This window comes from Pinus tabuliformis, chromosome 6 (assembly GCF_031772625.1).
Source record: "Pinus tabuliformis cultivar Carrire ecotype Pingquan chromosome 6, CPIR1, whole genome shotgun sequence".
Classification (NCBI taxonomy): Eukaryota; Viridiplantae; Streptophyta; class Pinopsida; order Pinales; family Pinaceae; genus Pinus; species Pinus tabuliformis.
The window spans coordinates 1,063,519,687-1,063,591,775 of record NC_142292.1 but is presented as its reverse complement, the minus strand read 5'-3'; positions in this window follow the sequence as shown (position 1 = coordinate 1,063,591,775).

Here is a 72,089-nt window from a genome sequence, read left to right as displayed (position 1 = left end):
AGGCATTAGTTGGAATTTTATTTATGAAAATAATGGAAGATAGGAGAAAAGGAAGGTGAAAGATCACAGGTTACATGTGAGGGGGAAATTTAAGGAAAATAGAGAAAACTAAAGAAAATAGAGGTCTCATTAATAAAAAGTCTTATCAGGACCAGTTCACAACTTTTGTCAATTTAAGTTGTTAGTTCAGTTTTGGATCTCTCCCTTTATTCTCTCTCTCTCATACTCTTGCACATTTAGAGCATTCTTGGAGCACTCTAGCATTGGAGAAAGGAAGTTAAATGAAGGACAAGGAAGCAAAGGGAAGCAAATATCAAGCAAGGAAGAGTTAGATTAAGCAACTATAGTGGGATAACTTGTAGGTATCGAGTTGCATGTATGATTACCTTGCTAGTTTTGGCATGCATGGTACATGCATGTGTGTATTTGGTTCTCTTGCTTTCATTGGCATGGATTTTTCCAGGTGTGACAATGGTTTCAACCTTTCCTTACCATGTCCGAATAGCCATGGTGTGATGGGGTTATTTCATTTGGTTGAGTTGGATTTCCATGTGGTTTTGGAATCAGGTGAGGTGGTATCGGGAAAATTCCCAAGGGCCTAGGAATATATTGATCGGTAATGGCAGTATACACAGTAAAGCATGAGGGTGGAGACGAGAAAATTCCTCAAGGTATTGGTGAAGAATTCCAAAGGCATCCAAGCTTGTTTAGGGCTTAGTGATCCCTTGACCAGTTTTAGTGGGCTTGCTGTAAATCCTGGTAGTGTATGTTCTTTGTTTGGGCGTAGGAATCCCTTGATTGGTAATGGAGAGATACACAACAAAGCCTGGTTGTATAGATGAGGGTTTCAGGCCTAAAAATCCCTTGATTGGTAGTGGCAAGATATGTGTTAAATCTTAAGGAAGCACTGGTTGTGTTTATTGTGAGTCTGACATTCATGTTTGGAATATGGCATGGGGATGATTGGCTAAAAGAAAGATTTGGTTCAAGCCAATCTATGGTTGGGTGATACGTGGAAGTCCTTGACTTGGTTAGCTTTTTCATATGTTAATAAGAGCTCTTTTTCCCTCTTGTATTTCATGAGTGTTTATACTTATTATTATGTGGATTTGATGGTTGTTCTATCATTGTTATTATTATGTTTATATGTTGGTTATAAGCATGGTTTTATGGAAAATTTTAGTTATGTCTCTCATCAAGTTTTGATTAGTAAATAAATATTTAATGAATTCATGGCATAATAGATGATAATGCAGCTATTGAGAGAAGGCACCAAACCTTCCTAATGATTCTCAGATCAATATGATACCCCTATGTTCAAATATGTAATTATGACCTGTAGATTACATGTTCATGATGTGTTTAACAAAAATTTTGTCATGGTTAGGATGGGTCAGGTTAAGTCCTTGATCAAGTTTTGGATTAAAGGATTTTTATTTTTGTAATTTATCATTTTTTAGAGTTTCATCAAGTTCTGGGTAGAGGTCTGAATCCTGTCCCTGAAAATTGGCTCAAATCTCGAGGTTGTTGGCACAAAATTGAGAAAGTTAGTCTACAGGCACTGGGAAGAAGGCTCATGGGAGCGACTAGAGGGTTACAATCACTAGCTCGCCTTGGCATGGGAGTGACTAAGATTACAAATCATTGAAAAGTCAAGTTAACTAAGGGGTTGGGAACCTTGAGTGGTTGGTTAGCTCCTGGGGGTTCTATAGTCCCTAAGGGTGGTCAATAAAGGTTTGGGTTGATGATTCCACTTCCTTAACTATACCTAGGAGGTTGAGTCATATCATAGTAATGCTTCATCACATATTTACCCTAGTGGACCGGTTAAACTTGGTAAGTGTGGGAGGAGGGTTCTTACAAAGTGGTATCAAAGTGGGTTATGTTCTCTTTGGGTGATATCTAATACCACAGAGTGGTATTAGAGCATGGTTCAACATTTGTAATGGTTTGGTGGAATGTGGGTGTCATGCATGCATGAAGGTTGTATATGTGTTTGTTATGCATGAATGATGGTATTCATTGTTACAATTGTGTTTATATGTAGAAGTTGATGTTGTTGTTGTTGAGATGTGTTTGTTATCAATGCATGTCAGTTGTATATGAATTTGTTATTCATGTCAATGTCTATATGTTGTTATGCATGCATTTAGTGGCTATGATTAGCATGTATCAAGTCGTTGTTAAAATTGTGACATCATGCATGGTAACTGAATTATGATTAAGATGACGTCGATATATTGTTATGATTATGATTATAGTGTATCGTGTTAATTTGGTTGATCTTGCAGATGTGATATCTTCCCCTAGACCATATTGAGGTATGTTGGTTGTGTTTGTGTTTGGTTATCTGACACTGTATACTTGTAGGAAGAAGAGGATCAAAGATGACTAGAAAAATGGTGGATTATAGTTCATGAAACTCTCCCTACAGATCAGATGAGAAACATGGTGATGATTACTCCCCTCACATAGCAGAAACTTTAAGAAGTTTGAAGGTGGAAATAAGAATTTGCAAAGAATATAATAACAGAATCATTTAGTCACAAGAGGGACTTGCCAAGGCACAAGAGAAACAAGAATAGGTTAATGCAGTTATCCTTCAGATTTTATAATATTTGTAGAGGCAGGTAGTGCTTAGGATCATTCATGGATAGGAGGATGATACTAATGGAGCCTATGGCAGTAGATCTCATAATAGGAACAAGTTGGATAGGGATGATACTGTCAGGGATGGAATATTCTTCGCTACACCTGATAGGAGGATGCAGATGCATGGTTGCTTGGAATGAAGAAGTTCTTTGAGTTGCATGATTGCACAAAAACCATGAAGGCCATGATAGATAGTTTTAGCCTTAAAGGGAAAGCAGACATCTAGTGGGAAGATGTTAAGAGGGTTAGAGACATCAGGACATGGGAGTTGAGTTGGCATGAATTCAAGATACTTTTCAAGAAGTACTTGTCACAGAGGTACTATGATAGTAAATCCAAGGAGTTCTCTGAGTTGAAGATGTGATCAATGACAAATGAGGAGTACATGACTAAGTTCCTAGATTTATTGAGGTATGTACAGTATCTTAAGGATGAGAAAGCCAAAGTTCAAATATTTTTTAGTGTATTACCATTAGCATTTAAGGATCATATTGAGTATGATGAGCCTTAATCACTGGAAGAAGTCATTGGGAATTTGAAACATTGTTATGAGAAAGCAAGGTGTAAGACTAAGTCTAAGCGGGGTTGGAAAGGGAATGAAAATAATAAAGGTAAATACCCACCAAAGTGAAAAGTACCTCAAGATATAGGTGAGAAAGAGAATGGTGTTCCTTACAAGAAGTTTAATGTAGTTGGAAAGGGACATGGGTCATAGCTTGGAGGGAAACAGAATAAAGGTGATGGTAAGGGACAGTTACAATGTTGGATATGTGGCAAGGAGCATCTCGAGAAGGATTTTCCATCATATCAAGGTGGTAGGCCTCAAATATATAGTGCACAGGGAGCATAGATAGTTGGGGATGTTGGACAGAGCATTCCTCGGATCTATGCGACATTGGATAACAAGTAGACAAATCATTAGGAATCTATTATCGAGATGGACAGTAAGTTTTGGGATCAAGTTGTTTCTATTTTGATTGAACATAGATCTATTTATAGTTATGTTAATCCTAACCTGGCGGATAATTGTGGTTTGAGAAAATAAGTACATGCAAAGTCTTGGTTAGTGTAGTTGGGTAGAGGTACTAAGAAAAGATTTCATCATTGGGTAAGAGCTTGTGCACTTGAGTTGAATGGTATGCCTACGTCAATGCATCTAAATGTGCTTCCATTGGGATCATACATATGCTTCTGGGTATGGATTGGTTGTACCTTCACAGGACCAAAGTAGATTGTTACGAAAAGGCCACTGAGTGCCTAGATGACAATGGAGAACAAAGAATATTACAAGGTAAGAAGAAGGCAACATCAATTAGGATGGTTACAACTATGCAGGAAAATCGTAGATGTAGGAAAGGGTGTGTATTATTTGCATTGCATATTTCCAATGATAAAGGTAAGTATGTTGAGGATGTGTAAGTCTTGAAGAGGTACCTGATCTTGCAGCAATTTTAGGACGCATTTCTAGAAGATATTTTAGAGTTTCCACCACACAGGGAAGTGGAATTTTCTATTGAGTTGGTACTAGGGGTGACACCAACATCAAAGACACTATAAAAGATGAGCACTCCATAGTTAGAGGAATTGAAGTTGCAGTTGAAATAAATTCTTGACAATGGATACATTAGGCAAAGTGTAACAATGTGGGGTGCAATGGTATTGTTTGTGAAGAAGAAGGATGGTACTCTTAGATTTTTCATTGATGATAGGAAGTTGAACAAGGTAACCATAAAGAACAAGCATCCATTTCTGAGGATTGATGACTTATTTGACTAGTTGAAGGGAACATCAGTGTTCTCAAATATTGATTTGAGATCAGGATATCATTGGGTACACATTAAAGAAGATGATATCTACAAGACTGCTTTTTGGACCAGTTATGGGAATTATGATTTTGTCGTAGTTATTTTTGGTTTGACTAATGCTCCAACTACTTTCATTTTCTTGATGAATAGTGTGTTGCATCCTTATATGGATAAAAATTTTATTGTATTCATTGATGATATATTGATATATTCTAAGAATGAGGAAGAGCATGTTGAACACTTAGCAACAATATTGAGTTTGTTAAGAGAGAATAAATGTATGCCAAGATTAGTAAATGTAGTTTCTTTTAGACAGAGGTACTGTTATGAAACCAGCTCAAGAAAAGATAGAAAAGATAGATCAACGCCTTAGAATTCAGCCTCTTCGAGGGGGCAACCTCCTTTACATTACATAAATGAACAATTCTTGGATGATTCAAATGACAAAACCTCCTTTCTATATATAGGAGTCTAAGGAGTCACAATATAATCCAGCCGACCTAACAATAATAATATAAAGCCACAAAAATAACAATAGAGGGATTCTATGGGGCACAGAAATAATGATATGGGGGTAATAGGGGCACAACAATATAAATAAGGGGTATAACTACAATAGTAATGGGGTAATCACTAGTATTATAGGGACCCAACATGCCCCTCTCCTTCAAAAAAGTGTTTTCCTCAACGCTTGAGTAGTTCTGGATACTTCTGCATAAAATTCTCATCCTCCCATGTGTAATCTTCAGCGGATAAGTTCTTCCACTTGATAAGATACTCTGAAATTGATCGATTTCGTAGCTGTCGAGTTCTTGTTTCTGTGACTACTTCTGGTTCCAATATAACTTTTCCTTCCTCGTCAAGTTCTGGCAATATTGTTTGAATTGGGAGCTTGTCGCCTATAACCTTCTTTAAACATGAAACATGGAAAACTGGGTGCAATCGAGAAACTGCAGGAAGCTCCAATTTGTATGCCATAGTACCAATCTTTTGCAACACCTTGTACGGACCATAATACTTTGGTGATAATTTATTATCCTTCTTAGCTTGCTTTAGGGACATTTGCTTATATGGTTGTAGCCGTAGGAATACCCAATCACCTACATCAAAACTTCTTTCACTGCGATGTTGATCTGCCTGTTGTTTCATTCTATTTTGTGCCAACACGAGGTTATCCTTTAAGAGTTGGAGGACTTGTTGTTGATGTTCGATGTGATGTTCCATTGCCTGAACCTTAGAATTTTCTCTTAAATATGATGTGATGGATGGTGGTTGATACCCATAAAGTTCCATAAATGGGGTCATTTTTGTTGCTGTATGGAAGGAAGTGTTATACCACCATTCAGCCAGAGGCAACCATTTGACCCATTGTGTCTGTTTATCAGATACAAAGCAACGAATATATCCTTCCAAACATTTGTTTACTATCTCAGTTTGCCCATCAGATTGAGGATGATAAGATGAGCTATGAGCTAACTGAGTACCAAGACAAAAAATAATTCTGTCCAAAAATTTCCAGTGAAAATGGGATCTCTGTCACTTACAATAATCTTTGGGTTTCCATGTAGTTTTTGAATTGTTTCCATAAATGTAGTAGAAACTGTACTGGCTTTAAATGGATGTGATAATGCACAAAAGTGTGCATACTTGGTAAGTCTGTCAACTACCACCATGATGACACTCTTTCCCTCAAACTTGGGTAAACCTGTGATAAAATCCATTGAAACCTCCTCCCAACGTTGGCTTGGAATGGATAAAGGTTGTAATAGACCCGGTGTCTTAATTGTTTCAACTTTATTTTGTTGGAAAACCAAACATTTCGCCACAAACTTTTGAATATCTGATTTAAGGCCATCCCAAAAAAATTCCTTCTTAACCCTGTGGTAAGTTTTTAAAAATCCTGAGCACCCTCCTAAGGGAGAAGTGTGCAATTCCATAAGAATCTTTTGTTTTAGCTGGGAATTCTTACAGAGGTATAAGCGATCTTTGTACCATAACGAATCATTTTGCCAGCTAAATGTATCAGAAGTACTGGAATCTTGTTGTAGCTTTTGAATAAGTGCCCACACTTCTTCGTCATTCTTCCATTCCTCCTTTGCTTCGTTTATTCAATCTGGTTGGATAATAGAAATGGAACACAACAATGCTTACACATCCTCATCCTTTCTTGAGAGTGCATCTGCCACCACATTTTGCTTCCCTTTTTTGTAGATGATTTCAAAGTCATAACCCAACATCTTTGTGACCCACTTTTGTTGCTCTTCAGAGGATAATCTTTGTTCTAAAAAGTATTTAAGGCTATCATGATCCGTTTTTACCTTGAAGTGCCTTCCCATTAGGTAGGGTCGCCATTTCTTAAGTGCATGGAGTATTGCCAACATTTCCTTCTCATAAATAGCTTTGCTTAAAAACCTTCCCTTGATTGGACGACTTTCAAAAGCAATGGGTCTTTCATCTTGCATTAGAACAGTACCAATTCCATTTCCTGAAGCATCACATTCCACAATAAAGGTTTTTGTGAAGTCCGGTGTAGCTAAGACTGGTGCTTGGCACATTGCCTCTTTAAGATGTTCAAAGGCCTTTGTTGCTTCCGGAGTCCATGAAAATGAATCTTTCTTCAATAATGTTGTTAGAGGTGTTGCTATTCTCCCATAATTCTTAACAAACTTGTGATAATACCCTGTCAACCCAAGAAATCCTCGCAGATGCTTTATGGATGTGGGGATTTTCCATTCCTTAATGGCTTTAATTTTGCTAGGGTCTACCTTAACTCCTTCATGAGATACAATATGACCCAAATATTCCACCTCCTGGACTCCAAAGAAACATTTGGATCTTTTTGCATATAATTGTTTCTCCTCCAATAGTTGTAGCACCCTGTCAACATGTTCAACATGTCCTTCCAAGACTTGCTGTAGATTAGTATATCATCAAAAAATACTAACACAAATTTTCTAAGGAATGGTTTGAAAATTGAATTCATCAAACCTTGAAATGTTGAAGGTGCATTGGTAAGGCCAAAAGGCATGACCAAAAATTCATAATGACCCTCATGAGTTCTAAATGCCATTTTCAGAATGTCTTCAATCTTCATTCTGATTTGATGATATCCCGAACGAAGATCCAACTTGGTGAAGTAAATTGATCCATGCAATTCATCCAGTAATTCATCAATGACAGGAATGGGGAACTTATCTTTAATAGTGAGCTTGTTGAGCTCCCTATAATCCGGACACATGCGCCATGATCCATCCTTCTTGTGCACCAATACTACTGGAGCTGAGAAAGAACTTTGACTCAGTTGAATTATACCAGCCTCTAGCATTTCTGCAACCATACGTTCAATTTCACTTTTTTGGACATAGGGATATCTGTACGGCCTGATGTTTGGAGGAACACTTCCTGGAATCAGATGAATAGCATGATCATGATCACGCATAGGTGGGAGACCTTTGGGAGTCTCAAATACCTTGGAATGATTGTCCAAGACTTTTTGGAGATTTGGAGAAATAGATGATTCCATTGTGGAAACATCTAGTGAACATAATTGTGCAATTACACCTCTTTGCTCCTTTTTTAGAAGCTTAGTCATGCCATTAGAGCTGATTATCTTTCCGGGTTTCCCTGAAATACCCCTTAATTCAACTTCCTTTCCTTCTGTAGAAAATTTGATGAAAAGTTCTTGAAAATTAAAAGCTATTGTACCCAAGGATTGTAGCCATTGGACTCCTAGTACAACATCAACACCTCCCATTGGAATGGAAAGCATTGGGCTAGTCAATACATATTCTCCCATGGATAGCTTGATATTATGGCACTTTCCAGAGCAATTTATTGTTCCTCCATTTGCAATCATCACTTGACACTCTGGTGTTGGATATAGGAAGCAATTCAATTCTTTTGCTACCCTACAATGAATAAAATTGTGGGTGCTTCCTGAATCAATCAACACTATTACCTTTTTCTTCTTGATTTTTCCTTCTATCTTGATGGTTTGAGGAGTGGTAATTCCCGCCAATGCATTACAAGATATGGTTGGATTTATTTGTTCTTCATCTAGGCTTTGTTCCTGGAGTATATCCTCTTCTTTTGACCTTTCTTGCTCCTTTTCTTCTTCCTCTTCACAATCTATGTAGAATAATTTCTTCTCAGCACACTTATGACCTTTTGTATATTTGCTATCACAACTGTAACAAAGCCCTTTTGCTCTTTTTTCTTCCAATTGTTGTGGTGTCAACCTTGTAGGTTGTGGAAGACTAGGGGCAACAACACTTCCGTCTTTATAGTTGTGAGTGGTATGCTTCCTAGTTGCCATAATTTTGCTTTCCATTTTTCTTGCTAACCTGAATGCCTTCTCTAATGAATCAGGTTCCCAAAGGTGAACATCATGTTGGATATTATCCTTTAAAGACCCTATGAACACATCAATACTATGCTCCTCTGGAATATCTTTTACCCTTATGTTCAATTTTTGGAACTCCTCAATGTGCTCCATTATTGAACCCTTTTGTTTGAGACTTATCAATTGGCTAAAAAAAGTGTTGCTTTTTGTATCCTCATAATGTGCTATCAATTCTTCCATAAAAATTGCCCAAGTGATAAATTGTTTACGAGAACAAAGCCATTGATACCATACAAACTGATTTGGTTCCAAATATACAGTTGCCATACGTACCTTTTGTGCGTTTTGCACATTATTGAGATCGAAGAATTGCTCCATCTGTAATATCCATGTGGCGGGATCCTTGCCATCAAACTTCTGCATATCGATTTTTGGAACATGGTGAGTCTTTGATCCAACATTAGAGTATATGGAATCATGATTAACATTTCTTTTGTTCTCATCATGAGTTTCCTTTAGTGCCCTTTCACCCTTAGTGACCATTTCTTGTAGCAACTTATTCATATTTATCTTCAATTCTTCCATCTTATCATCCATGCCATCAATTTTAGCGTCCATGCCATTCACCTTAGCTTCCATGCCATCCATCTTAGCTTCTAAACCTTTCTTTAAACCATCCATCTTATCTTCTACATCTTTCCTTAAACCATCCATTTTAGATTCTGTTGCTTTTTGTGCAAGTGACACTCGTTGCACTTGTTCTTGTAATTTTGATATATCATATAGCATTTCTTCTTCTTCTTCATGAGTCATGCTAGAGCTTTCAGGTTCCTTACTAGGTGTTTGCATTTTCTTTCCTCAGGGCATCAGTTACCAATAATAATGCTCTATTATGCCCTTTGAATTCCTTCAAAATAAATTTTCAAACCAAGCTTAAGCAAAAATTTAAGAAAATCTACACACCTTTTTTCACTTTGTAGGAGCTCGATATTGCCTCTGATGTATCTCTATACTTTTCAATCATATAGTTCTGAATTTATGACTTGCAGTAGCCCTCTGTGTCCTCTTTCCAATGCCACAAGTTTGACCCAAATTGGATTCTCCAAGGAAGAGTTATGCAAAATCTCCCACAGTGACTTGATTATAGACCAGTTCAGTAGAACGAACTTGTACGACGTGCCACGAGTCACTGTTTCGATATTTGGATTTAAAAAATGCCTACAAGAAACTACAGTCCTTCCTCTTTCTATACCTTCTTACGAAATTTCAATCCGATCCCCAGAGAGAAAGTTATGACGATTTTCCCCCGGTCACCTGTTTTGAATGTAATTCAGGAGTCTGCAAAAAGACCAACTTCCTCAGATCATATCTCCGCAAATATCATGCGAAAAGCTCTAAAATTCGGACCCAAGGTTCAACGCGATTTCTTCTCAAATGGGTTTTTTTTGTGACTTCTGAAACGTCACAGAAAAAAGTTATAGCGAAAATTCCCCGATGACCTGTTTGGAGCAGCGAAACCCTAGAATCCAAGGCTCTGATACCAAATGTTATGAAACCAGCTCAAGAAAAGATAGAAAAGATAGATCAACGCCTTATAATTCAGCCTCTTCGAGGGGGAAACCACCTTTACATTACATAAGTGAACAATTCTTGGATGATTCAAATGACAAAACCTCCTTTCTATATATAGGAGTCTAAGGAGTCACAATATAATCCAGCTGACCTAACAATAATAACATAAAGCCACAAAATAACAATAGAGGGATTCTATGGGGCACAGAAATAACAATATGGGGGTAATAGGGGCACAACAATATAAATAAGGGGTATAACTACAATAGTAATGGGGTAATCACTAGTATTATAGGGACCCAACAGGTACATTACATGGGACATATGGTTTCCAAGTAAGGCATAAGAGTGGATCCTGAAAAGATAAGAGCCATCATGGAATGGGAAACTTCTAGGAATATGGATGAGGTCACATCATTCACAGGGTTAGAAAGTTACTACATGAGGTTCATCATGAACTTCTCACGGATTTACCATCCTATTATATCAGAGGAAAGGAAATAAATTTAAATGGACAAAAGAATGTGTAGAAGGTTTTGAGCAGTTGAAGTAGTTGTTGAAAAATGTTCCAGTTCTTAAGTTTGCATAACTAGATAAAGATTTTGTAGTGTGTATAGATGGTTTCAAGAGATGACTTGGTAGAGTCTTGATGCATGAGGGACAAATGGTATGTTATGAATCAATGAAACTAAATGAGCATGGGTAGAACTATGTGACACATGACCTGGAGTTGGCAGCAATCATTCATGCATTGAAGATGTGGAGGCACTATCTTCTTGGTAGGAGGTTTGTTTTGATGAGTGATCACAGTGGGCTAACGTACTTGTTTGGCCAACCTAATCTGAATGTCAAGAAAGCTAGATGGTTGGCCACGATCATTGATTTTGACTTTGAGATCAGGTATATTAAAGGAAAAGAGAATAGGGTTGTATTGGCTCTTAGGAGAAGAGTACAGGCAAATCACATAGCAGTTATGAGTTCATATGGGATGGATTTACAAGATTAGATCTTATGGATAGGACAATAGGATGACAGATATAGGGAGCTTAGGCACAGGTTACAATAACAAGGTACAGGTGACCAGGATGTGGACTAACATCCCACAACAAATGGTTTGGTGAGATTTATGGACATGATCTATGTGTCAGACAATGGTGAAATCAAGAAGATTATCTTGAGGGAATTTCATGTTAAGCCATATTTACGTCATCAATGATATCATAAGACATTGGAAATGGTGAATAAGATCTACTATTGGATGAATATGAAGAAGGAAGTAGTAGAGCTTGTGGCTAGATGTTTGTATTATCAATAGGTAAAAGAAGAGTACAACCATCTAGGTGGTCTACTACACCTGATTATGATTCTAGAGTAGAAATGGGAGGTCATTTCCATGGATTTCATTATAGGTTTTCTGAGGGCATCTAGACAACATGATTCTATTATGGTTATGGTTGACAGGTTGATAAAGGTAGCACACTTCATTCCAGTGAAGTCTACTTATTTAGCTAGAGATGTAGCACAGGTCTTCATCAAAGGGATAGTGAGGTTGCATGGTATTTCGAAGAAGATTGTATCAGATAAAGATGCCAAGTTCACTTATAGGTTTTGGAATAAATTATTTGTAGGTTTGGGCATAGAGTTGGCCTTTAGTACAACTTATCATCCACGGATAGATGAAAAAACATAGAGACTCAATAGGATTCTGGAGGACATGTTGATAATGTATGTTATACATCAGTAACGAAAGTGGTAAGAGTATCTTCCATTGGTAGGGTTTTCTTATAACAATGGGTATCAGGAGTCATTGAGGATGAGTCGGTTTGAGGCACTTTATGGACGAAGTTGTAATACTCCCATTAGTTGGAGTGATCAAGTGAAAATAGTGTTGATAGGACCGGATATGTTGGCAAATATGGAACAACAAATGTAGGTTAACAAGTAAAATCTAAAGGAAACACAGGATAGAAAGAAACTTTATGCAGATCAACATAGGGAATATAAGGAGTTTCAAGTTGGGGAACATGTGTACTTTCACATCAAGCCCAAGAAGAGATCTTTGAGGATTGGGTCATGTGTGAAGTTGGCACCTTGGTATTGCAGGATATTTGAGATCCTTAAGAGTAGATTGGACCAGTGGCCTACATACTTGGACTACCTCTAACAATGAAATTCCATGATGTTTTCCATGTTTCATTACTTAAATTATATGTAAAGGATGTTAAAATGTTGTTAATTGGTATGTATTGCAGGTGGATCCAGAAGGATAATTCTAACTGGAACCTAAGTGTGGTTTGCAACATAAACAACTCATGGTCCAGAATTAAGCAATCAAGTAAGTTAAAATGAAAGGCAAGCACTTTAGGACTGATGAAGCTACATGGGAGATGGTTGATCAGATGTAGGCTATGTATCCTTCATTATTTGTTGGTGAAGGTAAATGATTTTTGGTATATGTACATATTTATGTAAGGTTTTTATTGTAAATACCACAACGAGTTGTGTTATAAAGCTCCAATAAGCGGTATGGGTGTCATGTTGTCATGTTGGTTTTCGTTTTAGCAGGTTGATCATTGTGAATAGTACATTTACCTAGGTTATAAAGCTCCATTAGTAGTATGTTTTTACTTTCAATGGCTTTGCTGGTTCTAGGTTTCATAGAATAGAAAGGACGGTGTTCCCCTAAGGGGGAGGGGTTGGTAACAACCCCGAGTTAAAAGTTCATGTAATAAAGTTAATAGAGGAAAAAAAAAGACAGATGTCATGATACACGTATTCCAAGCTGAATGTTGGGGAAAACATCCTAGTGGGTGCTCATTTGGATTATTATGGCTAAGGGAAATTGGCAAAGGCAATAGTAAAGGATTTGAAAAGGAAAAGAGGCATTAATTAGCATTTTATTTATGAAAATAATGGAAAATAGGAGAAAAGGAAGGTGAAAGGTCACAAATTGCATGTGAGGAGGAAATTGAAGGAAAATAAAGAAAATTGAAGAAAATAGAGACTTAATTATTAAAAGGGCTTTTGAGGACCAGTTCGCATATTTTTTCAGTTTAAGCTTTTTGTCGTTAACTTTTGGAGCTCTCTCTCTATTCTCTCTTTCATACTCTTGGACACTTAGAGCATTCTTGGATCACTCTAGCATTGGAGAAAGGAAGTCAAATGAAGGAAAAGGAAGCAAAGGGAAGAAAATATCAAGCAAGGAAGAGTTAGATCAAATGACTATAGTAGGATTATGTGTAGGTATCAAGTTGCATGTATGATTTCCTTACTAGTTTTTGCATGCATGGTATATGCATGTATGTATTTGGTTCTCTTGCTTTCATTGGCATGGATTTTTCCAAGTGTGACAGTGGTTTCAGACTTGCCTTGCCATTTTCAGATAAACATGGTGTGATGGGGTTCTTTCATTTTGTTGAGTTGGATTCTAGATGGTTTTGGAATCAGGTGAGGCGGTATCGGGAAAATTCCCAAGGGCCTAGGAATCTCTTGATTAGTAATGGTAGGATACACAGTAAAGCATGAGGTGGAGACAGGAAAATTCCTCAAGATATTGGTGAAGAATTCCAGAGGCATCCAAGCTTGTTTAGGGCCTAGTGATCCCTTGACTGGTATTGGCGGGATTGCAGTAAAGCTTGGTAGTGTATGTTATTTTTTTGGGCCTAAGATTCCCTTGACCAGTAATGGCAAGATACACAGTAAATCATGGTTGTATAGATGAGGCTTTTGGGCCTAGAAAACCCTTAATTGGTAATGGTGGGATATGAAGTAAAGCCTGAGGAAGAACTGGTTCTATTTGTTGTGAGTCGCACATTAATTCTTGGAATATGTCATGTGGGTGATTGGATGAAAGAAAGATTTGTTTCAGCCCAATATATGGTTGGGTCATATGTGGAATTCCCTAACTTGGTTGGATTTTGAATATGTTAATAAGAGATTGTTTCCCTGCTTGTATTTCATTAGTATTTATACTTGTTATCATGTGGCTTTGATGGTTGTTCTATCATTGTTATTATTTTGGTTATATGTTGGCTATAAGCATGGTTTTATGGTAGACTTTAGTTATGGATCTCATCATGTTTTGATTAGTAAAAAAAGAATGTATGATCTAATATATGATAATGCAACTATTGAGAGGAGGCATTAGACCTTCCTAATGATTCTCCTATAAGTATGAAACCCCTATCTTCAGATATGTAATTATGACTTGTAGATTACATATTCATGATGTGTTTGATAATTTTTTTGTCATGGTTAGGATGGGTCAGGTCAAGTCCTTGATAAAGTTTTAGATTAAAGGATTTATTTTTGTGTCATTTATCATTTCTAAAAGTTTCATCGAGTTCTGAGTAGAGGTATGGATCCTAGCATTGAAAAGTGGCTCAAATCTCGGGGTCACTAGCACAAAACTAAGTAATTTAGTCTATAGTCACTAGGAAGCAAGCTCACAGGAGTGATTGGAGGGTTATAGTCATTGGATTTCCTTGTCATGGGAGTGTATGAGAGTCTAGATCATTAAAAGGTCAAGCTAACTCAAGGGTTGGACACTTGCAGTGGTTGGTTAGCTCCTAGGGGTTCTGTAGTCCCTGAGGGTGGTGATTACATTTTTGGTTGGACAATTCCACTTCCTTAACTGTACCTAGGAGGTTGATTCATATCATAGTAATGCTTTGTCACATATTTACCCTAGTGAACTGGTTAACATGGGTAAGTGTGGGAGGAGGGTTGTTATAGAGAATGGAATTTTAGAATGCACGTTGAGCATGCACACTAAGGATGGAAGTTGAGGGTGCAAGTTGAGGATGCACACTAAGGATTCACATGGATGATGGACGTGATGGATATATGTGGGAGATGGAAATTTAGGATGCACATCGAAGATGCCAACAAAATAGGTTTTTAGACACCTATATGAATAATAAACTTTATAATATAAAATTTATATATAAAAAAATTATGTTTTAACTTTTATATAATAAGCTTTATAATCAACATTCAATCTATGAAGAGTGTAGTTTTAACAATTTTTACTATGTGGGACATTTGGTGTAAAATGCAAGCCATAAACATACAAATTCATGCAGAGATTCTGTGATAATATTTGATTGAATCATTTATTTACACTTGTGCACAATTTGTAAGTCTCTTAGTCAAAATTGTAAACTAATGACTTAAGTTCTTGAAATGTTCTTTGAAGAACAAAGTGAAATGTACAAAAATTGGCTTAGAAAAATACCCTCCAAATATTATACCAATGTCATTAATTGAAAATAAGCTTATGGGGTTGTAGATATATGTATTTGTGACAAAAACCTCTTTCACATTCCTCAAATCTTGTGTCTGTTTCTTGCAATTCATTCAACAAAATGACATTTTTTAAGTTTTTAACCAACTCAAAAAAATGCTTGCCATACCCTCATTATCCTTTCTTTCTAAGTGATTTCAATTGAAAATGTTGTGTTGTACTATTTTCCACCTCACTATACGCCTGATTTTTCAATTTGGGCTAAAAAGGAGCTTGTTGAGCAAAAACACCTAAGGGTTGTCATGTATTCATGAGATATCCCCTTAGTTTAATAAAAATGCAAGCCAACCCCTACTATGAAATGATTATAGTAAATGTATTTTGGAATGGGATAGGTACACATATTGGGAAATAACATTCATCTGTTGGATTTTTATAATCTTCCCTCATCTTCTCACAATGGATGTATGAAAAGTGCACTTTTAACAATTTTTACTACAATGGGCATTTGGTTTAAAATGAAAGCCATAAACATACAAATGCACACAGAGATTTTATAATAATATTTGAGTGAATGATTTATTTATACTTGTGCACAATTTGTAATTCTTTTGGTCTAAATTCAAAACTAATGACTTAAGTTCTTGAATTGTTCTATCAAGAACATAGTGCAAATTTACAAAACTAGCCTTATAAAAATGCCCGACGAAGACTGTAAAAATGTCATTAGTTGGAAATAATCCGATGGGGATGAATACATATGAATTTGTGACAAAAATCTCTTTCACATTCCTCATATTATGTGTTAGTTTCTTGCAGTTGATTTCCCAAATATGACAATTTCTTAGATTTTAAACCAATTCTAAACAACTCAAAAAAAATGTCCGTCATACCCTCACTCTTCCTTATTTCTAAGTGATTTCATTTGAAAATGGTGTATTCTACTATTTTCCACCTCACTCTACACATTGTTTGAATGAATCATTTAATTTCATTTGTCAACATTTAAACTTCAAAAAGGACATGTTACAAAACAAAAAGTGGACTGACTTTGTTATCTAGATGGAGAACAAGATATCAATAGTTGACTTTTAATAAATTAGTTGGATATTGTTTTGTTTATATGTCAATTTTCATTTTTTGCAACACAGAGTAGAGGAAACATACCCTTTTTACCATACTTAGCCAATGAAAAATGTTGTACAATCTAATTGTAAAATTGGTTTGAAGATGGTTGGAACAAGATAGGATAAATGGCATCCTCCTAGGGTAAATGGTGGAACGTTTCCCAACATATCCATGGAATGGTTAAAAAATAAAAAATATTTAATTGTATTAATGTTACATATGAGTAAAAAAATACTCTCCAGGTTGAATCATTCAATTTTCCCTTCAAATGAAGGTTGGGCATGCTTTTTTTTGCAGCAAGCCAAAATTACCTCGTCTCACTAAAATGCATGCCTCGACTTCATTTATTGGCCAATCTGATTGATTCAAATTGTATACTGTTTATTTAATTAGTTTACACACTTTTGAAGTGTTATATGTTTATGCTGACCCTTAAATAATTTTGCTTTAGATTTCATACAACATTCCATGTTTTGCTTCAACTTGCATTGTGTGAAAGTTGTGTATAGGTTTTTCTTCAACTTGTTGATGGGCAGAACAATTGTCCTTTTAATTTAGAGCAATAGTTCCAACTCTTCAAATTAATTGTCAATCCGGGTAGGTTTTGCTATTGCAAGGCTTTTACACAAAATATATTCAAGGGAAAATGATGGCTAGTGCTAATGAATTTCAACCTCAATCTTTGTAATCACACTCTCAACAACTCAACCCTCTGGCTCTTACACTCTCAAACCTTGTTCACACTCTCATGAAAATTCTAAAACAAATATTCAAATGAAATGAACACACCATCAAATTGTAACAAGAATTAAATAACTTTCACACTAACTATTGGGCGAAACGATTGTTCCTCTAAATAAGAGAAATGGGTCCACTCTTGAATTAATCATCAACCTGGGTAGGCTTAACTTTAAAGGCTATCACGCAAAATCTATGCAAGGAAATGATAACTAGCATAATGAATCTCAAACCAAGGTCATTGCGAAACTCACTCTTAGCAAACATTCAAGTTGTTACACTCTTCAATAAAATAAAAAAAGTGTCACTTGATAACAGAATAAATCACTCTGTTACACAACCACTCTCATCCATAAACAACACTCTTGCAACCTTTGATCACCCAATCAAATGTTGAACACACACATTCAAATAAAGTGAAATCCAATCTATAATAGGAAAGTAAATAACTCGTTGCTACACTAAGAGGGACCAGTCCATGACTTGCTATCACACCATTCAAAAAAACTCTTCTGTAATCAATGACTAAGAAATAAAATTAACAGTAACAACAATCACATAAATGAGAAGAATTAATTCAAATAATTATTGTATTCTATCTAACCAATGATCGTTGCTAAGAAGGAGAGCCCTTCCTCATCAGTAGGGTTTGGTGCATTAAAAGATGCGCAAACTACTCAGAGAAAGATATGGTGCCACAAGGTTGAGATTTTCATTAATAAAACATCAGAATTACAGAGCTTGGTGCTTTCCCCTTCCTTCCAATCCTATCTAGCTAAGTTCCTTCGCTGCCACCATAGGCAGAATGCCCTCTAGAAAATCTTAACTAAATGATTTGTATGCTCCATGAATATATCCTAGTAGTTGAAATGACTTTGAATTGGTGCGCTCTAGATTCGATCCATGTGAGAAAAAGACAACATTTAAAAGGATAAAAATTCATGTATCGACAACATTTCTAGGAGACTTTGTCCAAATTAATAAAGGAAAATAAGAAGTGTAATCTTGTGACAACAATTTCAAGAGACCACTTAAACCTGAAACAACCCATATTATTAGTTTTTATAATAAAAATCACCTAAGACAGTAGTTCCAATGCCAAATTATAAGCATAATTAGACTAAGAAGGTGAAATTTAGAAAAGGACATACTTAGATAAATAATGGTTGTTACAATGGTAAAATGCGGTCGTGTTGAGTCCAATCCTTCCTCGACCACTCCTCTTAATGCAATTCACATATTGAGGAACTCTAGAGAGGGCTTGTATAAAATTTTGATGACAATATGGATGTTCTTCGCTGAGCTCCTGTCGACACATATTCCACCTTAGCGTACTCCCTTATATTTCATTAGCTCTTATCCTGTGAATATTCCTAAGGCATCTCTGTAAAACAGAACCCTCATATTCCATTACCATTGCTTTGATGGTTGGAAATTTTAATATATGATTGTTTGCCCTAGCAACAACATCAGTAGAGCCAGGCTCATTTCTGATGCACAACATTCCTTGTCCCTCATTGGTTGTTACCGTGTCATATGCAACTTTCCATCTTACTTGATTGAGAAAAAGATACAAAAGCCTTCAATTGAACATCCCCACATAAGGTTTCAAATTGAAAGATCTATCTCCAAAAAATGCAAGGTCATGCAAATATAATTCACACAACAAATGTTGTTATGAGAAATTATCACTCTCAAAATTTTCCAAGAAATCTTGAACTTTACTTGTATTATATGGCCATTTCTCCTTAAGGGCTATCTATACAATGATAAAACATTTTTCCTGCAGATATAAAGGATAAGAAAGAGAAGGAAGTATGAAACTTAGTAAATCATCAATAAGCTCATACATAAATTCCTTATCTTATTGTAGTAGTTGCACCTCTTTTTTAAATTATGTCACTTGTATTATTGTCTGCTTCCTCTCTCTTTGAACCCTCACAAAATCTTAAATTATTAACCTTTTAGCGCATTCCTTCTTAAGATTATTGACCCTCTCCTCATATTGTTTCAGAAAAATAACTTCATCTTTAGTGAAAACTACTAACTTCTTCCAATTTTCTACTTCCCTAAGCAAAGATGTTGTTCTCGATATTTCCTCATATTTTAGTTGGGTTGTTTTTTATGTTGTTACAACCTTAGACTCAACAATCTCTTCTTTATCGCCTTTCTCCTCCTGTTGTGTTATCTCGACTGTTGGTTTTTTTGTAACAACAACATCATTGATAGGTTCTTATGGAGCAACAGTGAAATTAATTTTAGTATGCTTTGTTTCAACTGTCATTTCTTGTGTAAAAAAAACATCATAAACAGGTCGATTTGGAGAAACAAATCGTTTTTCTTCTCCCTGCTCTACTTCGACTATTGGTTCTTGTGTAACAACAATGTCATCAGTAGGTTGAAGTTATTCATTTTTTCCTCCCACTTGAACTCCTACTGAGACAATAATTGATTCTACAACTCCAACTTCCTTAAAAATTTGTTGACACCCCTCACATACTTTCATGGTTGTTTCTGTGGATGATGTTATTCCTACTACTTCTAATAAAGTATCTAACCCATGTTTCTTCTTAAATTGCAATTGTTCCTTAACCATAACAAGTTATTTTCTTAATTCTTCATTTTCTTTTTTCAATTTTTCAATTTGATGGACAAGGGGGTCAAATCTCAGTCTTACCTCATAGAGGGCTAGCCTCTTGTTCTTTCATATATTTTTCTGCTAGTGGTTCTCCTTCCTTATGTTTTGCATCAGATTATTCCTTAAATCTTGGTGTATTAGCAGAGGCTTTAGGCATGGAAGCACCTTCCTCTACAGGCTCTTCTTATTTTCTCTTATATTGTTATTTCTCAGGCTCCCCTCGTTCATGTGTAACAATACATTTTTTAGGTGCTAGAGCAGTCTCTTGTGTAATACCCACTCACACCCATTTCTTAAGGTTCCTTCCACCAATCAACCTCTCTATTCTTCTCTTAATTACCTTCACATGTCCTAAGGCATCCTTGATTTTCTTAGAAACATGTCTTTCTTTATTTGTTGGCTTAGGTGCTATTTTCTTAGTAGTTTCTTCATATGGTTTTTCTTCTTCTATAGGAAACCCATGATATTTATTTTATGATGATCCATTGGAAAACTCCATAAGATCCTCCATTTGTGCCCCTTCTCCTTTTGAAGATGTACCAACAAATTTTTTTATAGAGCTCCATCTCCTAGGGTTTCGAAAACCAGGTATAGAAAATACATCCTCCCTACTTTTCCAAGGGGTTGCAGTTGTTCTACTCCCAGGGGTGTAAAAAACTTACTTCTAGGAGGTGTGGATGCTTTACTTGCATGTTTTGTTTCAACACTCTCCTGATGCTCCTGTTAACACCCAGGTTGTTCCCTATGACTCCCAAGGGAATACGGCCGGGGTAACCACTAACCAATCTTTGGATCACTGTTTCTAGCCAAATTGTGATCAGAGAGGGCTCTCTCTTTATGATTTGTCTCTGTTATGATGGTGTTTTAGGCTAGCTATTAAGTTTAATCTTGTTTCAATTGTTTGGTTGGAAAAGTTTCAGTCAAACGTGTGTGCTCTCCTCAGCATATTATATAACATTGGGCAATGGAGTCAGTGGTCCTTTGGTTTGGTGTGCTATGTTGATACATTAATGAAAGCTGCAGAGCAAGGTGATTGTCCGGGGAACAAAGCTTTGAAATTGAGTTTGTGTGTAACATGTCCAGGATAAGAAAGGCAATTAAGGATCTTTCTATAAACTGGTATGAAAGGAGAAACAATTGTTACCTGGAAGCATTTAAGAATTTCTAGATAACATTCACAGCATGGAATTAAATGTAACATGAGCATTTAAGAATTCATGTCTGTTTTAATCCTGAAGAAAACATTTACAGCAACATAAGATTGAGCACAGGGTGTTAAGAAACATGTCCTGAACTATTCTTTTTCTTTATTGCTAGATATGACGAAAATATGAAAACGAAATAACATAGGGAAACGAAACAGAGTTTAAAGAAGACATATCATTCCACCAGACAACGCAAGGTTTCTGCAACAGCTCTTAGATTATCAACAAGACACCAGAGTTCCAGGAAATCACTGAGCTGAAATTGCTCTTTGTATTAAACTTTTCTGAAAATACAGAGTATACATGCCTCAGAGTAAAATTTACCAACCCCTTATGCGTTACTAAGGGGGGTATATATACAAATTTACATTTGAAAATATCTGAATGAAGAGTAAATGCTCCATAAATGTCCTACCAACTGCTGGAGTGCAGCAGCTGAAAGAGTAAATGTTGTAATAACTTTTTAGTCCCTTAGCTGTCAAAAATGGTCAGAGACTGTTGACTTGGTGGCAATTGGAGTCGGTTGGAGACGTGCTGTTCAAAATGTGGCTAGCTGTCATCGTTAGTGATGAATCACTTTTTGGATGCTTTTCAAACATTAACTCTTTTACACTTGTCTTCTGGTGACCTAAGCTGGCAGTGGCCGAATGTCTTGAAACTACCGTGGCAGAATTTGGAGCATGGCCTGCCACCAGTCCTCCTTAGGCATTTGATGCCTCCAAATTTTAATTAGAGTCTCATCAAGCTCTGTATATCTGGAAAAACTAGGAGGAGTTTCAAATAAATGATTTACCTCATTTTCAATAAAAAATGAGCCTTCGAGCTTAGTGTACAAGCTCTGTCCTGTTGGAGGAACTGTTTCCTCAGAAGTACTGCTGGATGCAGTGATTTGATTTTCAATGTAAGTGGCCATCCTGTTTGTAAATTGATCTCTGCTGATCAATTTTCCTGTGCTGCTCAACAGGCTAGGCAGTCCTCTTGCTTGTAGCATTCCCATTCTGAGTTTATAATCTTCAACTTCAGTCTGTATCTCATAACTTTTTCTTTCTACCGTCTGTACATAACCTCTGAGAGTTAGGACCTTTTTAGCCATGAGGATGGCCTCTGTTCTGTTGGTGATTCCAACGGCTGCCAGCTCCTCTTTGTCTTGCCTGTTCAAAAATTCTATCAATTGGCTAGCTTGCTCAGGTCTGTTTCCTAACACTGTCTTGGCCCTCTGGACATCTGTCTGGGCTTGTACAATTAAATCCATATGCTCATGGATTGTTTTAATGGATTTCCACTGTTTGATAATGGCTTGGGTAATTTTATTCCACAAGATTCTTTTGATTTCTGCCATAGTATTTTCCAGATTGAGCTCCTTCTCCAGGGCCTTTATTTTATCTTTTTGAGCCTTAATCTGTCTGCCCTGTTCTGCTACCGTTATCTTTGATTGATCATATTTGGCATCTATCTCTGCCAGTTTTTCTTTTGCTTTCTTTATTTCATCCGCCTGTAGCTCCATTGCCTTAACAGCTTTGGTCAATTCTTCTACACTGGGGTGGGCATCTGGAGCTGCTGTTGTACCTGCTGCTTCTGTTGTGGGGGCCACTGCTGCCCCAGAAGTTGTTGCTGTTGTGGAATCTGTTGGAGGAGCTTGGAGTGTAGATTCTCCCTGTTTGTCTTGTAATGCTCCTTCCAGCTCTTTCTCTAGTTCTTGGATCCTTTGATCTTGCTGTAATAAGAGGTCAAGTTGTTCATTAACTTGCTTTTCTTTTTGCAATTCAGCTGTCTGAGGGTGTTCTGTAGGTAACAGCTTCAACCTCTTCTTCATGGCATTTAGATCATCATCCTTTTTCTTCATGAGGGCTTTTACCCCGGTTGGATCACTAGGGTCATGCCCTAGATCAACAATAATCTCCTCAAGAGATTTTATCCTATTGTCCTTGGCCTTAGAGGACATCCTCTCAAAATCTAGTTGAGTGTTTGTGTTCTTCAAAGATTCTTTTAGCTCATGAGCTAATGTGGCCTTCTCTACCAAAGTGGCATAGAACATCTCCCCAGTCTACTTGTGGAGTTCAATTTGGTCCATAGGATGTATGTCTTTGGCCAGGACCTCCACCCTTGTTTTGATGAAATCTGCAGTTGTCATTGGCTGCGGCCCCTTGGGTTTGAAATGGCTGAATATTATTTTTTCTTCTTTGAAGTCGTAGACCGACATCAACCTTTCCTGCTGGGCTGGAGTGGCATCTATAAACTGTTTGTAAACCTCAGCCCTCAATAACTCATTTGCTGCCTTGATTTGTTTGAAGGAAGCCTTAGCACCTTTAAGCTTCTGGCTTTGCTGAGAAGAGGATGACACCTCCAAACCAAGCTGTAAATTCTGCTCCTGCTGAAAGGAGCTTGTCCCTGTATGTTGGCTGCCCTCCCTGTCCTTTGCTGTGTTGTTCAAGACATCTTCAGTAATGTCTTCCACCTCTGGGGAATCTGCCCTTTGCCTTTTGGCTTCTGGCTGGTGGGAGGATCCACTGAGGGGAGTGGACTCTTCTCTTTGCCTTTTAGTACCCCTCTCTTCATGTGCTGGGGTCTGCAAAACTAAGGTAGTTAATGGCTCAGTTTGAGGTGGCGGTGTTTGCATTAGGGGGGTTTATGGCAGCCCAGTTTGTGGCAGAACAGTTTGTCCTTGTTGCTGCTCTGTTTGTTGTTCTGTTTGCTGATCTTTTTGCTGTGACTGTTGCTCTGACTGTTCCTTTTTTGCTTCATCCTCTGCATCCATTTTTCCTTTTCCTTTATCTAAGCCTGGTGCTGCTGTAGAGAGTGTCTGCGGCGCTGTCCTGGTAACTGAGGTCCCTTCTCCCACTGATTGAGGCAGTCTGAAAGGTACCTGGAGCACATAGTCCAGGTCAATAGTCTTCTCAAGTTCTTTCATATTTTTAAGCATACTTTCTTCTTCAGTTAAGCTCTCAACTAGAGTGTCCAGCTGCCATTCTTGTAAGTTGGCATACTTTTCTATGTGTGGGTAGTGGCAGTGTTTAATCCCTAGGAGTCTGTACTTAGTTCTCCTAGCAGTGATGAAACCTTGAGGGTCATAAGGGACCCATCGAAAACTGTATGACAATTTATATTTGTCCTTGAGGATCAGGTCTGCAGATTCCCATCCTTCCTTCTTGTTCATGATGAAAGGGCCCAACTCATTTTTGAAGTTAAGGTGTGCCTTTTTCTTGGAGCTGTGGAAATGGGTAAGGTCTGACTGAATCAATTGCCTGTAATACTCCAAGGCAAATAATCTCATAGGAACATACTTGGGTAGCCTGTATGGACAGAGCTCACAGCCATATACTCTGAACACAGTATGGTGTTCATATAGGTACCAATCACCTATTTTGTACTTCTTAGATAGCTGCAAAGCTTTCTTGATCTCATTAGATATTCTAGGTGGAGGGGACTTCATAAGCATGCAGGAGACTGGGTACACAAACTGGTCAACAAATTCACAGTAGGTATAGGGTGAATTTGTGATTTTATGATAGACTGAGGTCCAGAAGATGACAGATCTCCTCTCTCCTTTATTATCCAGCCTTCTGATGTAGCATGGGAAAGCTTCAGAATGATAAAACATGAACATGTGGTAGATGTAAGCTGAGTATCTGAAGACCCCCTGTCTGTCCATTTTGCTCAATTGATCATGAATCCTATTGGCTATGAACTTAGCAAAGTTATACTTTCGGGCAGGGGGTTGACGTGGGCTGTAAGCAGACAGCAATACGAGCATGGCTTGATCCACATGCTCACTGTTTTGGTAACCTAACACATAGGCTATCATGTCCAGTAGCAGCCTGCCTGAGTCATTGAAATGTTCATGCAGATAAGGGGGTGGCCCTGTAGGCTGGCACTCAGTTCTCATGTAGTTCCTGGTGACCTTTTGCAGCTCCTCACTGGTCATCTTGTCACCAGCTTCCAGCAAATACCTCATGGAGAATGGGATTAGCAACTCCGTTTGATCAAACTGTAACATCTTGTTGATGGACTCAGCATTTATATAAAAAAGGATCCTCCCTGATGGAGTATTGACAGCTCTGTGCTCCAGATCATAGTTTTGAGCACATAAGTGAATGATTTCAGGGAAAACATTCACAGCTGGGAGACAGTAATAGGGCAGGTTTGACTCCCATATTCCATCTGTACCAAGTCCATCCTTATGGTCTTCCCTCAGTGTAGTGAAGGTCTTCAAAATGTCCCTGTCTCCCTCAAAGTCATCAATGAGACAATCCTTGTCAATAAATGGCAAGGCCTCCAGTTCCTTATTGGTTTGATTTAGTGGAGTAACACTGAGGGAAGAGGATGCAGAGGCTGCCATGATATAATCTGTATGTGTGCAGGGAGAGGTAATAGTTTGATAAGTCTTTAAAGACTTAAGCAGTAGGTAAACTGTACACAATGTGATGTCCTCTTCTAGTGTAAAATTGTAAGCAAGTTGGTAAATTGCTGCAAATTCTCAGGGATGTGGATTGCCTAAGGGGACGTTGCAGAGACAGTGATAATTCTTTAGGAAGAGTGCAGGTGGCCTGTACTTGGCAAAAGGGAACAATGCCGAGTACCTCGGGGGCAATTTTGCAGTTTTAACCCGCGAACTGATTGCTCCAATGTCAAATTGTGGCTTAGGGATGGGGCAGGTTGCTTGGGTTTGGTTTAGGTGATCAGGTGGAGCTGAATTAAGTGAATTTACCAGTCTTTAATGGTGAATTCTACAGAGAATTGGAATTCATGGGCAAAGTGGAAGGAAATGGCAAAATACCTGGAAAATCGACTTGGAAGCTCGCGGGCCGGGTTGTGGAGACTTAGTGCCGTCGAATTCTGAACTTTGAATGGTCGAATTGTCGAATTTGATGGCTGAGTGAGAGGTTTCGCAGCAGCTATTGGCAACGACTAGTTTCTCTTTCGCATGAAAATGAGCGAAAACAACTCATTTAGTCGTTTAAATCGTTAAATTTGGCAAAAGTGTGCATTTGGCGCTTTTCCGCCGATGACGTCAGCATGACGTCATGGCGGGGCCCAGATACGGAGGTGACGTGGCGGCTGAGGTGTTTGCCAGGGTGGCAGGACACGGTGGCGGGCGGGTACAGTGGCGGGTCCGCGTGGAGGGCCACGGGACGCTGGGGCGGGCACTGGCGAGGTGACGTCAGGGTGACGTGCAAATGACGTGGGAGGAGAGTGGTATTAGGGGTGGCGGTAAGCGGGTTCCCCGCACCACCTTTGGGCAAAAGCGGTAACGGGGAGGGGGGCTCCGAACAACCCCACCGCTTGCCACGCGTCCCCTGTACGGGATGGCCAAAACCACTTTCCCCGGACGCTAAAGGTCGGCAGGTCGGGGAGTGAAAATGACCGCCCACCTTTAGATCCGGGCGACGGAGATCTGACGGCTGGCGGGCCTTCCGACTGGTCGAGCATGTTTGGGGGGGGGTCCCGCCAGCGCAATAAAATATTCAATTCAGTGACTGGGCGGAGGACTATAGGAAAGTGGGTTTTTTCGCAGTTTTTGGGTTTTTTGGGCTTTTTCAAGGGTTTATATAGGAAAACGGGGTTTTTGTGCGTTTTCAGCAGAGAGACGGTGAGGGTTGAGGGACAGGATTTCTGCTCATAACCAGAGGTGAGAGCACATCCAAGACAAGGTTGACCACAGTCCCAGGTGGACTGAAGTCCCCTTAGACCATTTACTTGGCTATAATGCCAAAAGGAGAATATGTAGATAATGCTGGGATTTATACACCATGGTGTTTAATACTAGTAGGGGAAAAGGTAATATAGGGGATTTACATAGTAGAATTAGAGTTAATATGGATGAGAGGGTGAGTGGAGGGGGAAACCATTTTAGTTTATGTGAAACAAACTTGGTTTTGAGAGTAGATCAAAATGAAAAGATTTTTAGACAAGAAATGTGGCTTTTAAAGATTAAGAACCACCATGAAAACTTAGTCATTTTCATGAATCTTAGCTTATGGGGAATGTTAGAGATGAAATTGGAAGGGAATGAGGGAAATTAGTCATGCTTCCAGCTGCAAATCGATGAAGAAGAACACCTTTGTCAATTAATTGACTTTGCTTTGATACCCACAGTTACCATCTCTGCAATGGTAGGTATAACTTTCTGCAACCCCAACTACTTACCCAGCTACTTGCCTAGCATTTTTATTTCTTCTTGGAGGGTGCACTTGGACTTGCAGACCCTTACTTGCCTTTTCTTTTCTTTGGCTTTTTCTTTAGCTTTTTCTATCTACTTCTAGCCTTATTTCTTCCAAGGTCCCAGATTAAGCTGTTGAGAGCCCTTTCTTCTCTACCTGAACTAGTTGTCTGCCAAGATTAAGCAGTTTGGATAGACTTCTTTCTCTATTCTATAACTCAAAATTGAAACATGGCATGATCCAGGTTAAACTGTTGGATCATCCACCAAAATTGAAATAAGGTGATCAACATTTGAAACACTTTACACACCTCTTGTTCTCTAGGAAATATGGGATCTTTGTGATATCAAAGCAGAGCATATTTGGACTTTCCCTTGCCAATCATGAAATATGAATCCTATTGGTATAGGTATCCAACAGTGGCTCCACATGGGGATGGTTTTTCTTTTGAAAGACCAAGAACAGCAGGTCAGATTGCCTTGTTCTTTGACTGCCCATCTCAATCTTGAAATTCGCTGCTTTGATGTGTCAAAACTGTGTGCTTCCTTTTTGAAAGACCTCTGATCCTATTTGCCTTTTGCTGTTTGGTGAATCACTTAGGAAACTGCATTTTTACAATCTAAATAGAAATAATATGTACATCTGCATATATACAAGGGAACCTGATGTTGCAATCATGGGAAATAGTCAAAATAATGCTTCAGCATCCTGCCATTGACAGGACCTTCATCCAAGTCAGTTTCAGTCAGACTTTTGAGGAAGTAAGTGTTGTTACCTTGCACTGCTTGGACAGTAAATGGTCCTCTCCAAAGGGAATCAAATTTCCCATGTTTTCCTTTTTCTTCTCTCCTTGCATCCCATTTAAGGACTTTATCACCAATGCTGAAATCCTCTGCCTTAGTTCTTCTATCAAAGGCCCTTTTTAATTTTTCTTGTAATATCTGCACTCTGCTGAAAACTTGTTCTCTTGTTTGCTGTAAACAGATTATCTGATTGATCCTCCTTTGCATATCATTTGGCTCTGCTTGACTCTCTTGCAGAAGCTTCATAACAGGCACTCCTAGTGATGATGGAAACTTGGCTTCTAGTCCATAGACCAACTCATATGGGCTGGTCCCAATTGATCTTTTTGTTGTTAGTCTATCTGCCCATAAAGCATTGACTAGTTTCTTATGCCAGTTCTTTTTGTTCTCTTCCAGCACCTTCTTTATGATATTTATTAAGCTTTTGTTTGATGATTCAGCGAGGCCATTTCCTTGGGGATAGTATGCAGTAGAATGGCCCAAAGTGATGTGAAATTTATGGCAGAAGTTCACCATTTTTTTGGATCTGAAAGCAGCAGCATTGTCTGTTATTATTTTGTCTGGACAGCCAAATCTAGCCAGTATGTTGTTTTCCAAAAACTGAATGATTACTGAGTCATTTGCTTGTCTGCATGGGGCAGCTTCAATCCATTTGGTGAAGTAGTCTGTGGCTGTTAAAATCCATCTGTGTTGGCCTGAAGATGAAGGATGAATTTCCCCAATGAAATCCAAGCCCCATTGTTGGAAAGGTCTCTCTGTTGCAATGGGTCTTAAGGGAAGTGGCAGCAACTGTCTTTTGCCCTCAAAGAGTTGGCATTTGTGGCATGAGGCTGTGAATTTCTTCACATCAGAGAACATGGTGGGCCAGTAATAACCAGCCCTCAGTATCTTGTCCACAGTGGACTTCCAGTACAAATGTCCACCACAGTCTCCTGCATGGAAGTCTTGCATGATATTGTTAGTTTCATTCTCCATTAGACAGTGCAGCAATATCCCTTCATGGTTTTTCCAAAGTAAACTTCCGTCCATCACACAAAATCTAGATGTTTTCATTTTTAGGAACCTACACTTAGTTCTGGACAGTCCTGGGGGAGCACACAGGTTTTGTAACACATAACAGATATCAGAGTACCAAGGAGATTGTTCAAAGGCTACATTGATCTTTGGAGTCGCCAGCTCTGTTTCACTGTCCAGTTGATTGATATCTAAGGCTTGGAAATTTGCTTCTGTCATTAATTTGGCCAAACCTTGCCCTTTTATTAGCTTTGTAGGTTTTATTTCAATATCAAATTCTAGTATGTTTGCAATCCATTTTCCTCTTCTGCCCTCTAAGTTTTCTTGGGTGAGAATGTCTTTGACAATAGGACTTGGTACATAAGCCACAACATGAGAATAAAGGATGTAAATCCTGAAGTCTTTAATGGCTTTGACCAAAGCATAAGCTTGTTTCTCCATAATTTGATACTTTAGAGGGGCATCTCTAAGAGTTCTGCTGAAGAAGGCAATAGGCTTCTCATTCCCTTGGTCATCTTTCTGTAATAAAACAGCAGCAATAGTATGCTGGGAGGCAAAAGAGAAAATGATAAAGTCTCTGTCAAACTGAGGATTGGTTAACACTGGGGTTTGAGTCAAGGCCAATTTTATACTTTCAAAGGCTTGTTTTGCTTCAACAGTCCATTTTACCTTTGAATCTTTCTTTAGCATATTGTTTAATAATCTGATTAGTTCTGCTAAGTTTGGGATAAACCTTCTTAAAAAGTTAATTTTTCCTAAGAATCCCTGCAACTCCTTGACATTCCTTGGGTGAGGCATTTGTAGGATAGCTTGTATCCTGTCTGGATCAATTCTTATGCCATCTTTTGAAATGATGTGCCCTAAGAGTTTCCCTTCTTCCAAGCCAAATAATGACTTCTTGGGATTTAGAGAAATACCATATTTCCTGCATGTTAGGAAAATCTGTCTCAAATGTTTCAGATGTTCTTGGTCGGATTTTGAAAAGGGTGTAAGATCATCTAAGTAAATGACTAGGAAGTCATGAATCTCTTTTGCAAAAGCAATGTCCATTGCTCTTTGAAAAGTTGCCCCTGCGTTTTTCAATCCAAAGGGCATTTTTACATACTTGAAAGTTCCCCATGGGGTTGTAAATGCAGTTTTGTCTTGATCATCAGGGTGTACTAGGATTTGATTAAAGCCTGAGAATCCATCAAGCAATGACATCCTTGAAGCCCCCACCACTCTTTGGAGAATGTGATCCATTTTGGGTAAAGGGTAGTTATCTTTGAGTGATACTTGATTTAGATTCCTTAAGTCTACACAAAGTCTAATCTCACCAGTCTTTTTTCTTGTAGGGACTAAGTTGGAAATCCATTCAGAGAATCTGATTGGTGCTATGATGCCAGCTTTGAACATTTTTTGCAATTCCTTTTCAATGGAAGGAAGGAGTACAGGATTGATCCTTCTCAATTTCTGTTTGAATGGTTTTTGATTAGGCTTGAGGGGAATGGTATGCTGGATGACAGAAGTATCATAGGACTTTAGATCCTCATAACCCCATGCAAAAACATCTTGGAATTCTTTAAAGAGGTCAATGTATTTGGGTTTTTGATCAGGGGGCAAAGAAGCAGATAGCTTTATTATTTTGGGCTTGTGACTAGTACCAATATTGCATTCTTCAATCGCTGCATCTAATGGCTGCATCTTTGGTTTCCTGGGGACGTCATTTGAATCAAAAATGTCCTCTAGTGGGGTAAGGCCTGCTGGAAGGAAGATGTCTTTGAGTTGTATGATTTCAGCTTCAGCGTTGCTCACCTCTTCACAGTCGATTTGGTGAATTTGCTGAATGTTTTGATTATTGAAAATGGTTGGATTCAGCAATTGTTTTGCTGTTCTAGGTGATATTGGCTGAGCAGTCTGTTGGAACTGTATTTGTGATTGACTTGCTTCATCAAGTATTTGTGATTGACTTACTGATTCAGTGTCAATATTTAATCCTGCAAACTCTTGTTGTGAGGTTAGAAAATTGTTTATTTGTATATCATTCTCAAATACTTGCCATTCTTTGACATTGTTTGGAATAGAGGGTCTGTATCTGACCTCGGCTGTGAAACAGTTATTGGGTTCTAGTGGGAATTTGAAGGTGCTGGCAAATGTTGCCAAACTGTGTGCGTGGAGATTGTGGCCCCTTGAAATTTTTGTGATAAAGAACTCAGAGAAAGTCTCCAATATTTCAATTACAGCAGACCTGTAAGATCTCAACCTTTTGTCATTGGTGACAAAACTTCCTTTCACTTGTTGAATTACTAGATCAGAATCTCCCATGATGGAAAGCCTAGGAGCTTGTAATGACTTTGCTAGTTTGAGACCTAGTAACAGAGCTTCATATTCTGCCATGTTATTAGTGCATCTAAAATTTAATCTATAAGCCCTGCCTTCTGCATGGTCTTTCTCTTTGTTATGTATCCAAACTCCAGCTCCTGCCCCTAACTTATTGACTGAGCCATCAAATTCTAAGATCCACAGGATATCTTGCTGAAAAGGAGGTTTAACAATTTGTTCATGGGATGGCCATGTAAGCAGGAGTTGGGGTTTCTTTTCCCGCTTGTTTTCTAGGACAGTTTCATCACTTGTTGGACAATCTTTGACAACTAGAGGAGGGATAATGTCTATTGTTGGACTGATTGATGTTTTATGGGTGCTACTTGCTTGATTAATGTTTTGTTCTTGCAAGAGTTTCTTAGTTCCAATATCATTGTTTGAGAGACTTGCACTGTCATTGAAGAGAATGAAGGAGTCTATGTCTGAATGGACAGCATATATTGGAAAATTTTGAGGCTTTTCTTCACTGCTGACCATGTACTTCATGAGTGTCTCCCTGTAAAGTCTTTTTGGTTGCCCAAAGACAGAGATGGTGGCATATGACATATCTAATTGCAGGGAGCCTTGGAGTTTGGCCCCCCATGATCTTGATAACAACATCCCATATTTAGGTGGGATATCAGCGACTACAACATCCATTAGAATGGTTTTATTAGGGTATTGAACCAGGGATACACATAAATCTTTTATTAGGCCTAAACATTTGACTTGGCTAGAATCAAAGGAAAACAGGTCTTTGTATGGTCTTGTTATATCCAAGTTCAATCTTTCCATGACTGCTTTTGGCATAAGGTTGTGAGAGGCGCCTGAGTCGAACATTGCATTATGCAGTATTTTATCATGAACATGCAAGCTGACATAAAAAGGTAATATCCCTGTGACCATTGTTTTTCCATCTACCTCTGGGCCAAACAGTAATTCCGGAGTGTCATCTAGCACATTTACATCATCTTTACTATTAGTGAATTGAAGAGATTTCTTGATCTGTTGCTTATAGATGTCATGCTTGGCTAGCTCTGAGAGGGGAATTGCTATCTTTAGCTTGCCAATCTCTGTGCTTAGGTCAAAAGGTTTATCATCTTGGGTTTTGGAGTTGTGGATAGCAGCCCTTTCTTTGCTCATTAGATCTTCTTGTTGGTTTTCATCTTGACTTTGAGACCTGCCCCTTTTGCTCATGTCTGGAGGGGTGATATCTAAGTCAGGGTGAGAGGACGAGGTTGCCATAGGCCGTTGTAGTGGTGACAAAAGTGTGGTGACCTCTTCAACCACCACTTCTTCTGTAGGCAAGTTTGTTTTGTCATTAGGTTCTGTGACTATGGTTCCTTTAGACTGCTGTTTATCTTTTATCTTTTCAGGCTGATTTACATTTACAGTCCTACTCCTTAGCTTGTACTGTTTGTGAACTTCATAGACAACACTATCATATCCTTGTTTAAAATCAAAGGATTCTCCTGATTTAGTTTGGAATATTTTGATTTCATCATCCTCATGGTCCTCTTGTGTTAAGAAGACCTGGCTTTTACCATCTAGACCCATTAGATTAATCTCAGGGTCTTCATTAGGTTCAGTTGATGTTGAAGTTTCTGCATAATTTTCTTGGAAAGGGGGTCTAATGTCTTGGTCAGCACTTGTTCTAGCAATGTTTTGGTTTTGGGTTCTCCTAAAATTCGGATTTCTAGGAGGGTTGTTTTGTGGTGCTTCCCATGATGACTTTCTTTCAACTGATTCTACTCTTTCACCCAATCTCTTCATGCTATTTAGTATTGCATCCAGCTTTTGATCAAAGCCCGAAGTTTCTTCTTTGAAGGCAGTCCTTTTCTCCAATTTTGCCCTGTTTCTTTTGGCAATTAGGTTAGCTTCCACTGTGACAGCAACCCTTTGAGCTTCTTCAAGGGTTGGAGGATTTCTTTCCTTCAACTGATAGGCCATATCAGGGTCAAAACCATCAGGGAATTTATACAGGGCTAAATCAGGAGGAGGCCTTAAGTTCTGTGGAATAGCATTATATACATTGTTAAACCTAGCACAATATTCCAAAACTGTCTCCTGGGGACCTCTCTTAATAGTGTCATATTCACCAAGTACGTGGAGAGGATCTTTCTTCTTCTCCCATCTCTCAGTAAAAGCTTCGTAAAGCTGATCTGGTGTTGTAATGGAGTTTGCATTGAGGGATCTGAACCAAGTTCTAACATCACCAGTTAAACTTTGAACAAAAATTCTCACTCTGACAGTGTCATCATCTATTTCATAGGTCTCAAAGTGGTCTTGCATCTTCTTGGCATGCTGGATAGCTGTTAGAGAGCCATTTGAGTCAAAATATGAGATTTTACTTTGATAATCTTGAGGTAAGGCCACAGCATTAGCTGGTATCTGCAGAGGTGCATACCTGTTAGCCATATTTATGAGGTTTAGAGGGTTAATAGGAACAAATGGGACAGCAGGGATTACTGGTGTAACAGGGTTAATGGGATGGGTAACTAATGGGAGAGTGGTTGAAAGAGTATGTGCAGTGGGTGAAAATGTGAGAGGAGGACTTTGAGGTGTTGATGATGAACTAGGGGAACTAGGGGTGGACCGGAAAAGAACTTTGTAAGGAGTGGGAATGAGGCTGGGATGATCCGAACTTATATTTGCATCAGCAGGCTCTTCCTGCTTTTGCTGTCTCCGGGTGTTTTTTGGAATGGTATTTGGATTATCAACAATGATGGGTGGATTAGGGTCAGGATTTTCCCTAGTGTGCCGAGGATTTTTCTTAGGAGCCAGCTTCCAACCTGTTTTTGGGATTTTGTAGGAAGTTTTTTTATGTATACAAGGACTGGATAAAGATTTTGAAATGGCTATATATGTTTCAAAGTTTAAGATGAAGATTCCCTATCTAGCTCTTCCCTAAAGCTGTGACTGTGGTACAGAAACAATTCTAAGGCCTCTTGGCTGGTTTCGGGCTTGATGATGGCTTTGGAAGATAGATAGTAATAACAAAATCTAAAGCTCCCCAGTGGAGTCGCCAATTATGTTAACACCCAGGTTGTTCCCTATGACTCCCAAGGGAATACGGCCGGGGTAACCACTAACCAATCTTTGGATCACTGTTTCTAGCCAAACTGTGATCAGAGAGGGCTCTCTCTTTATGATTTGTCTCTGTTATGATGGTGTTTTAGGCTAGCTATTAAGTTTAATCTTGTTTCAATTGTTTGGTTGGAAAAGTTTCAGTCAAACATGTGTGCTCTCCTCAGCATATTATATAACATTGGGCAATGGAGTCAGTGGTCCTTTGGTTTGGTGTGCTATGTTGATACATTAATGAAAGCTGCAGAGCAAGGTGATTGTCCGGGGAACAAAGCTTTGAAATTGAGTTTGTGTGTAACATGTCCAGGATAAGAAAGGCAATTAAGGATCTTTCTATAAACTGGTATGAAAGGAGAAACAATTGTTACCTGGAAGCATTTAAGAATTTCTAGATAACATTCACAGCATGGAATTAAATGTAACATGAGCATTTAAGAATTCATGTCTGTTTTAATCCTGAAGAAAACATTTACAGCAACATAAGATTGAGCACAGGGTGTTAAGAAACATGTCCTGAACTATTCTTTTTCTTTATTGCTAGATATGACGAAAATATGAAAACGAAATAACATAGGGAAACGAAACAGAGTTTAAAGAAGACATATCATTCCACCAGACAACGCAAGGTTTCTGCAACAGCTCTTAGATTATCAACAAGACACCAGAGTTCCAGGAAATCACTGAGCTGAAATTGCTCTTTGTATTAAACTTTTCTGAAAATACAGAGTATACATGCCTCAGAGTAAAATTTACCAACCCCTTATGCGTTACTAAGGGGGGTATATATACAAATTTACATTTGAAAATATCTGAATGAAGAGTAAATGCTCCATAAATGTCCTACCAACTGCTGGAGTGCAGCAGCTGAAAGAGTAAATGTTGTAATAACTTTTTAGTCCCTTAGCTGTCAAAAATGGTTAGAGACTGTTGACTTGGTGGCAATTGGAGTCGGTTGGAGACGTGCTGTTCAAAATGTGGCTAGCTGTCATCGTTAGTGATGAATCACTTTTTGGATGCTTTTCAAACATTAACCCTTTTACACTTGTCTTCTGGTGACCTGAGCTGGCAGTGGCCGAATGTCTTGAAACTACCGTGGCAGAATTTGGAGCATGGCCTGCCACCAGTCCTCCTTAGGCATTTGATGCCTCCGAATTTTAATTAGAGTCTCATCAAGCTCTGTATATCTGAAAAAACTAGGAGGAGTTTCAAATAAATGATTTACCTCATTTTCAATAAAAAATGAGCCTTCGAGCTTAGTGTACAAGCTCTGTCCTGTTGGAGGAACTGTTTCCTCAGAAGTACTGCTGGATGCAGTGATTTGATTTTCAATGTAAGTGGCCATCCTATTTGTAAATTGATCTCTGCTGATCAATTTTCCTGTGCTGCTCAACAGGCTAGGCAGTCCTCTTGCTTGTAGCATTCCCATTCTGAGTTTATAATCTTCAACTTCAGTCTGTATCTCATAACTTTTTCTTTCTACCGTCTGTACATAACCTCTGAGAGTTAGGACCTTTTTAGCCATGAGGATGGCCTCTGTTCTGTTGGTGATTCCAACGGCTGCCAGCTCCTCTTTGTCTTGCCTGTTCAAAAATTCTATCAATTGGCTAGCTTGCTCAGGTCTGTTTCCTAACACTGTCTTGGCCCTCTGGACATCTGTCTGGGCTTGTACAATTAAATCCATATGCTCATGGATTGTTTTAATGGATTTCCACTGTTTGATAATGGCTTGGGTAATTTTATTCCACAAGATTCTTTTGATTTCTGCCATAGTATTTTCCAGATTGAGCTCCTTCTCCAGGGCCTTTATTTTATCTTTTTGAGCCTTAATCTGTCTGCCCTGTTCTGCTACCGTTATCTTTGATTGATCATATTTGGCATCTATCTCTGCCAGTTTTTCTTTTGCTTTCTTTATTTCATCCGCCTGTAGCTCCATTGCCTTGACAGCTTTGGTCAATTCTTCTACACTGGGGTGGGCATCTGGAGCTGCTGTTGTACCTGCTGCTTCTGTTGTGGGGGCCACTGCTGCCCCAGAAGTTGTTGCTGTTGTGGAATCTATTGGAGGAGCTTGGAGTGTAGATTCTCCCTGTTTGTCTTGTAATGCTCCTTCCAGCTCTTTCTCTAGTTCTTGGATCCTTTGATCTTGCTGTAATAAGAGGTCAAGTTGTTCATTAACTTGCTTTTCTTTTTGCAATTCAGCTGTCTGAGGGTGTTCTGTAGGTAACAGCTTCAACCTCTTCTTCATGGCATTTAGATCATCATCCTTTTTATTCATGAGGGCTTTTACCCCGGTTGGATCACTAGGGTCATGCCCTAGATCAACAATAATCTCCTCAAGAGATTTTATCCTATTGTCCTTGGCCTTAGAGGACATCCTCTCAAAATCTAGTTGAGTGTTTGTGTTCTTCAAAGATTCTTTCAGCTCATGAGCTAATGTGGCCTTCTCTACCAAAGTGGCATAGACCATCTCCCCAGTCTGCTTGTGGAGTTCAATTTGGTCCATAGGATGTATGTCTTTGGCCAGGACCTCCACCCTTGTTTTGATGAAATCTGCAGTTGTCATTGGCTGCGGCCCCTTGGGTTTGAAATGGCTGAATATTATTTTTTCTTCTTTGAAGTCGTAGACCGACATCAACCTTTCCTGCTGGGCTGGAGTGGCATCTATAAACTGTTTGTAAACCTCAGCCCTCAATAACTCATTTGCTGCCTTGATTTGTTTGAAGGAAGCCTTAGCACCTTTAAGCTTCTGGCTTTGCTGAGAAGAGGATGACACCTCCAAACCAAGCTGTAAATTCTGCTCCTGCTGAAAGGAGCTTGTCCCTGTATGTTGGCTGCCCTCCCTGTCCTTTGCTGTGTTGTTCAAGACATCTTCAGTAATGTCTTCCACCTCTGGGGAATCTGCCCTTTGCCTTTTGGCTTCTGGCTGGTGGGAGGATCCACTGAGGGGAGTGGACTCTTCTCTTTGCCTTTTAGTACCCCTCTCTTCATGTGCTGGGGTCTGCAAAACTGAGGTAGTTAATGGCTCAGTTTGAGGTGGCGGTGTTTGCATTAGGGGGGTTTCTGGCGGCCCAGTTTGTGGCAGAACAGTTTGTCCTTGTTGCTGCTCTGTTTGTTGTTCTGTTTGCTGATCTTTTTGCTGTGACTGTTGCTCTGACTGTTCCTTTTTTGCTTCATCCTCTGCATCCATTTTTCCTTTTCCTTTATCTAAGCCTGGTGCTGCTGTAGAGAGTGTCTGAGGCGCTGTCCTGGTAACTGAGGTCCCTTCTCCCACTGATTGAGGCAGTCTGAAAGGTACCTGGAGCACATAGTCCAGGTCAATAGTCTTCTCAAGTTCTTTCATATTTTTAAGCATACTTTCTTCTTCAGTTAAGCTCTCAACTAGAGTGTCCAGCTGCCATTCTTGTAAGTTGGCATACTTTTCTATGTGTGGGTAGTGGCAGTGTTTAATCCCTAGGAGTCTGTACTTAGTTCTCCTAGCAGTGATGAAACCTTGAGGGTCATAAGGGACCCATCGAAAACTGTATGACAATTTATATTTGTCCTTGAGGATCAGGTCTGCAGATTCCCATCCTTCCTTCTTGTTCATGATGAAAGGGCCCAACTCATTTTTGAAGTTAAGGTGTGCCTTTTTCTTGGAGCTGTGGAAATGGGTAAGGTCTGACTGAATCAATTGCCTGTAATACTCCAAGGCAAATAATCTCATAGGAACATACTTGGGTAGCCTGTATGGACAGAGCTCACAGCCATATACTCTGAACACAGTATGGTGTTCATATAGGTACCAATCACCTATTTTGTACTTCTTAGATAGCTGCAAAGCTTTCTTGATCTCATTAGATATTCTAGGTGGAGGGGACTTCATAAGCATGCAGGAGACTGGGTACACAAACTGGTCAACAAATTCACAGTAGGTATAGGGTGAATTTGTGATTTTATGATAGACTGAGGTCCAGAAGATGACAGATCTCCTCTCTCCTTTATTATCCAGCCTTCTGATGTAGCATGGGAAAGCTTCAGAATGATAAAACATGAACATGTGGTAGATGTAAGCTGAGTATCTGAAGACCCCCTGTCTGTCCATTTTGCTCAATTGATCATGAATCCTATTGGCTATGAACTTAGCAAAGTTATACTTTCGGGCAGGGGGTTGACGTGGGCTGTAAACAGACAGCAATACGAGCATGGCTTGATCCACATGCTCACTGTTTTGGTAACCTAACACATAGGCTATCATGTCCAGTAGCAGCCTGCCTGAGTCATTGAAATGTTCATGCAGATAAGGGGGTGGCCCTGTAGGCTGGCACTCAGTTCTCATGTAGTTCCTGGTGACCTTTTGCAGCTCCTCACTGGTCATCTTGTCACCAGCTTCCAGCAAATACCTCATGGAGAATGGGATTAGCAACTCCGTTTGATCAAACTGTAACATCTTGTTGATGGACTCAGCATTTATATAAAAAAGGATCCTCCCTGATGGAGTATTGACAGCTCTGTGCTCCAGATCATAGTTTTGAGCACATAAGTGAATGATTTCAGGGAAAACATTCACAGCTGGGAGACAGTAATAGGGCAGGTTTGACTCCCATATTCCATCTGTACCAAGTCCATCCTTATGGTCTTCCCTCAGTGTAGTGAAGGTCTTCAAAAAGTCCCTGTCTCCCTCAAAGTCATCAATGAGACAATCCTTGTCAATAAATGGCAAGGCCTCCAGTTCCTTATTGGTTTGATTTAGTGGAGTAACACTGAGGGAAGAGGATGCAGAGGCTGCCATGATATAATCTGTATGTGTGCAGGGAGAGGTAATAGTTTGATAAGTCTTTAAAGACTTAAGCAGTAGGTAAACTGTACACAATGTGATGTCCTCTTCTAGTGTAAAATTGTAAGCAAGTTGGTAAATTGCTGCAAATTCTCAGGGATGTGGATTGCCTAAGGGGACGTTGCAGAGACAGTGATAATTCTTTAGGAAGAGTGCAGGTGGCCTGTACTTGGCAAAAGGGAACAATGCCGAGTACCTCGGGGGCAATTTTGCAGTTTTAACCCGCGAACTGATTGCTCCAATGTCAAATTGTGGCTTAGGGATGGGGCAGGTTGCTTGGGTTTGGTTTAGGTGATCAGGTGGAGCTGAATTAAGTGAATTTACCAGTCTTTAATGGTGAATTCTACAGAGAATTTGAATTCATGGGCAAAGTGGAAGGAAATGGCAAAATACCTGGAAAATCGACTTGGAAGCTCGCGGGCCGGGTTGTGGAGACTTAGTGTCGTCGAATTCTGAACTTTGAATGGTCGAATTGTCGAATTTGATGGCTGAGTGAGAGGTTTCGCAGCAGCTGTTGGCAACGGCTAGTTTCTCTTTCGCATGAAAATGAGCGAAAACAACTCATTTAGTCGTTTAAATCGTTAAATTTGGCAAAAGTGTGCATTTGGCGCTTTTCCGCCGATGACGTCAGCATGACGTCATGGCGGGGCCCAGATACGGAGGTGACGTGGCGGCTGAGGTGTTTGCCAGGGTGGCAGGACACGGTGGCGGGTCCGCGTGGAGGGCCACGGGACGCTGGGGCGGGCACTGGCGAGGTGACGTCAGGGTGACGTGCAAATGACGTGGGAGGAGAGTGGTATTAGGGGTGGCGGTAAGCGGGTTCCCCGCACCACCTTTGGGCAAAAGCGGTAACGGGGAGGGGGGCTCCGAACAACCCCACCGCCTGCCACGCGTCCCCTGTACGGGATGGCCAAAACCACTTTCCCCGGACGCTAAAGGTCGGCAGGTCGGGGAGTGAAAATGACCGCCCACCTTTAGATCCGGGCGACGGAGATCTGACGGCTGGCGGGCCTTCCGACTGGTCGAGCATGTTTGGGGGGGGGTCCCGCCAGCGCAATAAAATATTCAATTCAGTGACTGGGCGGAGGACTATAGGAAAGTGGGTTTTTTCGCAGTTTTTGGGTTTTTTGGGCTTTTTCAAGGGTTTATATAGGAAAACGGGGTTTTTGTGCGTTTTCAGCAGAGAGACGGTGAGGGTTGAGGGACAGGATTTCTGCTCATAACCAGAGGTGAGAGCACATCCAAGACAAGGTTGACCACAGTCCCAGGTGGACTGAAGTCCCCTTAGACCATTTACTTGGCTATAATGCCAAAAGGAGAATATGTAGATAATGCTGGGATTTATACACCATGGTGTTTAATACTAGTAGGGGAAAAGGTAATATAGGGGATTTACATAGTAGAATTAGAGTTAATATGGATGAGAGGGTGAGTGGAGGGGGAAACCATTTTAGTTTATGTGAAACAAACTTGGTTTTGAGAGTAGATCAAAATGAAAAGATTTTTAGACAAGAAATGTGGCTTTTAAAGATTAAGAACCACCATGAAAACTTAGTCATTTTCATGAATCTTAGCTGATGGGGAATGCTAGAGATGAAATTGGAAGGGAATGAGGGAAATTAGTCATGCTTCCAGCTGCAAATCGATGAAGAAGAACACCTTTGTCAATTAATTGACTTTGCTTTGATACCCACAGTTACCATCTCTGCAATGGTAGGTATAACTTTCTGCAACCCCAACTACTTACCCAGCTACTTGCCTAGCATTTTTATTTCTTCTTGGAGGGTGCACTTGGACTTGCAGACCCTTACTTGCCTTTTCTTTTCTTTGGCTTTTTCTTTAGCTTTTTCTATCTACTTCTAGCCTTATTTCTTCCAAGGTCCCAGATTAAGCTGTTGAGAGCCCTTTCTTCTCTACCTGAACTAGTTGTCTGCCAAGATTAAGCAGTTTGGACAGACTTCTTTCTCTATTCTATAACTCAAAATTGAAACATGGCATGATCCAGGTTAAACTGTTGGATCATCCACCAAAATTGAAATAAGGTGATCAACATTTGAAACACTTTACACACCTCTTGTTCTCTAGGAAATATGGGATCTTTGTGATATCAAAGCAGAGCATATTTGGACTTTCCCTTGCCAATCATGAAATATGAAACCTATTGGTATAGGTATCCAACAGCTCCTCTCTTTCATCATCCACATGTGGTCTTGCTTATAGATCAACCCATGAACTCCCCTACTCCTATAGTGAGTGAATTATGACCAATTTGATAATGAATGATTGGTCAGACAAGTAACTAGGTGTTTTTCCCCTCACATTGCCTCTTTCATGTGTTGTGGTGACTTCAAAAAATAGTAAGGGAGATTTATCAACTTCCCTATCCTAAGGTGTGCCAACAATTGAAAGTGATAGTTGAATACAATCCCAAAGCGACCCTCACAGGTGATAAATTTCTGAATGAAGAGAGCCACATCCTCCCAAGGGTGGGGAAGGGATGTTCTATCAAAACTCCTACCCTTAGTTTTCAATTCCTCTCCTTCTTACAGAAACTCAACCTTAGCTAATGGAATCACCACCTTCCTTAAAAATCACCGAGCCCCTCTCCACGGCAGCCCTGCTACTCTTGTAATTAACTCCTCTGTAACAATAATTATAAATCCCCTTACTTCAAAGTATTGTTCAGTTAGGGTTTGTGCAAACTCTAGAGAAACCAACTCACTAAAACCCTGTAATTTCTCAAAATAACTCAACCACCCTGCATTTCGAAAACATTCCAGAGCTTCTGGGTACTATAATAACATGTCAACATAATTGGGTTCACGTCTTCTTGATGCTCCTCCCATGGATTCCTAGAATTGTAGCTGCTCAGCGCTATTAAAGGTATGTTATAGAGTTTCCTTGGCACACACAAACACTTTCTAAGGAGAGAATGTCGAGACACAACAATTACTCCCTTTTTACCAAATTGGGTCTTTTAGTTCTCATGAGAAAATACTTCACATAGTTGCATCAATTTCCAAAAATGACAGTAAAGTTAATAATGTAAAAGTAATGATGGTATGGGTAATGCTACTAAAAATGGAGGTGATTACCATAATGGTAAAAGTAATGACGGTTTTAAGGTCTAATCATACATTATTATGGTAAAGTGAAGCGATTGTTCATCAAGTCATTTCCAATTAATTACAAAATATGTCCTCGGCATGGGTAACAAAACCATTCATATCCAATTCCATAATGAGGAGAAAAAGAGGAAGTTACATATGAAGCTACAAATGAAGCTAAAGAGGATGCTACAAAGGAAGCTAAACTAGGAAGCTAAAGTGGATGCTAAAAACAATGCCATAAACAGGAGAAGAATAAGACACTACACAGGAAGCTACACATGAAGCTACATTAGGAGCTAAAGGAGAGGCTAAACTGGGCGCTAAATATGGCACTAAAGCCAGTACGAAATATCACTAAATTTAGCATTGATTGTCTATGATCGATGTAAAAAATGTCAAAATTTGTGACATCATGATAAATAGCACCCATTTTTTCAAAAAGGTGGAGAAAAATACACAAACGATCAATGGAAGAGAAAAAGGGAGCTAAAGAGGAAGCTAATTACAAGGATTTGTTGTAGTGTTTGTTCATTAAATACTTAATCGTAGTATGGTTAGTATCTACAAAAACTTGGTAACCAATGATATACTGTTTAAATTTATTCAAAACATGAACAATAGTAAGAAATTATTTTTTAGTCACAATGTAATTTAATTCAATATTAAATAAGTTTTTTATAATGGAATAGATTGCAAAAGGATTCTTGTCGATTTATTTCCTAAGTACTACACCTATATCCTTGTATGAGGCATCAATGTGAATATGAAAAGGTAAATTCCAAATGGGTCCTTGTAGGACAGGTGCTAGTCAAGTTTCTTCTTAATGCTTTCATAGGATTCTTGAGATATGGTTGACCAAAAAAAGTATTGAGTCTTTCGCTAGTAAGGAAAACCAAGGAGAAGCAATTTCTAAATCATTGATGAATCATTTATAGTAACCTACATGGCCAAGGAAGCTTCTAACGTCCTTTTTTTCTAATTGATGGGAAGATGTTTGATGATGTATATTTTGTTGGGATCTACTTCAATCCCTTTGGAGGACAGGTAGTGTCCTAGGACAACCCCCACACTCATCAGAAAGCGACATTTTTTATGACTCAATGATATATTCTTCTCTTAACATCTTTAAAGGGCCTTAGTAATATTGATGAGATATTCTTGAAAAGTGTTTCCATAGGGTGTAAATTTATCCATATATATATCTACTATATCATGAACAAGATCAAAAAATGTACTAAGTATTTCCCTTTGGAATGTAGTTGGATCATTGCATAATCTAAAGGGAAGAAGTTTACAAATATATGTTCCATAGGGATAAGTGAAAGTGGTCTTTTCCTAATATCCTAGACTAATTTGAATTTGGATATAGCCACTAAACCATGTATAAATGAGAAGAATTTATTCCCTGCCAAAACATCCAGAACTTGATCAATGAAAGGTAAGGGAAAGTGATCCTTTCTAATGGATTTATTTAACTCATGGTAGTACATACATATTCTCTAATTGCAATTATTATTGGGAAAAATAACTAAATAATACACGCACTCACTAACAGAAATAGGATAAATGAACCCAATGTCCAACAGTTTATGTCGTTCTTCATTAAGAATGCCCTTTTGTGCATGTTTCATTATTCTCTAGAGTTGTAAAATGATCTTATGACCTTCTTTAATGTAAAGGTGATGGGTGTATATGTATGGATGTATCCCCTTCATCCCCTTATAATACCAGAAAAAACATTAATGTGCCTTCCCAAAATAGTGACCAACTCTTCTTCTTGATCACTAATAATGGAATCATTGCTTTTTAGTAGTTTGGAGGGAAAAATTTTGACTGTTTTAGTGTTTTTTTTGTTCGATTTAGTAGTGAATAATCCTATCCACTGATGGTCCTATGAAATTCAAGGCTATCCTATGGGTTGACCACAATTTAGGCCATTCATTTTTATAACAATAAGATACTAATTTTGCATAAAATTGTCAATCAAATCATCTTCATCAACTTATGTGTTGCTGAGGGATTTTTCATTGGTATAGACAGGATAGGATGAGGAGAGGGTAGAATTTTCTTCTTTGTAATCTTCCACCTAGAGAGGAAAATATTCCTCAACTAGAGGTTGAGCGGGAGGATACAATACAAGTTTATTTTGGGGTTTCCTATTATTTATAGTCATATTACCTGACCTACAACTAATATAGGCATATGTTGTAGCTAACCAAGGTCTTCCTAAAATTAGTGGATATCCATATTTGGTTGTAAAACTAGGAAATCACACCCAAGATTATATGGAAACAATGGCATCTTCTATTATACCATATGGCTTTATTGTATATCTATCAACTAGTTGTAGCATAGTAGAGGTTTCTCTTAGGGAGTCCTAAAGATTACATTTTATCATGGTTTATGTTAGCACTCAGAATGAACCTCAACGCTGAGAAGAGGCAATTCCGAGGTAACCACAAACCAAGCTTTCGTTCTGGCATCTAGCCTTGCCAGACCAGAGAGGGTTCTCTCTTTGCCAACAAAATGTGGCTGCAATAAGTGAATCTTAGGCTAGCTATGAAGTACAGGGATTTGATTGAAATTTGAGGGTCATAAATAGCAAGAGAAGGGACCATTGGGCTATGGAATCGAGGCTAGTTTTTGTCAACAAACTTGAGGCAAAGTAAGTGCAATGTTCAGCCAGATAAAAGATGTAAATGAGAGAAGGAAAGAGGAGAAAGCCCGCTACACTGTAGGCATCAATCAAGGGATGGATCTACATTAGCAACTTTAGAAGAAAAAGAAGCACAGGGTTACTCAACAAAGCATCTAACAGATGATGGATTCTAAAAAGATAACCACTACATTAAACAACACAATCACTATGAAAGGAGAATCGTGCATGGATGGATTTCTAACACTTCCCTTAGAGAATGTTGTAACAAAATTAGTAGAAAAACAAAGCATGGAAATGAATTTACAAGAAAAACATGTTGCACATTAAACACCGTGATGGATCCTAAGTTTAAAGTGTAGAGACTACTCCAATAGAAAAATCTCAGAAAAGTTTACACAGTCCAAAGCAGCTTTCCTCTGTTGAAAAATTTGAACCCTTTACACTCTGAAATTCATAAAATATATACAATTAGCTCATCCCTGTAGTAAGGAAGTTGAGCTCAACCATCTCACTGAGGATAGAAACAGTTACATTAAATTTGGACCGAATTTCTGAAAAATAGGGGTCAAAGATGAACTTGTATCTCTTGAACCATAACACCTGTTACAAAACTGAAAGAGGTTTTTGTAGATAAGGTCATGCTTGAGAAAAATCTCTCTCAAATTTTGGAAATTCGTTTCGAGTTGCTCAAAATATGTGCCACAAAATAGTCTCTAAAACATGAAATCATTAAATGTTTAAATCTGTAAACATAGGCTATAAATATCTAGTCAAATATTCCAATTCATGACACCTGTGAATAAACCGAAATTTGTTTTTGTTATATGGCTTGTGCTTGAAAAAAACCTCCTTGGGTTTCTCAAAATTGCTTTCCATTTGTTGTAAAATGGCGGCGCACTACAATGACTAAGACAATAAAACAAATGCATATTTTTTTTTTTGTTTTAATGTAGGCTTCAAATATCACTGCATATCTCCCACACAGTAACACCTGTGCATAAAATGGAGGTTTTTGTTATTTGGTATGTGATTGTCAAAAAATTCTTTCCCTTTTGTAAAATTCATGTCCATTACTTCAGAAACTGATTTTGTAGTAAACTTGTCCCTGTGTGTAGCAAATGACCTCAAAACATGCATAACCAAGAATCAAACATTCATTTCGATCATATCTTCTGATCCAGGAACCAGTTTCGAGCATGCAATATACCGTTGGAAATATATTTCTGAGCTACTTCTGATGAACATACTTAGGATATGATTTTCACTGAAACTCATGTGCAAAACATCTCTGAAAACAAAACATAGTAAGAGCCCTTTTTGATCCCTAGTGATAGGCTGTGAAGACTAGAACTAACATTGGCCTTATTGGGGATGGCAGTGCCTTGGAGGTGTCAAGAACACTGTAGACCAAGTGCCTCATCCATTGGGAAATAGGGTCACAAACAGCTACAAACCTGAACAACTTATACCAACCAAAAAAACACACATACTACAACTTGTACATTAGGAAACTAAAACAAATGCCAAAAACTGAAATGTTGCTTTGGGAAACTTGTTTATGTACAACCCTACCATACTTTGCTGCAAATCACTAGATCAAGTGATGTTGTAATGCCAGTTTAACCAATCAAGCAACTGTGGCAACGATGATGCTAGGGAGTGCTTGAACCAAGACACAATTTGAAACACTGACAACCATACATGCACAAAATGAGTCTGGCTATGTAAAAGACAATCTAGTTTGTCATTCAAACTGAAAAATAATCCATATATGCAACAACAGGATCATAGAAACCAAACCATGTTTGCTGCCCTAACTCCTCGACATATGCTTCCAGCTGCAAACTGTCAATGCAAACATCTACGGGCAACACCATTATTTCTTTTTTTGAAGGAGGGAGAGTTTCCAAGAAACTTTTGGGATCTCGGAATTCATATGACTTAATTTTAACATCTATATACTCAATCTCCATCTCAAAATTTTCAACCACTAACTCAAAGAAACCAGTTTTACCATTAAGAGGAAACTTCATATTTCTCAAACATTGAAGCACGGTAATGAAAAATACCTCATCTATTTCAATATCCACTAACTAATCTCTAACTTCTTTAAAAACTTCACAACATACAGGGTTTTCCACATACCCTATCATCATATTTTAGTACATGAACGGATTAGTGAGCGCTTGAATCTCTAGATTGAGTTGGCGTCACCAAGTGAATGTTTTAGCCTTCATATGTGTCTAATCATTATCCACCATCAGTAACCAGATCTGTAACTTGAACGATCTTTCCTAGAGAATATCTGCAACTCGTTCCCCGGCAACGGTGCCAATATGTTAGCACTCATAATGGACCTCAAGGCTAAGAATAGGCAATTCCGTGGTAACCACAAACCAAGCTTTCGATCTGGCATCTAGCCCTGCTATAACAGAGAGGGCTTTCTCTTTTCCAACAAAATGTGGCTGCAACAAGTGAATATTAGGCTAGCTATGATGTACGGGGATTTTATTGAAAGTTAAGGGTCGAAAACAATAAGAGAAGGGACCATTGGGCTATGGAATTGAGGCTAGTTTCTACCAGAAAACTTGGGGCAATGTAAGTACACTGTTCAGCCAGATAAAAGATGTAAATGAGAGAAGGAAAGAGGAGAAATCCTGCTGCATTGTAGGCATCAATCAGGGGATGGATCTATATTGGAAACTTTAGAAGAAAGAGAAGCACAGGGTTACTCAACAGAGCATCTAAAAGAGGATGGATTCTGAAAAGATAACCACTACATTAAACAACATAATCATTATGAAAGGAGCATCATGCATGGATGGATTCCTAACACTTCCCTTAGAGAATGATGTAACGAAATTAGCAGAAAAAACAAAGCATGGAAATGAATTTACAAGAAAAACATGTTGAACATTAAACACCGTGATGGATCCTAAGTTTAAAGGGCAAAGACTGCTCCAATAGAATAATATTCAGAAAAGTTTACACAGTCTAAAGCAGCTTTCCTCTGCTGAAAAATTTGAACCCTTTATACTATGAAATTCATAAAATATATACAATTAGCTCATCCTTGTACTAAGGGAGTTGAGCTCAACCATCTCCCTAAAGATAGAAACAGTTACATTAAATTTGGACTGAATTTCTGAAAATAGGGGTTAAAGATGAACTCGTATTTCTTGAACCATAAATCCTGTTACAAAACTGAAAGAGGCTTTTGTAGATAAGGTCATGCTTGAGAAAAAAATATCTCAAATTTTGGAAATGCATTTCCAGTTTCTCAGAATTTGTGCCACAAAATAATCTCTAAAACAGGAAATCATTAAATATTTAAATCTGTAAAACTAGGCTGTAAAGATCTAGTCAAATATTCCAATTCATGATGCTTGTGAATAGATTGAAAGAGGTTTTTGTTTTATGGTTCGTGATTGATAAAAATCTCCTTGGGTTTCTCAAAATTACTTTCCATCTGTTGTAAAATGGCGCCGCACTATAATGACTAAAAAAGTAAAACAAATGTAAAATTTGTTTTGTTTTAATGTAGGCTTCAAATATCATTGCATATCTCCCACATAGTAACACCTGTGCATAAAATGAAGGAGGTTTTTGTTATTTGGTATGTGATTGACAAAAACCTCTTTCTCTTTTTTAAAATTCATTTCCATTACTTTAGAAACTGATTTTGTAGTAAACTTGTCCCTGTGTGCAACAAATGACCTCAAAACGTGCATAACCAAGAATCAATCATTCATTTCGATCATATCTTCTGATCCAGGAACCAGTTTCAGATGTGGAATATACTATTGGAAATATATTTCAAAAATTCTTTTGTTGAACATACTTAGGATATGATTTTCACTGAAACTCATGTGCAAAACATCTCTGAAAACCAGACATAGTAAGAGCCCATTTTGATCCGTGGTGACAGGCTACGAAGACTGGAACTAACAGTTTCCGTATTAATGATGTTGATAGGAACTCCTAGATAAATCAAGGTGTTTTGGGATACTATTTGAATTGCATGCACATCTGCAACTATACTTCTAGGATCCAAGTACTTTGAATGTGTAATATATCTAACCTGCAAATATATAAAAATAGAAATATGCATAGAAATAACAAGATCTGAATGTATAAATGTTTCTCTTTATTAATCAAAATCCTTAAGGTAGGGTAACACCATACAATCAATCCTTAAGGAAAAAGAACACTCCACAAGCCATATACTTTCCAATACAATAATCCTTCACATCTCTCAATGGGGAGTCTCTAGCCTCTATATAGGATTCATACATACAATACCATGGGTCATTACCATGGTTACCTCAATACCATATATCTAATACCATGGGCTTATCACATTATTGCTAACTATTTGTGGTCCCTTATATGATGCGAGTTAACCACCTTATTTATTAACTATGGCCCATTCCATTATTCCCTTGGGTACCTCCCTCTATACCCCATACTATCCCCCCTAGGTATACTACATTCCACCCCCTTAAACATGTTTCGTCCCCGAAACATAAGAAGAACACAAATAATAAGATCTACTCAAAAGGGTATTCCACTCATACCATGCATGTGCATCTAACCATCCCAGAGATAGGTGACTACACGATCTAGTCAGTGCTTCACTCGCTTGAGCTAGGAGTTGATCTTGGCGGTTCCTCTGTGTTGATGTGATGTGGTTGGATTTTCGCACCTCTCTATCTGTGGTGCAAGGGTTCTTGACCTTGTGGCTAATTTGTTGCCATCTTGTTGGTTGTTTTCTTGCTAAGTGATGTGGGTGGTGATATGTTGAAGTTTTAACCAATGGTGTATCTTTCTTTAATTCACCCCGTAATGGAGCTTGATTGGTATCTAGTACATGTTATAGCACCTGCAGTTGTTTCTTATCTTCCAGTATTACTTCAACCATGGATTCGTTATCTGATGTGTCAGTACCTGCTACATCTTCTACTTCAGCCTCCTTGGACTCTACCTGTTTATTGATGGAAATATCCTGTAATGTAGTTTTCTTCTTTTTATACTAGAGCTTCAAGAATTTATTTTGCACATTAATATTGATGGTACCAAAAAATTCCATCTAAGGGTATCCCAAAACAACATCCACATTAGCCATATCTGAAGCATAAAAATTAGAATTCAATACTTATCCATAGAAATATTCAAATCTTTATAAACTTGCACTTGCTCATTATTAACATGTGTGTGCTCTATTTGTTTAGCTGGGACTTGCAACATTTTAGCCAAATGAATACTAATAAAATTATGCTTGCTATTAGGATTGATAGACACAATTATCTTCTCTTTCTGAATACATCCATGAACCTGTAATAAGGAGATACCATCAAAAAATAACCCCTACATGTCTCATTCTCCTGCTTTCTATCATGTCAAGACCATTTGTCTAAAAGAACTTTTTCAAACTCTTCATCAGGAAGGCTTAAATGCTTCTGGTAGTTAGGTGTTTTCCACCATATGGCAATCTCATCTCTAAACACAAAACATACCAAAGGTCTCCAATATTTCCCAACTTCTGAATTTTCCCATTGTATGAATTCTTCAATAGTAGGGTCATCATCTTTTCCTGTAAAAATAAAATCCTTGCTAGAATCCATGAAGAGGGTTTTAAGAAAATCACTTACTTTAGTGAAAATTTAAATGGACATAACTCGATCAATATGGATTAGAATCCTTATTATAACCTATTTTTGGAAATGGAACGACCATTCTGCATCTTGCCATGTGGTAGAAATCCCAACTTGGGCACTTTGAAATTTCATATTCACATTGTAACTGGCCCTCCATGATGTTATTAGTCATTGCTGCTAAGTAATTATGTAATCAAGATACTCTAGATATTAAACCTACTAACTCTCCATGGTCGTTAGCACGAAGAGAAGTTTCCGTCCTACATTCGACTGATGAACAAGAGAATTTTTCTTGGGAATAGAACTAGGCACCAGACATGAAACTTCAGGTCCTCATTGAAGGCCATCATTGAATTTATCACATCCACAACAAATAAACCAGATCTATGCTACAAATTAGTTTTCTATATATATATATATATATATATATATATATATATATATATATATATATATATATATATATATATATATATATATCTTGAGAAGGTTGAAGGGCTTGCATGGGGGAATATGAACTAGGTACTAGACATGAAATTTCAGGTCCTCATCAAAGGCCATCATTGAATTTATCACATCCATAAGGATTAAACTAGATCTACGCTATAGATAAGTTAGTCAATTGAGGAGCCCTCGATATGATATATCATACTAGATGTGAAATTTATTGGCTAGATCCATTAAGAGCGTGCAACACCTATGTAATCATAATCACACTAGACCATTATGGTAGCTTTAGATTAGCAATCTGTTCCCTCATCAATTATTCAAGCATGTTTTTGATTATGTTAATGGCAATGATAATTTACAATTCTATTTGTTCTATTATTTGTAATTGTTACCTTGTGATAAATGGTATCCCATGCTTGCAAACAAATTTATAAAATAAGCCCCTAAAATAATATATTCCTATAAAACGATTCATACACTTAGTAATCAACCTGATAAAAACCACACAATCTCAGTCAACAAATCTTAAAAAGGAAAATGAAAAGAGAGAACTAGTGTTGTCATCTTGCACCTCATAGTGACCAGGTACTACAACTTGCGTTTCATAGTGGTTGGTTACATTACAGTGGTATCAGAGCTAGTGATTATGTGAGCTTGTTGATTAAGAGGATTGAATTTTTCCAAAGTACACTGCATATATCACCTACAGGAGATAGAGAAGAAGGGGAGGTGATCATTTCCCTACCAAAACATATTCAGAAGAAGGGGACAACATGGGAGACATACATGAGCATCAAGGAACAACACTTTGCATATACTCAATGATCTCGATTTGGCAGAACAAAAATTGGATATAATTGAGGAAGGTTTCCTACATGTACACCATTTCCTCAGCAAAAATTTAGGTGTGGTGTGCATTCCCTCAGTTTTAGATTGTCATTCAGGATTCTGATAATCAGTTGCATGAGGAGACAAAAGAGTCCACAACTTGTTCACAAGAAGTTCTTGTTCATATTTCCATCCATAATCTAGACACTAATACAATACCCTAAATTAAAAGCTCCAAATGCCATAGTCAATAGAGGAAGTAGAAATTGGTGTTATTTTTCACCATCAGGTTCATCATCTCCTACACCACCTCTGCCATTTCCATCGTCATCACCATCACTACCCTTACCAACATCTGCTGGCCCACTTGCGCTCTCTCTAATCGTTTCCACAAGGCCATTCAACATACTCTTGGCCTAGGGACTATATAGAGCTTGGTTTCAAACTTTAAATTCATGCTTCTCTTTCTAAAGGACCTCCTAGAAATGGGAAATTGTCAACCCAAAAGAAAACAATACAAGATAAATGTGCTAATAATTTTTCAAGCCCTAACCATAGCCTTGCAATATTGACATTAGGACTCAATTTGTGGTTAATCTCATCCCACGTGGATCGGTATAGAAAAGGTTGAAGTGCCATACTAGATAAACTAGGGTTTGCAAAATGGGTATGGACATTTCTGTGCTGAAAATAATACTGAGAGGGTGGGGGGGGGGGGGGGGTGAATTAGTATTAGCAAATCAATAATATTTTCATTTCCATTATCACATTCATATACGCTACTTCAGTTAAGGCAACCCGTGTGTATATGCAACTGTGTTTAATGCAACTGCCGTATATCCAATAAACTTATAATTCAGTTAGTTATTCTTCAATGAGTGCATCAGAACATTATTAACCATATGAACAGTAAACAGGTGTAGTAAAACAGAATAGATCATCACACGTAAGAATCACACATGAACACCACGATATAAGGTGGAAACCCAATGTGGGTGAAACCCATCTGTTGCAATTCTTCTCTATCTTCTTTTAATAAGAAACTTCTTTTAATAATATTTCTATACTGGTGTAGTCTTATATCAGTACGTAGGCTTCTACCTGCAGAAGGCTACAACCTTCTCTCATTCTCCAACTTCTCCTCGAAGGGAGCTACAACCCCCTTAGCTTTTGTACTAGCTGATGTACTAGTACGTAGGTGCTGACCTACAAAAGGCTACAACCTTCTCATTTCTTCCCAGGATCATGTTTCATAAATTTTCAGACTGGATCCATAAATACAAAACAATCACCACTGCAATACAGTCATTAACTCTGAATCACCCAACAACTGAAACACTGAAACCCTGTCATCAAAACACAGTCACCAGAACACAGACCAAGGCCTAGAACTTTTCAACAATCAATATAACCAACAACAACCTGAAATATCAAATCTCATAATGTATACGCTACTTTACTGTGTCAAACCAATGTGTATACGCACTTTCACCAGAGAGAACCCGCGCACAGATCTAAAAATAATTACTTATACCTTCACTACAATTTTGAACTTTAGATATACTCAGAACATAGGATATAAAGGATAGACATGTGCCAGTATTCAGATCTAGTCATGATCATACCATATAATGATAATGCATTTTATTCTTCATGATACCGGTCCATCAACCTTTATCAACCGCATAGGTGCCTCCTTAGTTCAGATCAAGAAAAGCATCACAAACCCATAACCAGCATACTAGATCTCACACTTCATCAGATATTCCTCACTTGCACACTTGCCCTTCTTAGCCTAATGATCTTCTCCTTATATAGGCTTAGGCCTCTCGCAATACCATGGTCCAAAACCGCATAGAACCAATACCTTGGACCCAATACCTAGGGTCAATACTTCGGACCAAATACCATGGAGCAATACCAAAATACCATGGACCCAGTACCATGAGCCAGCAATTAGTTTTCCAAAATGTACACACCTTTCCTTATGTGAAACTGTGTGTGTACGTATACGCGCCTTTTGTTCTTCTAACTCGCGTGTATACAAACTTTCATCAAGGTTAACTTACGTATACCTCTCTTTAATCATTAATTCTTTGCTCTTGACTTGCTACACTATGATCTGCCATTTGAGTGAGTTGCCTTCAAGGAAAACACCTGTATCATACCTCTAAGAGAGTTGCCATCAAGGGCAACACCTGTATCATACCTGTATCATAATGCCAACAATCTCCCCCTTTGGACTTGATGGCAACAACCACACCAAGTCACTCTCCACCTTTGACATCAAGGGCAAAGGGCGGACCAAGATATTCTCTTCCTTGATATACCTTCTGTTGTCCATACTCCCCCTGAGTACATGCTGAAATCTCTGATTGAGCTCCCCCTTTGTATATAACAAGATGTACCAATCCGTCCATGCTCCCCTTGAGCACATGCCGAGTCATGATAGCCATCAGCAACTATCATACATCATATATGATCTGCACTATAAGCATCTGTCACTAGCATCTAAATCTATAACCTGCAATCCATTCTCTTGGCCAACCAATAATCAGTAGCAAGATGTATCATCACCAAAGACTTTTAACCATAATGCCAACAATGCATTATTCGAAGCATATGCTCCCCCTGAGCCTGTGCCAACCATCATATACCATGACCGAACCATTTCCTATGTCTGTTCTGCTTCTTTTTCTTCAGAGCTCCATATATGTGACTCTGCAGCCTCTAATTCACGTATATACGTGACTTATCTTCATAATATCTGCGTATGCAAATTGGAATATTGAAGGTCTACACTTTCAGTTTCCCCTATGTCTATTATGTCAGCTAACTGAGTTATGCGACATCCTTCTGTCGCTAATTTTGTCTTCTTCAATACCTGGAATTGTGATGATGTATGATTCTCTTGCTTTAGAGTTTGAATTTTGCTCCTGCATTCCCTTACTTTATGTCCAAACTTGTTACATGCATAACATCTTACATTTTTCATATTCCTCCTATACCAATCAATGGATTTGTGGCCAAACATATTGCAAGAAAAACAATATCCCTTGAAGTACCTGGAACATTATGATCTTTCTGTGTGACGGTCTTGAACCATTCAACTTCTGCATCTAGCTGCAACATGTCCAAGATTATGACATACATAACATTCAACATTATTCATCGAAGGAAATAATCATCTATCACTTCCAGCGTTAGGAACAAAATATTTCCTTGGTTGCTGCTGGGGTTGACCACTTATCTCCTTGTTGATCATTTCAGATTTTGTATTAGAATTCCTCTCCTCACCCAGTGAGCTAGATTCACCTTCGACAGTTTCATAAAAACCAAGACTAGTCTTGATAGTAGGGGATCTTTGACTACTAAGAATATCATCCAAAATCGTAGTACTGTCTTGAAATCGTAATAGTTTATCCTTTTCTTATAATTTACCTTTTAAGATATTTACCTCAACCTGATGTTGTTTTTCCTTTTCCACATATTGCTTCCTTATGTTTTCTTCAGCTTTTCTTCCTTCTTCCATTTGTTGCATTAATTCAAGCACTTCATGTTCTTGTTCTTCAAGAGCTTCTTTATTCTGCTTCTTTGATTCTTCAAGATCTTCTTTTAGAGAGAGGATTTTAGATTCATGTCTCTGAATTGTTATGCTATGATCTTTTGCTACATCCTATAGCTGCTCCCTTACTCTGGTTACTGTCTCTAGCTATTCTTTTAATCTGGTAACTTCTTCTGTTTCTACGTCCTTATTTTCATATACCATGAGAAGTCTAATGTCTTCATCACTATTGGATGAGTCATTACTTTTATCATAAGTATAATAACTTCTATTACCTTCTTCAAACATCTTTCCTTTGTTATGAGGGCACCTAGTAGCGTAGTGACCAACTCTACCACAAGAAAACCATTTGAAAGGTAGCTTACCTTTGAACCTTCCAGATCCTCGTTCAAGATTCTTGACAAAATTTACCTCATATTCTTCTTCTGAAATGTATCCAGATTCACTGAGTTTTTATTTTCCATTTGCTGATACATTAAATGCAGCTTCTCTCATATTTGATGGTCCCCCTTTCCTCATCTCAAAAGCAATTAAGATTCCGTGAAGCTGCGTCATAGTGATTTTGTGCAGATCCTCCTTTTCTTTTATGGTAGACACTTTGGATTCAAATTTAGTAGACAGGGATCTCAAAACTTTCTCAACTAAGACAACTTCCTTAATTTCTTCACCCACATTCCTCATACAATTGACAATCTCATCTATATGCAAGAAGTAATTAGCTATGCTTTCATTATTATGCATCTTAAGAGTTTCATACTGTATTCTGAGAGTTTGAAGCTTAGCACGTTTTACCTGATCATCTCCTTCGTAGCTTAGAATGATTTTGTCCCATATTTCTTTGGCTTATTTGAACTGCATGACCTTGACAAATTCTGATTGTGACAAACTTCCCAATAAGACAGTAACAACTTTGGAATTGAGTTCATATTGCTTTCTCTCTGTTGTATCTGTAAGAATTGTTGATGGATATGTATATCCTCCTTCCACTATTCCCCAAACATCTGTTCCAAATGATTGTAGATATTTTATGGTTCTTATCTTCCAGTAGACAAAGTTTCTCCCATCAAATATTGGTGGCCTGATGGATGCCTCTCCTTCTTGATTACTCATCCTGATGGATCTACCTTCAAGCGATCAAGATTCTTCTGAAGGACCTGCTCTGATTCCAATTGTTGGAAATAATACTGAGAGAGGGGGGTGAATCAGTATTAGCAAATCAATAATCTTTTCATTTCCATTATCACATTCATATATGCTACTTCAGTTAAGGCAACCCACGTGTATAAGCAACTGTGTTTAATGCAACTAGCTATATCCAGTAAACTTATAATTCAGTTAGTTGATCTTCAATGAGTGCATCAGAACATTATTATCCATATGAATAGTAAACAAGTGTAGTAAAATAGAATGGATCATCACAAATAAGAAGCACACATGAACACCATGATATAAGGTGGAAACCCAATGTGGGTGAAAACCACCTGCTACAATTCATCTTTATCTTCTTTTAATAAGAAACTTCTTTTTACAAGATTCTTTACTGGTGCAGTCTTATACTAGTATGTAGGCTTCTACTTGCATAAGGCTACAACCTTCTCTCGTTCTCTAGCTTCTCTTGGAAGGGAGCTACAACCCCCTTAACATTTGTACTAGCTGATGTACTAGTATGTAGGTGCTGACCTACAGAAGGCTACAACCTTCTCTTTTCTTCCAGGGACCACATTTCATAAATTTTCAGACTAGATCCATAAATACAAAACAATCACCACTGCAATACAATCATTAACTCCGAATCACCTAACAACTGAATCACTGAAAAACTGTCATTAAAACATTGTCAAAAGAACACAGACCAGAGCCTAGAACTCTGCAACAATCACTAGAACCAACAGCAACCTGAAATATCAAATCTCATAATGTATACAATACTTTACTGTGTCAAATGAGCATATATACACACTTTCACCAGAGAGAACCCACGTATAGATCTGAAAATAATTACTTATACCTTCACTGCAATTTTCAACTTCAGATATACCCAAAACATAAGAATAAAGGATAAGACATGCGTCAGTACTCAGATCTATTCATGATCATACCATATAATAATAATGCATTTTAGTCTTCATGATACCGGTCCATCAACCTTTATCAACCGCATAGGTGCCTCCTTAGTTTAGATCAAGCAAAGCATCACAAACCCATAACCAGCATACTAGATCTCACACTTCATCAGATATTCCTCACTTGCACACTTGCCCTTCTTGGCCTAATGATCTTCTCCTTCTATAGGTTTAGGCCTCTCTCAATACCATGTTCCAAAACCACATGGAACCAATACCTTGGACCCAATACCTGGGGTCAATACTTTGGACCAAAGACCATGGAGCAATACCAAAATACCATGGACCCAATACCACGGGCCAAAACTTAGTTTTCCAACATGTATGCGCCTTTCCTTCTGTGAAACTGCGTGTGTACATATACACGCCTTTTGTTCTGCTAACCCAAGTGTATACGCACTTTCATCAAGGTTAACCTGCGTATACTTCTCTCTAATCATTAATTATTTACTCTTGACTTGCTGCACTATGATCTATCATCTGAATGAGTTGCCATCAAGGACAACACCTGTATCATGCCTTTGTGAAAGTTGCCATCAAGGACAACACCTGTATCATACCTATATCATAATGCCAACAACGTCCCCCTTTGGACTTGATGGCAACAACCACACCAAGTCACTCTCCCCCTTTGACATCAAGGGCAAAGGGCAGACCAAGATATTCTCTTCCTTCATATACCTTTTGTTTTCCATACTCCCCCTGAGTACATGCTGAAATCTCTGATTGAGGTCCCTCTTTGTACATAGCAAGATGTACCAATCCGTCCATGCTCCCCCTGAGCACATGCCGAGTCATGATAGTCATCGACAACTATCGTACATCATATACGATCTGCACTATAAGCATCTATCACTAGCATCCAGATCTGTAACTTGCAATCCATTCTCTTGGCCAATCAATAATCAATAGCAAGATGTATCATCACCAAAGACTTTTAACCATAATGCCAACAATGCATTATTCGAAGCATATGCTCCCTCTGAGCCTGTGCCAACCATCATATACCATGACTGAACAATTTACTGAGTCTATTCTGCTACTTTTTCTTCATAGCTCCATATACGCGACTCTGCAATCTATAACTCACGTATATATGTGACTTATCTTCATAATATTTGCGTATGCAAATTGGAATATTGAAGATCTACACTTTCAGTTTCCCCTGTGTCTGTTATGTCAGCTAACTAAGTTATGCCACATCTTTTTGTCTCTAATTTGGTCTTCTTCAATACCTAGAATTGTGATGATGTATGATCCTCTTGCTTTGGAGTTTGAATTTTGCTCCTACATTCCCTTACTTTATGTCCAAACTTGTTACATCCATAACATCTTACATTTTTCATATTCCTCCTATAATAGTCAATGGCTTTGTGACCAAACATATTGCAAGAAAAAAAATATCCATTGAAGTACCTGGAACGTGATGATATTTCTGTGTGATGGTATTGAACCATTCTACTTTTGCATCTGGTTGCAACATGTCCAAGATTATGACATACATAACATTCAACATTATTCATCGGAGGAAATAATCGTCTATCACTTCCACTATTAGGAACAAAAGATTTCCTTGGTTGTTGCTGGGGTTGATCACTTATCTCCTTGTTGATCATTTGAAATTTTGTATTAGAATTCCTTTCCACACCCTGTGAGCTAGATTCACCTTCAACAGTTTCATAAAAACCAAGACCAGTCTTGTTAGCGGGGGATCTTTGACTACTAAGAATATCATCCAAAATCTTAGTACTGCCTTGAAATCGTAACAATTTATCCTTTTCTTCTAATTTACCTTTTAAGATATTTATCTCATCCTGATGTTTTTTTTCCATTTCCAGATATTGCTTCCTTATGTTTTCTTAAGCTTTTCTTCCTTCTTCCACTTGTTGCCTTAATTCGAGCACTTCATGTTCTTGTTCTTCAAGAGCTTCTTTATTCTGCTTCTTTGATTCTTTAAGATCTACTTTTAGAGAGAGGATTTTAGATTCAAGCCCTTGAATTGTTATGCTCTAATCTTTTGCTACATCCTGCAGCTGCTCCCTTACTCTGGTTACTGTCTCTAGTTGTTCTTTTAACCTGGTAGCTTCTTCTATTTCTACGTCCTTATTTTCATATGCCATGATAAGTCTAATGTCTTCATAACTATTGGATGAGTCATTACTTTTATCATGAGTATAATAACTTCTATTACCTTCTTCAAACATATTTCCTTTGTTATGAGGGCATCTAGTAGCGTAGTGACCAACTTTACCACAAGAAAAGCATTTGAAAGGTAGCTTACCTTTGAACCTTCCAGATCCCTGTTCAAGATTCTTGACAAAATTTACCTCATATTCTTCTTCTGAAATGTATCCAGATTCACTGTTTTTTTCTTTTCCATTTGCTGATACATTAAATGCGGTTTCTCTCATATCTAATGGTCCCCCTTTCCTCATCTCAAAGGCAGTTAAGATTCCGTGAAGCTGCGTCATAGTGATTTTCTATAGATCCTCCTTTTCTTCTATGGCAGACACTTTGGATTCAAATTTAGCAGACAAGTATCTCAAAATTTTCTCAACTAAGACAACTTTTTTAATTTCTTCACCCAGATTCCTCATACAATTGACAATCTCATCTATACACAGGAAGTAATTAGCTATGCTTTTATTACTATGCATCTTAAGAGTTTCATACCTTATTATGAGAGTTTGAAGCTTAGCACATTTTACCTAATCATCTCCTTCATAGCTTAGAATGATTTGGTCCCATATTTCTTTGGCTGATTTGAACTGCATGACCTTGACAAATTCTGATAGTGACAAACTTCCCAATAAGACAGTGATAGCTTTGGCACTATGTTCATATTGCTTTCTCTCTACTGTATCTGTAGTAATTTCTGATGGATATGTATATCCTCCTTCCACGATTCCCCAAACATCCGTTCCAAGAAATTGTACATATGTTGTGGTTCTTATCTTCCAGTAGAAAAAGTTGCTCAAATCAAAGATTGGTGTCCTGATCGACACCTCTCTTCCTTCATTACTCATCCTGATGGATTTTCATTCAAGCGATCAAGCTTCTTCTAAAGGACCTGCTCTGATTCCAATTGCTAGAAATAATATTGAGAGGGTGGGGGGTGAATTAGTATTATTAAATCAATAATATTTTCATTTCCATTATCACATTCATATACGCTACTTCAGTTAAGGAAAACCGCGTGTATACGAAACTGTGTTTAATGCAACTAGCGTATATCCAGTAAACTTATAATTCAGTTATTTGATCTTCAATGAGTGCATTAGAACATTATTAACCATATGAACAGTAAACAAGTGCAGTAAAACATAACATATCATCACACATAAGAACCACACATGAACACCATGATATAAGGTGGAAACCCAATGTCGGTGAAAACCTCCTGCTACAATTCGTCTCTATCTTCTTTTTATAACAAACTTCTTTTTACAATATTTCTATACTGGTTTAGTCTTGTACCAGTACGAAGGCTTCTACCTGCAAAAGGCTACAACCTTCTCTCATTCTCCAGCTTCTCCTGTAAGGGAGCTACAACCCGCTTAGCTTTTGTACTAGATGATGTACTAGTACGTAGGTGTCGACCTACAAAAGGCTACAACCTTCTCTTTTCTTCCAGGAACCACGTTTCACAAATTTTCAGACTGGATCCATAAATAAAAAACAATCACCATTGCAATACAATCATTAACTCTAAATCACCCAACAACTGAATCACTGAAACCCTGTCATCAAAACATAGTCACCAAAACATAGACCAAAGCCCAGAACTCTGCAACAATCACTACAACCAACAACAACCTAAAATATCAAATCTCATAATGTATACGCTACTTGACTGTGTCAAACCAATGTGTACACACACTTTTACCAGAGAGAACCCGCGTACAGATTTGAAAATAATTACATATACCTTCGCTGCAATTTTCAACTTCATATATACCCAAAACATAAGATATAAAGGATAAGACATGCATTAGTATTCATATCTATTCATGATCATACGATATAATGATAATGCATCTTAGTCTTCATGATCCTGGTCCATCAACGTTTATCAACTGCATAGGTGCCTCCTTAGTTCAGATCAAGCAAAGCATTACAAACCCATAACCAGAATACTAGATCTCACACTTCATCAGACATTCCTCACTTGCACACCTTCCCTTCTTGGCCTAATGAACTTCTCCTTATATAGGTTTAGGTCTCTCTCAATATCATGGTCCAAAACCACGTAGAACCAATACCTTGGACCCAATACCTGGGGTCAATACGTAAGACCAAATACCATGGAACAATACCAAAATACCATGGACCCAATACCATAGGCCAAAACTTAGCTTTCCAACATCTACGCGCCTTTCCTTCTGTGAAACTATGTGTGTACATATACGCACCTTTTGTTCTACTAACCCGCGTGTATACACACTTTCATCAAGGTTAACTTGCGTATACCTCTCTCTAATCATTAATTCTTTACTCTTGACCTGCTACACTATGATCTGTCATCTGAGTGAGTTGCCATCAAGGACAACACTTGTATCATACCTCTGAGAGAGTTGCCATCAAGGACAACACTTGTATCATAATGCCAACAATCTCCTCCTTTGGACTTGATGGCAGCAAACACACCAAGTCACTCTCCCCCTTTGACATCAAGGGCAAAGGGCAGACCAAGATATTCTCTTCCTTGATATACCTTATGCTGTCGATACTCCCCCTGAGTACATGCTGAAATCTCTGATTGAGCTCCCTCTTTGTACGTACCAAGATGTACCAATCCGTCCATGCTCCCCCTGATCACATGCCAACTCATGATAGTCATGAGCAAGTATCGTACATCATATATGATCTACACTATTAGCATCTGTCACTAGCATCCAGATCTATAACCTGCAATCCATTCTCTTGGCCAATCAATAAGCAGTAGCAAGATGTATCATCACCAAAGAATTTTAACCGTAATGCCAAAAATGCATTATTTGAAGCGTATTCTCCCCCTGAGCCTGTGCCAACCATCATATACCATGACCGAACCATTTCCTGAGTCTGTTCTATTGCTTTTTCTTCAAAGTTCCATATACGCAACTCTGCGGCCTCTAACTTGCATATACACATGACTTATCTTCATGATATCTACGTATGGAAATTGGAATACTAAAGGTCTACACTTTTAGTTTCCCATGTGTCTGTTATATCAGCTAACTAAGTTATTCCACATCTTTCTGTCTCTAATATTGTCTTCATCAATACCTGGAATTGTGATAATGTATGATCCTCTTGCTTTGGAGTTTTATTTTTTCTTCTACATTCGCTTACTTTATGTCCAAACTTGTTACATGCATAACATCTTACATTTTTCATATTCATCCTATAGAAGTCAATTGCTTTGTGACCAAACATATTGCAAAAAAAACAATATCCCTTGAAGTACCTGGAATGTGATGATCTTTCTATGTGACGGTCTTGAACCATTCTACTTCTGCATCTGGCTGCAACATGTCCAAGATTATGACATACATAACATTCAACATTATTCATCGGAGGAAATAATCGTCTATCACTTCTAGCATTAGGAACAAAATATTTCCTTGGTTGTCGCTGGGGTTGACCACTTATCTCCTTGTTGATCATTTTAGATTTCGTATTAGAATTCCTTTCCTCACCCTATGAGCTAGATTCACCTTCGACAGTTTCATAAAAGCCAAGACCAATCTTGATAGCAGGGAATCTTTGACTACTAAGAATATCATCCAAAATCTTAGTACTGTCTTGAAATCGTAACACTTTAGCCTTTTCTTCTAATTTACCTTTTAAGATATTTACCTCAACCTGATGTTGTTTTTCATTTTCCAAATATTGCTTCCTTATGTTTTCTTCAACTTTTCTTCCTTCTTCCACTTGTTGCCTTAATTCAAGCACTTCATGTTCTTGTTCTTTAAGAGCTTCTTTATTCTTCTTCTTTGATTCTTTAAGATCTTCTTTTAGAGAGAGGATTTTAGATTCAAGTCCCTGAATTGTTATGCTCTAATCTTTTGCTACATCCTGCAGTTGCTCCCTTACTCTGGTTACTGTCTCCACCTGTACTTTTAATTTGGTAACTTCTTCTACTTCTACGTCCTTATTTTCATATTCCATGAGAAGTCTAATGCCTTCATCACTATTGGATGATTCATTACTTTTATCATGAGTATAATAACTTCTATTACATTCTTCAGATATCTTTCCTTTGTTATGAGGGCATCTAGCAACATAGTGACCAAATCTACCACAAGAAATGCATTTGAAAGGTAGCTTACCTTTGAAACTTCCAGATCCCCATTCAAGGTTCTTGACAAAATTTACCTCATATTCTTCTTCTAAAATGTATCCAGATTCACTGAATTTTTCTTTTCCATTTGTTGATACATTAAATGCAGCTTCTCTCATATCTGATGGTCCCCCTTTCCTCATCTCAAAAGAAGTTTAGATTCCATGAAGCTGTGTCATAGTGATTTTCTACAAATCATCCTTTTCTTCTATGGCAGACACTTTGGATTCAAATTTAGCAGACAAGGATCTCAAAACTTTCTCAACTAAGACAACTTCCTTAATTTCTTCACCCACATTCCTCATACAATTGACAATCTCATCTATACATAGGAAGTAATTAGATATGATTTCATTACTACGTGTCTTAAGAGTTTCATATTGTATTCTGAGAGTTTGAAGCTTAGCACATTTTACCTGATCATCTCCTCCATAGCTTAGAATGATTTTGTCCCATATTTCATTGGCTTATTTGAACTACATGACCTTGACAAATTCTGATTGTGACAAACTTCCCAATAAGACAGTAACAACTTTGGCATTGAGTTCATATTGCTTCCTCTCTATTGTGTCTGTAGGAATTGCTGATGCATATGTATATCCTCCTTCCACAATTCCCCAAACATCCATTCCAAGCGATTGTAGATATGTTTTGGTTCTTATCTTCTAGTAGACAAAGTTTCTCCCATCAAAGATTGGTGGCTTGACGGATGCCTCTCTTTCTTGATTACTCATCCTAATGGATCTTCCTTCAAGTGATCAATCTTCTTCTGAAGTACCTGCTTTGATTCCAATTGTTGGAAATAACACTGAGAGAGGGAGGGGGGGTGGGGTGGGGGGGGGGTGGCGAATCCATATTACCAAATCAATAATATTTTCATTTCCATTATCATATTCATATACGCTACTTCAGTTAAGGAAACCCACATATATATGAAATTGTGTTTAATACAACTAGCGTACATCTAATAAAATTATAATTCAGTTAGTTGATCTTCAATGAGTGCATCAGAACATTATTAACCATATGAACAGTAAACAGGTGAAGTAAAATAGAACAGATCATCACACATAAGAAGCACACATGAACACATGATATAAGGTGGAAACCCAATGTGGGTGAAAACCACCTGTTGCAATTCATCTATATCTTCTTTTAATAACAAACTTCTTTTTACAATATTTTGTACTGGTGCAGTCCTATACCAGTACACAAGCTTCTACCTGCAGAAGGCTACAACCTTCTCTCGTTCTCCAGCTTCTTCTGGAAGGAAGCTACAACCACTTTAGCTTTTGTACTAGCTGATGTACTAATATGTAGGTGCTGACCTACAGAAGGCTACAACCTTCTCTTTTCTTCCAGGGACCACATTTCATAAATTTTCATACTGGATCCATAAATACAAAACAATCACCACTGCAATACAATCATTAACTTGGAATCACCCAACAACTGAGTCACTAAAACCCTATCATCAAAACACAGTCACCAAAACACAGACCAGAGCCTAAAACTCTGCAATAATCACTAGAACCAATAGTAACCTGAAATATCAAATATCATAATGTATATGCTACTTGATTGTGTCATACCAGCGTGTATATGCACTTTCACCAGAGAGAATCCGCATACAGATATGAAAATAATTACTTATACCTTCAATGCAATTTTCAACTTCAGATATACCTAGAACATAAGATATAAAGGATAAGCCATGTGTCAGTATTCAGATCTATTCATGATCATACCATATAATGATAATGCATTTAGTCTTCATGATCCTCGTCCATCAACCTTTATCAACTGCATAGGTGCCTCCTCAGTTCACATCAATCAAAGCATCACAAACCCATAACCAACATACTAGATCTCACACTTCATCAGATATTCCTCACTTGCACACCTTCCCTTCTTGGCCTAATGATCTTCTCCTTATATAGGCTTAGGCATCTCTCTCTATACCATGGTCCAAAACCATGTAGAACCAATACCTTGGACCCAATACCACAGGCCAAAACTTAGTTTTCCAACATGTATGCACCACTCCTTCTGTGAAACTGCGTGTGTACGTATATGTGCCTTTTGTTCTGGTAACTCGCGTGTATACAAACTTTCATCAAGGTTAACCTGTGTATACCTCTCTCTAATCATTAATTCTTTGTTTTTGACCTGCTACACTATGATCTGTCATCTGAGTGACTTGCCATCAAGGAAAACACCTATATCATACCTCTGAGAGAGTTTCCATCAACGACAACACCTGTATCATACCTGTATCATAATGCCAACAATCTCCCCCTTTGGACTTGATGGCAACAACCACACCAAGTCACTCTCCCCCTTTGACATCAAGGGCAAAGAGCAGAAAATGATATTCTCTTCCTTGATATACCTTCTGCTGTCCATACTCCCCCTGAGTACATGGTGAAATCTCTTATTGAGCTCCCCCTTTGTACATACCAAGATGTACCAATCCATCCATGCTCCCCCTGAGCACATGCCAAGTCATGATAGCCATCAGCAACTATCATACATCATATATGATCTGCACTATAAGCATCTGTCACTAGCATCCATATTTGTAACCTGCAATTCATTCTCTTGGCCAATCAATAATCAGTAGCAAGATGTATCATCACCAAAGATTTTTAACCATAATGCCAACAATGCATTATTCGAAGCATATGCTCCCCCTAAGCCTATGCCAACCATCATATACCATGACCGAACCATTTCTTGAGTCTGTTCTGCTTCTTTTTCTTCAGAGCTCCATATATGTGACTCTACGGCCTCTAACTCGCGTATATACGCAACTTATCTTCATAATATCTGCGTATGCAAATAGGAATACTGAAGGTCTACACTTTCAGTTTCCCCTGTGTCTATTATGTCAGCTAACTAAGTTATGCCACATCTTTCTGTCTCTAATTCTATCTTCTTCAATACCTGGAACTGTGATGATGTATGATCCTCTTGCTTTGGAGTTTGAATTTTGCTCCTGCATTCCCTTACTTTATTTCCAAACTTGTTACATGCATAACATCTTACATTTTTCATATTCCTCCTATAGAATTCAATGGCTTTGTGACCAAACATATTGCAAGAAAAAAAATATCCCTTGAAGTACTTGGAACGTGATGATATTTCTGTGTGATGGTCTTGAACCATTCTACTTCTGCATCTGGATGCAACATGTCCAAGATTATGACATACATAACATTCAACATTATTCATCGAAGGAAATAATCGTCTATCACTTCCAGCGTTAGGAACAAAATATTTCCTTGGTTGTTGCTGGGGTTGACCACATATCTCCCTGTTTATCATTTTAGATTTTGTATTAGAATTCCTTTCCTCACCCTGTGAGCTAGATTCACCTTTGGAAGTTTCATAAAAACCAAGACCTGTCTTGATAGTAGGGGATCTTTGACTACTTAGAATATCATCCAAAATCTTAGTACTATCTTGAAATCATAACAGTTTATCCTTTTCTTCTAATTTACCTTTTAAGATATTTACCTTCAACGTGATGTTGTTTTTCATTTTATAGATATTTCTTCCTTATGTTTTCTTCAGCTTTTCTTCATTCTTCCACTTGTTTCCTTAATTCGAGCACTTCATATTATTGTTCTTCAAGAGCTTCTTTATTCTTCTTCTTTGATTCTTTAAGATCTTCTTTTAGAGAGAGGATTTTAGATTCAAGTCCTTGAATTTTTATGATCTGATCTTTTGCTACATCCTGCAGCTGCTCCCTTACTCTGCTTACTACCTCCAACTGTACTTTTAATCTGGTAACTTCTACTGCTTCTACGTCCTTATTTTCATATGCCATGAGAATTCTAATGTCTTCATCACTATTGGATGATTCATTACTTTTATCATGAGTATAATAAATTCTCTTACATTCTTCAGACATCTTTCCTTTTTTATGAGGGCATCTAGCAACGTAGTGAGCAACTCTACCACAAGAAAAACATTTGAAAGGTAGCTTACCTTTCAACCTTCTAGATCCCCATTCAAGATTCTTGACAAAATTTACCTCATATTCTTCTTCCAAAACATATCCAAATTCACTGAGTTTTTCTTTTCCATTTGCTGATACATTAAATGTGGCTTCTCTCATATCTGATGGTCCCCTTTTCCTCATCTCAAAAGCAGTTAAGATTTCGTGGAGCTGCGTCATAGTGATTTTATGCAGATCCTCCTTTTCTTCTATGGCAGACACTTTGGATTCAAATTTAGCAGACAAGTATCTCAAAACTTTCACAACTAAGACAACTTCCTTAATTTCTTCACCCACATTCCTCATACAATTGACAATCTCATCTATAAGTAGGAAATAATTAGCTATGCTTTCATTACTATGCGTCTTAAGAGTTTCATACCGTATTTTGAGAGTTTGAAGCTTAGCACGTTTTACCTGATCATCTCCTTCATAGCTTAGAATGATTTTCTCCCATATTTCTTTGGCTTATTTGAACTCCATGACCTTGACAAATTCTGATTGTGACAAACTTCCCAATAAGACAGTAACAGTTTTGGCATTGAGTTCATATTGCTTTCTCTCTATTGTATCTATAGGAATTGTTGATGCATATGTATATCCTCCTTCCATGATTCCCCAAACATAAGTTCCAAACGATTGTAGATATGTTGTGGTTCTTATCTTCCAGTAGACAAAGTTGCTCCCATCAAAGATTGGTGGCCTGATGGATGCCTCTCTTTCTTGATGGATCTTCCTTCAAGTGATCAAGCTTCTTCTGAAGAACCTGCTCTGATTCCAATTGTTGGAAATAATACTGAGAGGGGGGGGGGTCGAATTAGTATTAGCAAATCAATAATCTTTTCATTTCCATTATCACATTCATATATGCTACTTCAGTTAAGGCAACCCACATGTATATGCAACTGTGTTTAATGCAACTAGTGTATATCCAATAAACTTATAATTCAGCTAGTTGATCTCAATGAGTGCATCAGAACATTATTAACCATATGAACAGTAAACAGGTGCAGTAAAATAGAACCGATCATCACACATAAGAAGCACACATGAACACCATGATATAAGGTGGAAACCCAATGTGGGTGAAAACCACCTGCTGCAATTCTTTTCTATCTTCTTTTAATAACAAACTTCTTTTTACAATATTTTTTACTGGTGCAGTCTTATACCAGTATGCAAGCTTCTACCTGTAGAAGGCTACAACCTTCTCTCATTCTCCAGCTTCTCCTGGAAGGGAGCTACAACCCCCTTAGCTTTTGTACTAGCTAATGTACTAGTAGGTAGGTGCTGACCTATAGAAGGCTACAACCTTCTCTTTTCATCCAGGGACCACGTTTCATAATTTTTCATATTGGATCTGTAAATACAAAACAATTACCACTACAATACAATCATTAACTCTGAATCACCCAACAACTGAATCACTGAAACCTTGTCATCAAAACACAGTCACCAGAACATAGACCAGAGCCCAGAACTCTGCAACAATCACTAGAACCAAAAACAACCTAAAATATCAAATCTCATAATGTATATGCTACTTGACTGTGTCAAACCAGTGTGTATATGCACTTTCACTAGAGAGAACCCGTGTACAGATTTGAAAATAATTACTTATACCTTTGTTGCAATTTTAAACATTAGATATACCCAGAAAATAAGATATAAAGGATAAGACATGCGTCAGTATTCAGATCTGTTCATGATCATACCATATAATGATAATGCATTTTATTCTTCATGATCCCGGTCCATCAACCTTTATCAACTGCATAGGTGCCTCCTTAGTTCAGATCAATCAAAGCATCACAAACCCATAACCAACATACTAGATCTCACACTTCATCAGATATTCCTCACATGCACACTTGCCTTTCTTGGCCTAATGATCTTCACCTTATATAAGTTTAGGCCTCTCTCAATACCATGGTCCACCACCACTTAGAACCAATACCTTGGACCCAATACCTGGGGTCAATACTTTGGACCAAATACCATGGACCAATACCAAAATACCATGGACCCAATATCACGGGCCGAAACTTAGTTTTCCAACATGTACACACCTTTCCTTCTGTTAAACTGTGTGTGTATGTATACACGCCTTTTTTTATGCTAACCTGCATGTATATGCACTTTCATCGAGGTTAACCTGCGTATACCTCTCTCCAATCATTAATTCTTTGCTTTTGACCTATTGCACTATGATTTGTAATCTAAGTGAGTTTCCATCAAGGACAACACCTATATCATACCTCTAAGAGAGTTGCCATCATGGACAAAACCTGTATCATAATGCCAACAATCTCCCCCTTTGGACTTGATGGCAAAAAGCACACCAAGTCACTCTCCCCCTTTGACATCAAGGGCAAAGGGCAGACCAAGATATTCTCTTCCTCGAAATACCTTCTGCTGTCCATACTCCCCCTGAGTACATGCTGAAATATCTTATTGAGCTCCCCCTTTGTACATACCAAGATGTACCAATCCGTCCATGCTCCCCCTGAGCACATGCCAAGTCATGATAGTCATAAGCAACTATCGTACATAATATATGATCTGCACTATAAGCATCTATCACTAGCATCCAGATCTATAACCTGCAATCCATTCTCTTGGCCAATCAATAATCAGTAGTGAGATGTATCATCACCAAAGACTTTTAACCATAATGCCAACAATGCATTATTCGAAGCATATGCTACCCCTGAGCCTATGCCAACCATCATATACCATGACCGAACCATTTCTTGAGTCTATTCTGCTTCTTTTTCTTTAAAGCTCCATATATGCGACTCTACAGCCTCTAACTCACGTATATACGCAACTTATCTTCATAATATTTGCATATGCAAATTGGAATACTGAAGGTCTACACTTTTAGTTTCCCTTCTGTCTGTTATGTCAGCTAACTGAGTTATGCCACATCTTTCTGTCTCTAATTCTGTCTTCTTCAATACCTGGAATTGTGATGATGTGTGATACTCTTACTTTGGAGTTTGAATTTTGCTCCTGTATTCTCTTACTTTATGTCCAAACTTGTTACATGCATAACATCTTACAATTTTCATATTCCTCCTATAGCAGTCAATGGCTTTGTGATCAAACATATTGCAAGAAAAACAATATCCCTTGAAGTACCTGGAATGTGATGATATTTCCATGTGACAATCTTGAACCATTCTACTTCTGCATCTGACTGCAACATGTCCAAGATTATGACATACATAACATTCAACATTATTCATCGAAGGAAATAATTGTCTATCACTTCCACCATTAGGAACAAAAGATTTCCTTGGCTGCTACTGGGGTTGACCACTTATCTCCTTTTTGATAATTTTAGATTTTGTATTAGAATTCCTTTCCTCACCCTGTGAGCTAGATTCACCTTCGACAGTTTCATAAAAACCAAGACCAGTCTTCATAGCAGGGAATCTTTGAATACTAAGAATATCATCCAAAATCTTAGTATTGTCCTGAAATCATAACAGTTTATCCTTTTCTTCTAATTTACCTTTTAAGATATTTACCTCAACCTAATGTTGCTTTTCCTTTTCCAGATATTGCTTCCTTATATTTTCTTAAGCTTTTCCTCCTTCTTCCACTTGTTGCCTTAATTCGAGCACTTCATGTTCTTGTTCTTCAAGAGCTTCTTTATTCTACTTCTTTGATTATTTAAGATCTTCTTTTATAGAGAGGATTTTAGATTCAAGTCTCTAAATTGTTATGCTCTGATCTTTTGCTACATCCTGCAGTTGCTCCCTTACTCTGGTTATTGTCTCCAACTATTCTTTTAATCTGGTAACTTCTTCTATTTCTACGTCCT